The following is a 72,089-nucleotide window of genomic DNA, read 5'->3' as shown; positions in this document are numbered from 1 at the left end:
GATTGTATACATTTTAGATCAATATGCACAAAACGGACTGTGGTGATGCACTTGTTCTCGCCACTTCAGTGTGTACATCTGTGCAAAAAATAATCTCTGTGGCAAATTTTAGTTCTAAGTGCCTGGGTGTCATAATATTCAACATTTTTAACATTTTGATATTAAAATGAAAAGTGTAAAACAATTGATGAACTCACTGAAGTATCATTTTTAGCTTGATGCTTTAGCACATCAAATCCATTACCAACGTAATCATAATGTCCCTTATAGTCTTCTACAAAAGGGACATTTTAAGAATAGCACAGACAGATATTTTATATGACAATAAAATAGAGCTTTTCTCATCATAAGTTCTTTGCACGTAACAAAGAATGCAAATGATCTCAGAAGATAAGCCTCAGTAGTCACAGCTGCTCGCCAGGTAATGTCTAAAAATTAAAACACTGTTTTCTTAATTCATTAATACCTCTCTCTCTTTCTCTGTGGATTTCATTCTTCTGTGCAATAGCTATAGTCATTTATTTCCACCATAAAATTTAGAGAGAAAAGAAAAGAAAAACTGAAAATACAGCAATAAAAATGATTTATGATTTATAGTTAATCAATACATGATAGGTTAAAATTAGTAACACTTTTTTACAACATCGTAACTGTTATATTGTTTCTTATTGCCTTTTGGAGGTTTAAAGTTCCAGTTCATAAATGAAGAAGGATATTTAAAAAGATTAATTTTATGATATAACTCTGCCTAGACAAATGTCTTTAATTTTTCTTTGTAAGGAAATTTCCTAGCAGGCATTTTTAATGTTTTTCTTCCTTTTCTGAAGTTTGCATGATTGTGTTAGGAAAATACCATATCAATGTAAATGTAGTACACGTCAAATAGTGATTCAAATAAAATACTGTGACGTGTGAAGTGGGTCAAAAGGCACAAACAAGACACGGGGCTGCAATGTACAGCGTGGAACTATCATTAGTAATATGCATGAGGATTTGAAAGTGCCGAGAGAGAAAATCTCAAAAGTTTTCCACAAGAAAAAATTTTTTTGGTAATATGTATTGTCGGGGTTCTTGTTCCAGCATCTAGAAGGGTTCAGCAATCTGGAGAAAGGCTGTGTGTAACTTAAGAGCCCAGAGACGAAATATAATTTTGAAAGGCATTATAGGGAGTCGGAGGAGCTTAGCTAAAAGGAACTAAGTTCTCCTGGTCTCAGGACCTCTTGCTTTTTATTAACATAATTTGTCCTAAGGCAAGGTAGAGATATACACTTCAAAGCAGGGGTCCTCAAACTACGGCCCGCGGGCCACATGCAAATACAAATATTGTATTTGTTCCCGTTTTGTTTTTTTACTTCAAAATAAGATACATGCAGTGTGCATAGGAATTTGTTCATGGTTTGTTTTTTTAACTATAGTCCAGCGCTCCAACGGTCTGAGGGACAGTGAACTGGCCCCATTTAAAAAGTTTGAGGACCCCTGATCTATGGGTTTTTACAAATTTGTAGTGACATGTATCCATCATTATAATATCAGATAGAGTAGTTTTACTACATTAAAATCTGTTAGGCCTATTTATCTCTCCCTCCTCCATGGCACCACTGATATTTTTAGTTTTTGTCATTTTGCCTTCTCTCAGATGTCAGATAGTTGGAATTACACATTATATATAGCCTCAGACTGGCGTCTTCCACTTAGTAATATGCATTTCAAGGTCATCCATATCTTTTCATGGACTGATAGCTTTTCCTTTTTTTTTTTTTTTTTTTTTAGCAACAAATAATACCCCATTGTCATAGTTTATTTATCCAGTAGCCTGCTGAATGCCATCTTGGTTATTTCCAAGTTTTGTCAATTATGAATAAAGCCCCTATAAGCATCCGTGTGCAAGTTTTTGTGTGATGCTCTCATATGCCATCTCTAGGTGACTAAATTATGCACACTCTGCTTTTTGTCTTATTGTTGGGTGATAGCCAGGAGCAATGTAACGGAGATTCCATCTCTCAAAAATTCTGCCCATCCTGGAACTTTTCCTTTCCAATAGTCTGTTCTCCTATCCAGAAATGTTCGATTTCAAGATCTGTCCTACTTTTTAAATCTTTACCACATTGGCCATCAGCTAAACCACGCACTGTTGATTTGTAAACAGTCATTTTACAATAACAGGGGCTATTGGCTTGCTACAAAAAGACAAATTTGATGTGGCAACTTTTGTCCCATAATTTAGTGAAATGCTGTTTTCAGAGAAAGAGTATTTAGGGTTTCCTTGACCTGTGTGGGAGTGAGTAGAATTAGGTGACCTCTGACCCACTCTATCTCCCCCCCCCCCCCCCCCCCACTCCTCAGTACTCATCTATGAAATCTTGTGTGTCTTTCACACCTCAGATTGAATTCATTCATCTAATACCTCCTTGAGGGAAGACTGACAGGGCAATGTTGAGAAGAGTATAAATAATGTGAGAGTTACTGTGCAAAATAGGTTAGGCCCTTGAGAGCGTCATGATTGAATTTTTTTGCATTGGGTTTTCTGCAGAATTCAAGGTCATTGTGAAGTATTCCAGCTTTATGAAATAAGAAAACTGTTGTGACGTGCATGAAAACTGTTACAAAGATACACATAAAAGTTGGCTAGTTGACTTTCCATTCCATCTTAAATCTCCACAAGTGATGTGGATTGGTAATTCATTACGACTCTCTGAGCATCAGTATTTTTCTGAATCTTTGGTGTTCCTTTGTCTCTTCAGATTGTGTTTTTGTTTGTTTGTTTTCCTTTTTAACATACCTTGTAATTTTTTAAAGCTGGAGCTGGTGTGTTGGGCAAAAGGAATTGAGGTGAACAAGGCTTTATTGTGTTTGAGGTTTTGTGTTTATCTGGCTAGGCGTTAGACCATTTTTACTGTTTGCTGTAACTGTAGAGGTCAGAGGCTAAAAGGTCCTCTTCATTTAGTCTCCCTTGTCATGGGGCTTCCCTGGAGACTTAAACAGTCTCTATCTGATCCATGCCCTCTGTTACCATGGTGGTACCATGCGGAGGAAGGAGGAATCCACCGGCTCTGGGCTTAGGGCTCAGCCTTCAGGAAGCCTATCCTCCTGGGTGCGAACCTCACCAGGGCTCTTCCTTAGGTGAGATGCGGGCCTGCGGAGGCTGGAGTTGGGTCTTTCCCTTTCCTCATATTGGTGAGTTCTGGCGAAACCAAGATGGTTAGGCTCCGGTGAAATAGTCTTTAAGGGGAAGCATTTGCTACGGAGAACAGAACACTCTGGCAGGTTTTCAAAGTGGCTATTTCCGCCTTCTTCCTGCGGGGCCAGGGGACCTTACTCTACTCTTCACCCTGATAACCGGATGAGGCTCTTGAGGATAAAAAGGCACGAGATGGTGAGGGACTCAGTAAAACTGGGTTCCCACGAGTGTTCCTCTCTCAAATCAGTCTACACTCAGTCTCCGCCAATCAGTGAAGTGTCCTTACAGTGCTCCTACCAGCTGCTGGGTGCAGCAGCAGCTTCTGCTCCCAGTAGGCTAAGATTTTCAGCACTCACCTGTCTCTCTGGGTTGCAGGATCGTGGTTTGTGTGTGAACTCAATTCTTAGGTACTTCTAAGAGTAGTTACTGATTTTCAATTTATTTGACTTTTTCTTGTGGAGAGGATAGGGATGCCGACTTCCAATCTCTTGGGGTATTGAACTGGAAACCATCTTTAGTGTTTTTAATTACAAAATAAAATTCTCTAAGGCTTATTTTAGGTCAAATACTGTATGTTTTGAATTTTTAAATTTGAGTATTAAAATGATTTTTTAACATTTGATATTAAAACAACTGAATGTTAAATGTTCTTTACATTACCCAAATCAGGGCTCAATTATACCACCGTGGTGTCATTTTCCAGAGCTATGTTTTATTTTTATTTTTTTATTTTTTTATTTTTTTTAAAATATATTTTATTGATTTTTTACAGAGAGGAAGGGAGAGAGATAGAGAGTTAGAAACATCGATGAGAGAGAAACATCGATCAGCTGCCTCCTGCACATCTCCTACTGGGGATGTGCCTGCAACCCAGGTACATGCCCTTGACCGGAATCGAACCCGGGACCTTTCAGTCCGCAGGCTGATGCTCTATCCACTGAACCAAACCGGTTTCGGCCAGAGCTATGTTTTAAAACTATAAACACTTGCCCCTAAATTGCGATGTCTCATTAAAAGGTTGTTCCAAGGATAGCACAAATTAATGCTGTTTTTATTCACATTTATTTAATTGTGTATGCTAAGTGTTTTATTTGAATTGGCTCTATTAATCTGTATAAAAGTTCTATGAAGTTATCTATTAGTTAGTTTTTAAAAATTGTATGTAGCCCCCATAAAGGCCCTTGCAGGAGAGAGAACAAAGAAAATAAAACATTCCTCTCATTAATTCTTTAACCATGCTTCTCTTACTCTCACAGCATGCACATTTGTCCTTTTTAGAGCTATCTTCCCACTTTATTTAGAGAGCTCTTACTGTGGATACAATCAAATCCCGCATGTGGTAGCAGAAGCAATATGCAGCTGCACATATTTTTCCCATAAATTTTTGAGAGGCATTATATAAGCTGAAGGAAAAGAAATGCACCCAAATATAACAAAAGAATGACTTTCACATTATGATACATAAAAACGTGTTGCTGGAACTAAGCTAAATGAGAGCTTGTTTGGAGGTTCTAGCAGGGGAGCGCAGCTACTCGTATACCCTTGACCGAAGACTGGTCCTCTCCTGGGGGGGGGTCGGGGGGGGGGGGGGAAGGTCGTCCTCTTCAACCGAGTGCGCAGCTTCGGGAGGGATGCACATGGATGGGTGAGGGAGGAGGGGGACACCCACCTAGCCAGCCAGATCAGCTGAATCAACCCTGGCGATCAATGGGGTGACAGATGTCGCAGCCAGATCGCCCTCACATCCTGGAACTAAGCTAAATGAAATAAATACCGTAATTATCTGTCTTGTGCCAATATGTTTAGAAATGAAATTTTATCTTTGTTCTCATCTTGCAAAATTTCCAAAAACCCATCACAGTTTTGTATAACATTGATATATATTTTGTATCAGCACATGGTAGTGTTGGGTTGAAAAGATTTTCACAAATTTCTGATCCATTTCAAAAATAGTGTAACTAAAATATAGATGAGTGACAAAATCAGAATTGGAGATTGTGATCATTTTGCCCATCATAGATCCTGTTTTCAATCAAGATTTAGGATATTGTTTCATATAATTCCTAATCAAGAAAGGAGGCTTTAAAAGCAGAATGACTGAAACAGATAAAGAGCCAAGGAAAGACAAAGGCAGAAATAGCCATGTTTATGAGAAGTGACTGGATTGGGGGAGAGTCCGTCCATCCCACTATCTTGGGCACCACTCCAGTCTGGTACTTTCCCCACACGGGGGAGCTGGGAGAAACTCCAGGTTTCCAGCTGGTCCAACTAGGTTGCACACAAGGATCTCTGTCCAGCCCAGAGCAGAGTAATATTCTGGGCCACGTGCAGAGGAGTAGCCCTGGGACAGGGAAACACACCAAACACATTTCCTGAAACCTGAACAGCACCTCCCCCACCTAAAGCCCTTTCAGAAACAGACTTTGAGTGATTAAGATTGACAGCTGGCTGGGAGACAAAGGCAGGCAGAGGTGGAACCCGAAGAACCAGGGCAAGTTTGCTGACCCAGCCCTGGCCCCATGCTGCTAACAGACCTGCTTTAGAGGGCAGCTTGTCCCCTCCGCTCACAGTGAAGTCCTGTGGAGACACACAAACGGTGGGTCAGTGGGTCGCTTGGAGCTTCAAGCAGGTTGCTGAAAGCCCAAGGACAGTGCCTGACAGTGGTTGGCACCTAATACCTCACAGGAAGCCCAGAATTGGCAGGCAGAACAGAAGAGTGGGATCCAAAGCAAGCTCCCATGGGACACTAAACTCGGCTGAAAAGAATACCACTTCACTTTTTTTTCTTGTTCTTTTTTCTTTTCTTTTCCTTTTTAAATTTTTTTCTCTTTCCTTTCTTTTTTTAAATTATCATCTTTATCTGTCTGCTTCATTGATTTATTATTATTCTAGTCTCTATTGTTTCATTCATATATCTAATTTTCCTTTTCCCTTTTCATACACAATCTTTTTTTCTTCTCTTTATCGCTTTTCCTTTTCCTTTATCTCATTTTATGTCCTTTTCTTATTTTGGGTCTATCTGCTTTCACCTCTATTTTCCTTTTCAATTTTTTTTTTTTTACTTTTCTTCCTCTTTTATTTTAAACTGTTTTCTTTCCCTTAATTATTTATTCTTATTATCTTTATTTCAGCTCTGTACCTATATATTCCTTTTTCTCCTCACCCTTCTTTTTGGAGTCTTTTTTGTTTGTGTGGAGTTTTTTGTTTGGTTGGTTGTTTTGTTATTTTTCTCCACATATTTTTTCTTTCTTTCTTTTCTTCTATCATTCTTGCTCTCTTTTCTCTTTCTTAATTCTCTCATTTCTGGTGGTTGCTTTTATTGTTGCTGTAGGGGTCTTGTATATGTTTTAGTTTTGTTCTTTTTGTTTTGCATTTTGTTATGTTGTATTCTGTCCTGTTCTGTCAGCATCCCTACAACAGCTTGCTTGGTGTGGTCAGGGGTGAACCACAAAGCCACCCAGCCTGAGAGGAGATTCTATCCATGAACAGGAAAATAACATTCAAGACACAATTATAACAGGAGAACCAAAATAACTCAAGCAAGAGACTTTTTTAGAGCACCCAGCTCAGGAGACCTAAGAAACTGCACCACTGAGTCCCACAAAACACCTACTACATAAGGCCACCTCACAAAGTCTGGGAGGCATAGCAGTTTGATCTAATACATAGGAACACATATAAATGGGTTGCCTAAGAGATCAAGAAAGAAATAAAAAACTTCCTGGAAACAAATGAAAATGAACACACAACAACCCCAAATCTATGGGAAACAGTAAAAGCAGTCCTGAGAGGAAAGTTCATAGCACTAGAGGCCTACCCCAAAAAAACAAGAAAAGCTTCTAATAAACAATCTAATCCTACAACTTAAAGAATTAGAAAGAGAATTAGAAAAGCCCAGAGTAAGTTGAAGGAAGAAAATAAAGATCAGAATGGAAATAAATGACATAGAGACTTACAAAAACAATACAAAAGTTCAACAAAACCAAGAACTGGTTTTTTGAAAAGATAAACAAAATTAATGAACCGTTAGGCAAACTCATCAAGAAACAAAGAGGGAGGACCCAAATAAACAAAATCAGAAAAGAAAGAGGCAAAGTAACAACTAATCCCACCGAAATACAAAGGATTATAAAAAAAGTATTCCAACAAGCTGGACAATCTGGACAAAATAGACATATTCCTAAAAAAAATACAGTCTCCTAAAACTCAATTGGGAAGAATCAGAAAACTTGAATAATTACTGAAGAAGTAATAATAATAATAATAATAAAACTCCCAGCAAACAAAAGCCCTGGTCCAGATGGCTTCACAGGGGAGTTTAACCAAACATTCAAAGAAGAACTAATACCTATCCTCCTCAAATTATTCCAAAAAATCCAAGCTTCTTTTTCAAGACTAGCATTAGCCTAATTCAAAATCCAGATAAAGACACTACAAAGAAAACAATTACAGGCCAATATCCCTGATGAACATAGATGCTAAAATCCTCAACAAAATATTAGCAAATTCAATCCATCAATACATTAAAAAGATTACACAGCATGACCAAGTGGGAGTTATTGTGAGATGCAAGGTTGGTAAAATATTTGCATATCAATAAATGTGACACAGCACAAAAACAAATTGGAAGACAAAAATCACAAGATCATATCAATTGATGCAGAAAAACCATTTTAGAAATGCAACACTCTTTTTTGAAAAAACTCTCAGAAAAATGGGAATAGAGAAATCATACCTCAACATTATAAAGACTATATGTGACAAAACTACAGTCAACATCATACTCAATGGGCAAAAACTAAAACCATTTCCCCTAAGAACAGGAACAAGACAGGATGTCCACTTTCCCCAGTCTTATTCAACATAGTACTGGAAGTCCTTGCCACAGCGATCAGAGAAGAAGAAGAAATAAAAGGCATCCAAATTGGAAAGGAAGAAGTAAAACACTCATTATTCACAGATGACATGATAGTGTACATAAAAAACACTAAAGACTCCACCAAAAAAACTACTAGATTTAATAAATGAATTTGGCAACATAGCAGGATACAAAATTAACACCCAGAAATCCATGGCATTTTTATACCCAATAATGAACTCTCAGTCAGAGAAACTAAACAAACAATTCCATTTGCCACTGAATCAAAAAAATTAAGATACTTAGGAATAAACTTAACTGAAGAGGTAAAAGACCTGTACTTGAAAAACGACAGGATGTTGAAAAAAGAGATAGATGAAGATATAAACAAGAGGAAGAAAGTACTGTGTTCATAGATTGGTTAATTCAATATCATTAAAATGTCCTTACTACCCAAAGCAATCTATAGATTCAATGCAATCCCTATTAAAATACCAACAGCATACACAGATCTAGAACAAACACTCCAAAAATTTATATGGAGCCAAAAAAGACCCTGAATAGCTGCAGCAATCTTAGGAAAGAAGAACAAAGTTGGAGGAATCACAATACCAGATATCAAGTTATACTACAAAGCCGCTATATTCAAAACAGCCTGGTACTGACACAAGAACAGGCATACAGATCAATGGAACAGAACAGAGACCCCAGAAATTGACCCAAGCCATTATGCTCAATTAATATTTGGCAAAGGAGACAAGAACATACAATGGAGCTAAGATAGTCTCTTCAATAAATAGTGTTGGGAAAATTAAACAGATACATGCACAAAAATAAAACTAGACCACCAACTTACACCATATACAAGAATAAACTAAAAATGGATAAAAGAACTAAATGTAAGTTGTAAAACCATAAAAATCCTAGAAGAAACCATAGGCAGCAAAATCTCAGACATCTCTCATAGCAATATGTTTATGGATACATCTCCTAGGGCAAAGGAAACTAAGGAGAAAATAAACAAATGGGACTATGTCAAAATGAAAAGCTTCTGAACAGCAAAAGAAACCATCAACAAAGTGAAAAGAGAACCCACTGCATGAGAGAACATATTTACCAATGATACATCTAATAAGTGGTTAATTTCCAATACATATAAAGAACTCATACAACTTAACAAAAGAAAGACAAATAATCCAATTAAAAAATGGGCAAAGGACCTAAATAGACACTTCTCCAAAGTGGACATAACAGAAGGCCAAGAGACATATGAAAAAATGCTGAAACTCACTGATCATCAGAGAGATGCAAATTAAAACGACAATGAGGTATCACCATATACCTGTCAGAATGTCTATCATCAACAAATCAACAAACGACAAGTGCTGGTGAGGATGTAGTGAAAAGGGAACCCTAGTGCACTGCTGGTGGGAATGCAGACTGCTGGAGTCAATGTGCAAAACAGTATGAAGTTTCCTCAAAAAAATTAAAAAAGGAACTTCCATTTGACCCAGTGGTCCCATTTCTAGGAATATGTCCTAAGAAATTAGAAACACCAATCAGAAAGAATATATGCATCCTTATGTTCATAGCAGCATAATTTACAATAGCTAAGATTTGGAAACAGTCCAAGTTCCCATCAGTAGATGAGTGGATTAAAAAGCTGTGGTACATTTACACAATGGAATACTATGCCGAAGTAAACAAAAAAAAAAAAAAAAAAAGGAACTCTTATCATTTGCAACAGCATGGATACACCTAGAGAGAATTATGCTAAGCAAAATAAGCCGGTCAGAGAAAGATAAGTATCATATGATCTCATTCATATGTGGAATCTAAGGAACAAAATAAACTGATGAACAAAATAGATCCAGAGACATAGAACCATGAACAGACTGATGAATTTCAGAGGGAAGATTGAGGTGGGGGGGAGGGGGGAAGAGATTAACCAGGGATCCTATATACATATATGCATAGCCCATGGACACAGGCAACAGTGTGGGGGGAGGCTCAGAGGGTCAATGGGGAAAAACAACAACAACTAGAAAACAAAATGGACATCTGTAATACTTTCAACATTAAGATAAATTTAAATCATTATTTTTTTAAACCTGGATCATATGGTAATATAAACTCAATATGGCAGGCAGGGAGAAATCTAGCAAGGCCTGTTTGTTGGCCTTCCCTCTGTTTCAGGGTGACCCAGAGAGACTTTGTTTAGCACGTTTGCTCTTTCTCATCTACTTGTGAATTACCTGCTTTCCCTTTGAAATCCCAGAATGCTGCCCGCCTTCTCCTTTGTGCAGAATGGCATACAAGCCCTCAACTGCCTAATGTTTTTATGGCACCCCAGAGGTACATTTGTAATAAACTTTGGGCATTTCTCCTCTTAAAAAAACAAAGGAAAGTACTCTAGTATTAATGCAAAAACTTAAATCAAGGGCTGGAAAACGTTCTCTAAAGATAAAATGTCAAAAAGTAAACATTTGGGGCTTTACAGGCCACTGCTATCTCTCTTGCAATGAACTATGTTACAGATAGAAGCAGCCATAGACAATATATGGACAAATGGGTATTGCCGGGGTTCTTGTCCCAGCATCAAGAAGGGTTCAGGAATCTGGAGAAGGCTGTGCATAGATACAATAGGAATCCAGAGACTAATAAAGAGTCCGGAGACGAAATATAATTTTGAAAGGCATTGGGGGTCAGAGGAGCTTAGCTAAAGGAGCTAAATTCTAAGATCTTAAGTCTAAGGTCTTAGGTTCTCTCTGTCCCCAGGACCTCAGGCTTTTTATTAACACAACTTGTCCTGAGGCGAGGCAGAGATATACACTTCAAAGGGTCAGGGTTTGGTACAGAGTCCATTGTCAGAATGGGGGTATTAGCCTACGGCTGTTCAGGTGTTTGGCCAGTAGGAGGCAATAACATGTAGATTAAGATGCCTTTTAACTGTCTGGCAGCAGCAATCAGTTTCCTATTCAGGTTTGGGGAAATGCCTTTAGCCATTCCCAACAGGTGACTACATGTGTGACTCAACCCTGTTGAGTCCCCAAGTCTCATCAACCTTTTGATGAAACTCTTGAAATTATGACATGCTGGAACTGGTTCCCGGCAGGGTATGGCTGTGTTCAATAACACTTTATTTACAAAAACTTTCAATGGTCGAATTTGGCCTGAGAGCCATTTCCTAACTGACCCCTGAACTAAATCTACATGGTTTAGGACACTTCATATATCATGGCTGGATTACAACCCCATCCATTCTTTCCTTCCAGCAGCCAGAAGTAGAAAAAAAGTATCATAGCAATATGGTCATGAATATGAGTTATGGAACTCTTATTGATGAGGGTGAAATTATCTGCAAAGAACAGAAAAGATTTCTATCTGCATTGGATCCGTGACCTCTTTCGTAGGCTGGTATATAAATACTACAGGCCTAGTGCACGAAATTCATGCACGGGGGTCGGGGGGCAGGTCCCTCAGCCCGGCTTGCACCCTCTCCCAATCCGGGACCATTGGCTCCTAACTGCTTGCCTGCCTGCCTGATTGCCCCTAACCACTCACCTGCCTGCCTGATCACCCCTAACCACTCTCCTGCCTACCTGATCACCCCTAACCACTCTGCCTGCCTGCCTGATCACCCCTAACTACCTCTGCCTTGGCCCCGGCCACCACAGCTTCATCCGGAAGGACGTCCAGAATGACGTCTGGAAGGCCATTCGGCTGTCCGGTCTAATTAGCATATTATTCTTTTATTATTATAGATTATAAACAAGATGAAATAAAGAGTTATATAGTGCTATGAGAGGATCATTTCATAGTTTCATTCAGAGGTAAAAACATCAGTTCATGTGTCTTTGCAATAAATTTTAAAAGGAAATTTAATATTAAAGCTTGAACAATTCAGAAATAATTGTCATGAAGTTACACGCTTTGCATTGCAGTTCTCCTTCAGTGATTTCCTACACACTTTTATAGAGAATTGATTCTATGGCAGTATAGTTCCAAGAACCAGTTCCATTTGCCATGAATTTAGTGGTTACAAGTAAATCATGGTGAACCCTATGCAGTCCAAAATTTTGAGGAAGCATAATTGTTAAAAACAAGATTTCAGTAGTTCTACCTTGTCATGGTCCCTTCAGAAACAACTTTGAGGTTAAGGAATGAAAGATTCTAGTTAGATTCAGGTGATTTCAGACCATTCACATGGCGAAAACAGATGCCCCTCATGAGTGATCCAGAACAAAAGCAAGAAAACTGAAGAGTATGGAATGTGCAGGACACTTGTGGTATTTCCTCATCCTTGTAACTGTGAATAGATATGTGCAGCAACACTCAACTGAGGAAAGTATTACTATTAAGGGTTCAGATCCATAAGGATCAAGGCTTGGGTCATATCTCCAGAAAAGTCACCAAATCTGCTGATGGGATAGCTGAAGGTGAAGGTTATTTAGAGTGGACAGTGGAGAAGGGAGGGGATAAGTACCAGTCGAGGTCTGCAATGAATAATAGTGACAGAGGCTGAGCTTTATCCCACTATTTTCCTTTTCTGAGTTTGCCTTTAGGCCAGTGATGGCGAACCTTTTGAGCTCGGCGTGTCAGCATTTTGAAAAACCCTAACTTAACGCATATAGACATTTTTTGATATTTGCAACCATAGTAAAACAAAGATTTATATTTTTGATATTTATTTTATATATTTAAATGCCATTTAACAAAGAAAAATCAACCAAAAAAATGAGTTCGCGTGTCACCTCTGACACGCGTGTCATAGGTTCGCCGTCACTGCTTTAGGAAGAAGAATCCGTGAGAATCAGGGAGGAGGTACCTTCAGACCTAGATGAAGTAAATCGACATGACACAAAGGGCCGATTTAGAGGGCCTGAGGCTATTTTCTGGGAGCACAGGCTCAGGCAAAATCAGCTTTGCTCTGTGTTAGACCCAGTGAGGTGACTCTCTTACGCAATTGTACAGCAACTACCTTTATTATGACCCGTGAGGCATCGGTTGTCAGAGGCATTAAAGACAAGAGGCCCAAAACGGACTCGCTTATGCTTAGCCCACATCAGCAAACCATGATGTAGTTACAGTTTTGAAATGAAATGTTAAACCAGGCAACCAGATATCACCTAATCAGCACAAGTGGGATAAATCTCAGCCTCTGTCACTGTTATTCTGTTTTGCCCCTGCTTTAACCGAAAGGAAAGCAACCTTGCATTAACCAACTCACTTTGCCTTGTATGACTTCCTTGTTCCTGCCCCCTCTGCCTAGAAAGCCTTTCATTTTGTACAGCGTTAAACAAGCACTTAGCTTCCATTGCCAAAAGGCTTTTCTGAAAGAAAGCGTTCATAGAGCCATGTGATGGCCAGGAAAGGACCAGGTTTTGGATCATGACATCTTGTTAGAAATAAGGCGAGCCCCTGCCTCCCCCCCTCCCCCAATTCAGGGGTCCTGGTAGAACACAAAACATACTTGGGAGCCAGGCAGCAAGGCAAATAACTTTTAAAAAAATATATTTTATTGATTTTTTACAGAGAGGAAGGGAGAGGGATAGAGAGTTAGAAACATCGATGAGAGAGAAACATTGATCAGCTGCCTCCTGCACACTCCCTACTGGGTATGTGCCCGCAACCAAGGTACATGCCCTTGACCGGAATTGAACCTGGGACCCTTCAGTCCCCAGGCCAACGCTCTGTCCAGTGAGCCAAATTGGCTAGGGTTTTCCTGGCTTAATTTTGAGACCCAACAAGCACCCTAAAGGGTCCAGGAAAACTTTTTCCTTCCCTATACTCTGGTCTGTGTTACGCAAGGAATGGGAGCAAATCATGCTCTTTAGTTCCAAAGGGTCTGTGATACTAATCTTTAAATGAGTAAGGATTTTGCTCTTTGAAAATTCATGTAGCAATGGAAACAGCAGGAGTTGGGAGTCAGACAGAACCTGCAGCATATCTCTGGTTTGGTTCTAATTGAGCAAATGATTAAACCTTAAAGCTTCGTGAATGGCATGGGTAGAAATGAATAATGAAAATCATGTTGACCTCCAACAAATGCAGAGAAGATTCGATAAATTAAGAGCATCTGCCTCATAGCAGGAACTTAATAAATATTAAGTCCTTCTCACCAATAAAATAAATATATACCTGAGAAATAATCATGTTCTAATATTTAAATGATCCACCTATCATGTTATAGATTACCTTCTTGGTTTACCCAGAATCTTACACTAGACTTTGGGTGCAAACGGTAGAAAAGAATCTTGATTCTGTGAAAGACGTTGCATGTGAATTTGGGAAACAGGGAACACCCAACTTGCTGAATTCCCACATTTGATGGCTGTCAGTTAAGAAAGTAATCAAACGGTGATTGTTTTGACTAAAATACACAGAAAGTTGCTGAACAATTAACATAAAAACAACAACAAAAGCAAAACTGGTTAAGAAAGGCAGTTTCCTACTTGGAAGGCTGGTAGAAGCTGTGGAAACTCATCTTTATAATTATTAATTTCATGTCGAGGGGTTTTTTGAATGATATGTGTTGTGCAGTTATGCATTAAAACATATAATGTTGGAATGGATAGAGCTTATGGAAGTCCAGGAAAAGGCATACACTGTGGGAAGTACAGGTCCAGACCAGGTCTAACTGAATGGTCCCAAATGCCGTCCTGGCTTCTGAAGGAGTTGACGGCCAGGCTGGAGATACCCACCTCTCCTATTCACCCTTACTCCTTTTCCACCTCTCTGTCACCTAGCAGCAGCCTCCTCAGTGCCCCCTTCACCTCTCTGTTTCGGAGGGTGTAGATCAGGGGGTTTAGGAGCGGGGTGACAATGTTGTAGAGGAGGGTGAGGAACTTGCCCTGGTTCTGGGAAGAGTTGTGCCCCGGCTGCATGTACATATAGATGATGTTTCCATAGAACAGCGAGACCACTGTGAGATGGGAGCCGCAGGTGTTAAAGGCCTTTTTCCTCCCGGATGCTGACCGTATTTGTAACACAGCCCTGACGATGTAGCCATAGGAGACCAGGATAAACACCAGGGGTGACAGCACAATGCCCACTGCCAGAACAAAGACAGTGCCCTCAATCACAGCTGTATTGACACAGGCCATCCGGATCAGAGCAGGCATCTCACACAAGAAGTGGTCCACACTGCGGTGCCCACAGCGTGGCAAGTGCAGGGTGACCGGGGACATGGCCAGGGAGTTGGCCACACCACAGCCCCAGGCCAGTGACACTAAGCCCATGCAGAGGCGAGGTTTCATAATTACCATGTAGTGCAGGGGATTGCAGACTGCAACAAACCGGTCATACGCCATGACGGCCAGCAGCAAACACTCTACGCCACCCAGACCCAGGAAGAGAAACAGCTGGATGGCACAGCCTGTGTAGCTGATGGTCTTGTCATGCCCACTGAGATTATAGAGTAGCTGGGGGATGGAGCTGGTGGTGAAACTGAGGTCCAGGAAGGAGAGGTGTGTGAGGAAGAAGTACATGGGGGTGTGGAGGTGGGAGTCCAGCCGGGACACCAGAATAATGGCAGTGTTGCCCACAATGGTCAGGAGGTAGGCAATCAGGATGACCACAAAGAGGATCTTCTCCAAATGGGGGTGGTCAGAAAATCCCAAAAGGATGAAATTTCCCTGGGCACTATCATTGGTCCCATCCATCTCTACTGCACCTGAAGAAGAATAGCAATACTAGTAATGGTCACAGACAATAAAAGGCAGCACTTACTATGAACCAGGGATCCTCTATGCTTTTTACTGCTATTTGGGGGAAGCCACAGCTTGCCAATACTGTCAGTGCACCAAGGAACGCGGAAGGCTGGTGGACCTTGGGCATTAGCAGGGCTGATGCTAAGCACTGATTGTTCCTGTTGAGGTAGTGGTGGCTCAAGGCAATTCCCTAACCTGATAATCCTTTTACTGTTTACCAAACTTTACCTTTGATATGCCTGTATGCATTGCTAAAGGGCAAATGTGTATTCAAGTAAATAAAAAGCAGACCGGCCAGAGGTCAGTGTGCTCTTCATGAAAGAGACACCACCTGGCCCCCACCCCTTAATAATTCATATTTCTTGTCTAGTGTTTTCATTTGTGCGTTGGCCCCTCCTTCAGATCCTGAACCCAACCATTCAGGTCACGTCAGTTATTTACTCATTTAACTCCAACAACAGTGATATGGAGTTGACAGTCTTATTATCCCACATTTACAGAAAAGGAAACTGAGGCAGATGTATTTTAAGCAAATGATCATATTCTAGAAAAGGCAGCGCTTATTTGAACCAAGGAAATTGGGCTCAGAGTCTTCGTCCTGCGCTGCTGGCACCGCTTGTCATTTTAATGACAGAAGCTAGTCCTGTCATGGCCTAGCCACTGATTTTTCTTGAAACACAATTTCCTGAGCTCCCACTAAAACCTCAAAGGCCCAAAATGGAATCCCAGAATAATGAATTAATAGTATGTAGAAAATATCCGTTATATGCAGAATATTTTATTTGTTCTTTAACTCAAGGACACACCTCATTCATTTGACCATTATTCTTGGGGTAATTTTAAAGTACCCAAATAAATAAATAATATATGAGATAACTGAATATTACTAAAGCAACATACACATAAATTAACATCTCTCTCTCAATTTGGTCTGATTTTTAAGAAATCGAGTATATATATTTTTTCTTCCAAAGCACTATATGCTGCTTGAGAAAAATAAGACCACAACAGGTAATGCAACTTTAATGCAATAATGTACATACATGTGCAGAAACCTCTATCATATTGCAATGCTAAGAGTTTATCACATTCAAACAAAGCATGTTTGAAGACCTAGAGCACCAGTCTTACAGACAACATAGAGGAATCGATTTAACACGTCTTGTGCTACATCTCCAACCCACTGCTACAGTCCCTTAGCCAACAAGATCACAGAAAGCTCTTTACCTTTTATAGTTTTCTCATCTAAAATGGTAATCATCAAGCTACCTTATTTATTTTATAGATATTTTGATATTTTTTAATAGTTGGTAAATATGGAAGTATGTTGCATAAAGCTTATGTGTCATATACACAGGAAATGGGAAACTAAGCCCATTTCTCTAGGCAGAGAAATTCTATATTTAACATATATTCAAACACACTTTGGAATATAATAAACCATGGTAAATGGGCATTTGGAGTTGGGGCGTGTGAATCACTCATTCACTGCTTTCACCAAAACAAATAACAAATCAAATATTTAAACATTAAATATAACTATTATAATAAAGCACAAAAGTTGTTTCCTGATCATCTTGAATTTAGATAAGTCTCACTAGGCAAATTGCAATTCTCAAAAGCAATAAAGCAAAATATAACTAATTTGCATATTTTTAATAATGCTAAAAGAAACACCATTAAAAATATAAAAAATAATAAAAATACTAGAGTATTCAACATGACAATTGAAAGGCTACCTTTTTAATAATATTTTCAAAAAATTGGCAAGAAAACAATGAAACATTTTTTTAATATTGAAGACTGAAGAATTTAAACTCCCAAAATATGTGCCTATGATGATAGATGGCAGGAAACGAGCAGGCCCATGTTTTGCATCTTTCTAGCTAAGAGTGACACCTCTCCATCACACCCACAGCTGATAATAACCTTTTCAATGCTCTTCCTTTTTTTAAAAAAAAAATGAAACTCACATCTCAGGTCTCATTTCCTCACATGCACTTGACAAACCTCAGTCTTTCTTAACAAAACAAACTCTAGTCCCAACATAAAAAAAATAATAACTTTTATTTTGTGTTCTTTTATACTTTGTCTCTTCAGCACTTTTATATCTCATCTTTAAAAAAATAATTTTGCACTAGTAAATTTGATTTGTTTTAATTAAGTAACATAAGTTGTGATGTTATGTGTTTGTGTATAGATTTGTGTCTAGGTGTATGTCATCATCCACACATTTTCCAATAGCAAAGGACACGTTCCTCATTTTCTATTCCTTTGAGACATTCTATATGGCTTTTTAAATTGTTGACAGTATTACAGATGTCCCCCAATTTTCTTCCCCATCTGCCCCCCTCCTCCCAGCACCTGTCCCACTCCAGGCTTTCACCACAGTATTGTTTGTGCCCATTGCATAAATTCTTTGGTAAATCTCTTCCCATCCCCCTCACCCACCGAGGTTTGTTCCATGTATCCTCTGGATCTATTTTGTTGGTCAGTTTATTATGTTCATTAGATTCCACAAATAAGTGAGATCATGTGATATTTGTCTTTCTCTGGCTGGCTTATTTCACTCAGCATGATATTCCCCAGGTTCATCCATGCTGTTGTAAAGGGTAAAAAATCCTTCTTTTTTTTACAGTTGATAGTTTATCTATATGGCTTTTTGATTTAACCAACCAATAGAGAAGTGCAATTTATAAATTGAGTTCCTCAATCCAGAAATCTACTCACAGTATTTACTTCTGTGCTACTAGGTTCCATTAAAAATCAGAAGTCGAAAGGTGCAGATCTAGCTGGGGGACCTCCATGCACGGGATGTCTTCTCCTCTCCTGGGTTCAGGCAGTTGCTCTACCAGGTGTAGCTGCACGTGTGGAGAAAAAAAGGCACCTCTCCTGGCTGTAGCCCATGGCTCTGTAAACGCAATGGACCATGATGTTTGTGCAGGTGTAAGGCAATGAGCCCCAGTGATGATGTTTTCCTGAAAAAAGAATGGAGAGAGACCCTGACGGTGATCTGGGGTCATCCACAGCCCCACGCTCCAGGGAAACTTCTGGACCCATAGGGCTCATTAGTACATACACTGAGGTGTGCCATGGGCATGCATCACAACAAATCCCATAGGCTCCGGGCAGAAAATGAGGACCATGAGAATTTGTCCCTTGATATATTAAGGATTTATTACTTCATGAGAGCAAAGTTGGGACTCATGACACTGCTGGGCCATTTGTTCCCTTGCCCTGCTCCCAAGAATTATGATATGTTTAAAAATCAATTGAGGCATAGTTGGTCCCATCCTACTTGGAACAGGATCATAGTTTGTGTTTTTTTCCTCTTTAGATCTACTGAAAATAAAGAAGTGTTTGACATTTTTTTACTAAGAATTTTATGCATAAAAAATGAATAACCCATTGTCCTAGATAGTGGAAAAAATTTCATGGGCACATTGATTAATATTATTTCTAATTTAAGGAACCAACAGGGTGAACTATTTTATTTAATTTACTTATTTAGCTTTATTTGAGGATTTGAAAGGAAGATGTCATCATATGTCAGTTCAAACTTTTTTATTTCTATTTACTTTATTTCTTTTTATAATAAATTTACTGGGTGAAATTGGTTAATAAAATTATATAGGTTTCAGGTGTACAATTCTATATGCATCATCTCTATATTGTATTGTGTGTTCACCACCCAAGTCAAGTCTCCTTCCTTCACCATTTATCCCCCTTTTACCCTTTCTACCTCCCTCCACCCTTACCCCTCTGGTAATCACCATGCTGTCGTTTGTGTCTACGAGGATTTGTTTTGTTTTGCTTAATCCCTTCAGTTTCAAAAACTGATTAGGGAGAAGTGGAGAAAATATCATAAACCCATGATTTATTATATTGTGTACATATGACCGTGTGTTTTTTTTTAGTAAATATTTTTTTATTGATTTCAGAGAGGAAGGGAGAGGGAGAGAGAGATAGAAACATCAATGATGAGAGAGAATCATTGATCGGCTGCCTCCTGCATGCCCCACACTGGGGATTGAGCTCACAACCCGTGCATGTGCCTTTGACCGGACTCAAACCCAGGACCTTTCAGTCTGTAGGCCAATGCTCCATCCACTGAGCCAAACTGACCATGTTTTAATGCTCTTACAGAGGCAACTATGATATCACAAGGCTGAAAATTTAAATAATAAAGTAAATAAATGAATAATAATTGAGTCCTTGCAGTCAGCCAGGCAACATCAGAGCAAAATCATACTTTTTTGAGCCAACTGACTAAGGAATATGTCAAAATGATTATTTGGGTGCTTTTGAACAGATACAGGCACAAACTCAGGATGTGAAGAGAATGCCCCACGCAGGAGAGCGTGTAGAACTGTAGATGGGTAGCCCGTGCAGCCCTCCTCCACCCTGCCCTCTTCCTGGTAATGGAAGAGCTGCTCCCCAGAAACGTGAACCCAGGGCCAGTGCTAGGAGAACAGACGGCTTTAATAAATCCCAGTGTCTCCATTTCTCTGCCCTTGGGGACTGAAGCGTTTAAATTACTACTCTAAATTTGCTCAGTTCCTTCTACTGGCAAATAAAGCTATTTTACTTCCTGCTCCCACCAGCTCCACATATCACCCCCCTCCCAGTTCTCATCATTTAGGGCCTTCCCACATGCTAGAATAATTAGCAAGTTAGTTACATCACTTGACCAAACAGTCACCCCATTGTGGGGTGAAGGTGGGTAAATGATCAAAGTAGTTATTTAAATAAATCATCCAGTTTCTGATAAACTGTAGACATAGAAATTAGAATCTAATGTTAGGGGGTGACTTTTTAATCATTCTTTATTAATTTAGCTATTCTTTATAATAATGTGGGCTAGAAAAAAGGCCAGTGTATAATAACAGAGAGATGCACAATAGTAGGAAGTGAAGACAAGGAGAGCAGACCCAAGGCACCCTGTGGGGGAGAGGAGGTGGCACTATTGTGCAGTTCAGATGAAGAGGGATACATGGAACATAACTCAATTTTTTTAAAAAAAGGTTTTAGTCCATAGAATTTTATAAAATGTTACCCATATTTCTAGCAAGTGTAAGACAGGTGTCATGTGTCATGTGTATGAGGCAAAGCGGGATTTCGAGGTGTCATTGTGTTGTCACAGAAATTAAAGCTATAGGAGGCTCCGTAGGACCATGCCTATCACTAGATTCCATCACCTCTGAAAACTCAGTCTTTTATTCAAATTTCCTCTACACATAAAAATTGATTTTACTCATTTAGCACTTGACATTAAACTTTATTGGCCAGTGATTGGTTATAAATAATAATAATATCACTTTAGAATACTACATTTCCCACAAAACACTGTCAGCTCCATCATTTATTTCTGCAACCCCAGCAAGACAATCACTTATTTGTTCAGTAAGTGTGCAGTGAATGACACCAAGGACAAACTAGTGTTTGAGGTGCTTAGGCAATATTGAACATATTGCTGTCAACAGACAAAGACCCCTCCCACAGAGTGCTTACATTCTACCAAAAACAAAAAAAAGACAAAAGCAACAGAACAAAAATGAACTAATAAATACGACAGCAATGTAACACATTGGAAGTTGATAAATAATATATTGGGAAAATATATTACTTTCTAATATATTATTGGAATATAGTCCAATATATTATTGGTGAAGGGCACTGGGAGGGTGGGCCCAGAGTGGACAAGGGCTGTATAGTCCTCACTGAGAATCTGAGTTTGAGCAGGATTTAAGGTTTAAATGGAATAAGTAAAGGAGACATCAGGGAAAAGGGAATTGCAGGTAGAAGACACAGCTGGGAGAAAGGCCTGATGGTGGAATGTGGCCAGCAAGAGAGGCCAGTGTACTTCTATCTTGGGCACTAAAAGGATGAGCCAAGCTGCAGCATTAAGAATAGATGTGAGAATGGCCAAAATACAGCCAGGATTATAATGTTAGCAAACTGATGCAGCAACCCCAAGGGAGTGGAGGGAGTTCAGGCCATGGATGCAGAAGGCAGAGATAGGGCTGGCAGAGCTCTGGTGATGCTGTGAAGGGAAAGCTGACAGCATTTGCTGACGAACTGAACGTGAGCCAGTGAAATCAAGAGTGGAATCCCCAGATTTTTTGCCTGGGCATTTGAAAGAATGTAGAATGTAGTTGTCACCCACTTAGATGTGGAAGCCTGTGTGTGTGTGTGTGTGTGTGTGTGTGTGTGTGTTCACTAGGCAAGGAGTTGGGGTAAAACTTTAGGGTAAAGTTTTAGGTATGTTGACTTTAATGTGTATTTTGATGACAAGTGGAGAGTTGAGTAGAGAAGTCTGCATTCAGGAGAAAAGATGGAGGAGAAAGTAGAAGGATCATCAGGAAATGGATGTGGATTTAGAGCATTTTACTGGTAATGAATCAGAATTACAGAAAAAACATTAGAGATCTTTCAGGAATTGGGAAGGGAAGAAGGACAGTCATACCAGGAGATGCACAAAGCTTTTGTTGTTGTTGTTTTTAATAGATATTTCTTTTTTATTTTATTTTTATTGAATTTTATTAGGGTGATATTGGTTAATAAAATTATATAGTATACAATTCTATAATTTATTAGCTATACATTGTATTGTGGGTTCAGGGATTTCTGATGTTCGGAAATCATAATATGTAAGATTATATTTAGCAATTAGGGTAACTCAGCTCATGGTAATTGGCATATGTATAGTTAGAATTTGCATTCCAGCTACTTACTAGTAAACTTAGATATCCTTGATCAGGTTGAACATACTGTGAGTAGAAGATCTCTTTTTCCAAGAAATAAGATGGAGAGAGTCTTTAGAGAATGGCCTCATTGAACTGGTTACTCAGTTCCTCCGGATTTGGTGATTTCCCCGGTTCTTCCGTAATTCCTCAGTGCTCTGGCCATTTTCTGGTAAGTCACGGTCTTTTCCTTTGCCCCATAGTTGGGCAAGTTTTGTTTTGTTTTTTTTTTGATACAAACTGAAAGATGCCTTTGGTTTTATCTATCCACTGAATACAAGATGCCATCTCGGGATTACACAGAGATTCATGAAGGTATTCAAATAGTCAGAGCTTCTTCCTGCCTTTTCCTCCCTTTTGCTGGAGAACAGGAGGCTGTACCAGCTGGTTTTCAGGGATGTTCTGCAGAGATGGATGAATATTCCCTTCAAGACAGAGGTCCACAGGAAGGTTTATTGCTGATTTCCAGTTATAGACAGGTTGCTCTGGAAGCAGCGCACCATAGTAGCTGGGATTTCCTCGGACATGAGAACAGTGGTTGATGAAATGCACGCAGTCTTAGCGATCTGGTGGGTACTGAAGATCTCCAGTTGAATGTTGCCTCAGTACGTCAAAAGCATCTTCAAATGCTTGGCCCAGCCTATCTTGTTCGACACAAGCCCTACTTCTTATTAACTTGGCAATTCTGTAAACTGCTTGAAGTTGGTGCATTTGCTGAGGGCATCCATTTTCTTCTTTGGCTTGAAGGCTTCTTTGCGATGGTTTCCAGTGGCTCTGATAGAAACTATGGGTGCTCCATTCACCTACGAATGTTTCATTCTCAGCCCATCCATCTTACCTGGTCTTCAGAATCCAATCTAGGAAATCACCTGCTCCTCTGAAACACAAGCCTGCATCACCCTCTGCACAAAGTTTTGTGGTTCTTGGAATGCAAGGGATGAAGAAAGACTTAAGTTGGTTTAATAATAAAATAAATCATTATAAAATGCATAATGAGATGACAAGATTTAAGGGCGACAGTGGAGACCAGACTCTGGCTTTGAGGCTGAGGTGGAATTTCTGGGACTCCCTTTGAATTGGTAGTAGGTCTATGCTGGTGATCTCCTTCCAGCCCATTAGGCTTCCTTGTCTGATGGGTAGAGCACCCAAGATGTGGGATCTCAGACCAATGATTCTGCACTGCCCCATCCCCATGAAGGTGTTGTGCTGCTGAATGTATGTTCTCTATAATGACTCCTGTCTCCCAGTACTGGCTTTCCCATGACTCAAGCACTCAGGTGATAACCCCTGATGATGGGGAGGTGTGGGCTGAGACTCAGAGCATGTGGCTCTCCCCCATGCAGATTATGTGTGGACAGACCTAGCGTGTGCAGGGTCTTTAAATTGCAACAAGACAGATGTAAGGGTATGTTATTGTCAACTCTGTGTGAATTATGTTTTGTTGTTAATCCTCACCCAAGGATATATTTCCATTTATCTGTTTTTAGAGAGCGTGGAAGAGAGAGGGAAATACAGAAAGAAACGTCAATGTGAGAGAAACACATTTATTGGTTGCCTCTTGCATGTGCCCTGACCAGTGCCTGGGCCGGGGAGGAGCCTGCAACCGAGGTACGTGCCCTTGACTGGAATTGAACCCAGGACTTTGGTCTACAGGCCGATGCTCTATTTACTGAGCCAACTGGCTAGGACTGTTTGCAAATAAGAGATGGAGAGTAAAAATGTTTGCTAAATCTAACAAACGTGAATGTAGAAATCTAAGGTTAATCAAGGATTCATCAATAAGTAAAGTAAATCCATCTGAAAATAGAGTTTGAAAATAAGCTTGCTACATTTCTAAAGTTCCTCCAAATGCAAAAAGTCTAGAAAATAATGTTTCAAACCCTAAAAAGAAAACTGTTAATAATTTTATTGGAAAGTAAGTGAAAGATTTTAGTTTTAAAAAATCTTCCGGAAGACATAAACACCGTAAAATCCCAGGTCCCGGAGTTAAAGAGGAGGGTTGAAGTTTTGGCAAAATTACTAACATAACATAATGTTAAGAAAATTTGAATTAATAATTTTAGCATCTAAACATTTAGCATTTAATAACTGGTTAGCAATTATTTATTAGATACAGATACATAAAAACATAGTGGCAAAGTTAGCCTTCAATGACAAACATTTTTTTTGGAACATACAGAATATACTTCAAAAATAAGCCAATTATTCTTATTTCTTCATCATCATTATCATCTTTACATTGAATTTAAGTATCAAAGTTGAATTTTAACTAATCATATCAATCATGATCTTAAATACTTACCATAACATTGTGAAGTCAATATCATTGTTCCATGTATATACACTGTGTTAAGTAACTGATACTGAGGGGTTATATGTTTGAGCTCTTATAACTAGTAAAGGGCTAGGTCAAAGAACTAGTTGAATCAGAATTCTGAGAAATTCCTACTCTAAAATATATTCCAAAAATGAAGGAAAAAATTGCAATCCCAGAGGATATGGTGTGGGTTTCTGATATTAGATTCAGAGGAAAGAATTTCATAATCTTCAAAAACCAGTCCCAGATTGTAAATCTTGAAAGTAATTAGTCATAGCAATTGTAAATACACACACACACACACACACACACTGAGTCGCCAGATTATTATGACCACCCCATCAGTACTTCGTTGGGCCACCTTTTGCCTTCAATACTGCAGCGATTCTTCTTGGCACTGACTCCACGAGATGTTGAAAGCTGATGCGAGGAATCTGACACCATGCCTGATGAATAGCACTGTCCAGTTCTGTGAGATTTGATGGCTGCTTGATGGCTCTTTTAACTTCGTCCCACAAATGCTCAATTGGATTGAGATCTGGTGATTGTGGCGGCCACCTAAGCAAGGTAAAGTCTCCCTCATGTTCTTGAAACCACTCCTGCACAATACGAGCACCATGGCATGGCACATTGTCTTGTTGGAAGAAGCCATCTCCATTGGGATACGCCATTAACATGATAGGATGAAGTTGATCAGCAACAAAACAGGTATGTTGTGCTATTCAGACGTTTATAATGATCTGGCCCTCTAGCAACTTCAGTGCAAAATTATAGCTAATTTGCCTACAAACGTCAGGTGGTCATAATAATCTGGCCACTCAGTGTGTGTGTGTGTGTGTGTGTGTGTGTGTGTGTGTGTGTATTAGAGGCCCAGTGCATGAAATTCCTGCATGGGGAGGGGGGTGGTCCCCCTTGGTTTGCAGATTGGCTTCTCCTGGGCACCTCTAGGCCCCAAGTAGAAACCCTTTTCAGATCACTCTGTGGCTTGTGCTGGGTGACCCCAGGCAAGGTACCCAGTCCCACACCACACCTTCCAGCCTGGGACCCCTCAGGGGATGTCTGACTGTCTCTCGCAATCCCAGACCACTGGCTCCTAACTGCTCACCTGCCTTCCTGCCTTATTGCCCCTATCCCCTCTGCCTGCCTGCCTGCCTGATCACCCCTAACTGCTCCCCTACCGGCCTGATTGCCCCTAACTGCTCCCCTGCTGGCCTGATAGCCTCTAACCGCCTCTGCCTTGCCCTGCACCCAGGACCCAGGATTCCCTCTTCTGGCCGGCTGCAGGCACCCAGGACCCGGGCCAGCTTCGCCTGGGCCAGCTGCAGCCACAGGGGACCGTGGGTGGGCGACTTCGCCTGGGCCACAGCCACAGGCGCCCAGGACCACGGGGCGGGGGGGGGGGGGGGTGGCTTGTCCCTCTCCCGGGCTGCAGCCCCATACGCTGGTGCCTGGGACTGTGGGGCATGTGGCTTGTCCCTCCCCTGGGCCACAGGCACAGGCACAGCCACTGACGCCCAGGACTACAGGGCAGGTGGCTTGTCCCTCTCCCAGGCTGCAGCCTGGCTGAAACCCATTTCTCTCTCGCAAGCTCATTTGTACCTGGCTGTTTCCCATTCCTCTCTTGCGAGCTCATTTGGTCCTGGCTGGTCCCCATTCCTCTCTCCCAAGAGTTGAGTGTCTGAGCCATTCAGGCGTGACGGCATGAGGGCGTGATGACCATTAGCATATTAGCTCTTTATTATATAGGGTGTATATATATATATATATATATATATATATATATATCTGGAAGAATATGGGAGATGAAATAATAATAGGTATCATGCAAAAAAAGAAGAAAGAGAGGAAGAGAGGGAGAGAAATAGAGTGAAAGATACAGAGACAAAGCAAGAAAAAAGAGAGAGGAAATGAGAGAGGAGAAGAAAAATGAAGAGAAGAAAGACAATTATGAATCTGATGCTATAATGATATTGGACAGTTCTCAATCAATTTAAGAACTGCCATTTCTACTTCTAGTCAAGATGGCAGCATAGGTAAATGAGGTACTTGAATCCTCACACAACCACATCAAAATTACAACTACAGAACAACCATCATTCAGAACTGCCTGAAATCTAGCTAAATGAAAGTCCTACAATCAGGAATTTAAGGAAGAAGCCATACCAAGACTGGTAGAAGGGGTGGAGATGTGGAACAGGCTGGTCCTACATCCATGTGTGATACTTTAAGGTTGGGAGACATATCTTGGCTATGGAAGTCCCTCTGGAAGAGCAAGGGGTCCAGTCCCACACCACACCTTCCAGCCTAGGGATCCAGGGCCAGGAAGAGAAGTTCCCCATAACTTCTGGCTGTAAAAACCAGCAGAGATTGTGGCTGAATGAGATGGAGAGCTCCTGAAGTCCCAGGCAGATCCTCTGAAAGGGCCCATGCACAGACTTACTTGGACTCACTCCCTCTGAGATCCAGTGGAGCAGCAGCTTGAAAGGAACCAGGAACATACAGGGAGGAACTGAATTGTTCAGCATCAGGGTGAGAGCTGGGGAAGGCAACTTTCTGCTAGAAAAAAGGCTGGCAGAGGCCAATGTTCCTTTTCTGAGCCCTCCCCCCACAGACCCAGCAGGTGTGTGCCATATCTAAGTCTCCATCAACCTGGCTCACACTATTTACCCCATCATACTGATTCCCTGAGACACCCTCACCCCAAAATTGTGGGCCCACCCAGGCCCACCCATTTCTATATGAATAGCCTCTTTTGCCTCATGCTTAGGACTTTGCCAAAATCTCTCAAACAAGTAGCATCTGGCCTCTGCGTACCTTGTACCTGTTCCTAAGAGGCTCCAGGCCTGGCACTAATGGCAGTCAGGCTTGGTTTGCAGATTGGCTTCTCCTGGGCACCTCTAGGCCCCAAGTAGAAACCCTTTCCAGATCACTCTGTGGCTTCTGCTGGGTGACCCCAGGCAAGGTACCCAGTCCCACACCACACCTTCCAGCCCAGGGATCCAGGGCAAGGAAGAGAAGTTCCCCAGTACTGACCTAGTACCTCTCAGGAGGCCCCAGAGCCAGTGGACAGCTTCAGACCATGCTAGATTAAAACCTTACCACCTCCATGAGCTATACACTAAAGGGGAAGACTTGGTGAGCACCAAAGCTCCACCGAAGCAAGTTCTATGCCATACAGTTGAATCCTGCACAGCAACTCCTCTGCTGTAGTCACAGTTGGTGCTCACAGCCAATATGCCTGGGCGTCAACCCCTCACAGTGACACCAACAGCAATCAAGGCTCAACTACACCAGGACAGTGCACACAGCCTACACAGGGGCACACCTAGAGCACCCAGCTTGGGTGGCTGAGGAGGCTGCACCACTGGATCCTACAGGACACCTTCTACAAAAGGCCACTCTACTAATTCAGGAGATACAGAAGTCTTACTACATAGAAACAAACATAAGGAAGAAGCCAAACTGCAGAGATAAAGAAACAGGTCCCAAATGAAAAAACAAGATAAATCTCCAGGAAAAAATTAAATGAAATGGAGGCAAGCAAATTACCAGATATAGAGTTCAAAAAAATGGTTATAAGGATGTTCAAGGAACTTACTGAGAACTTCAACAGCATAAAAAATGGACACAGAAACCATAAAAAGGAACCAGCCATAAATGAACAATACACTAAGTGAAATGAAGAATAATATAGGGGCATCAAAAGTAGAGTAGATGAAGCCAAAAGCAAATTGGCAATTTGGAATATAAAGAATCAAAAAGCATCCAGTCAGAACAGCAAAAAGAAAAAAGAACCCCAAAAATGAAGATAGTGTAAGGAGCCTCTGGGATGACAAGCGTATTATGGGGGTACCAGAAGGAGAAGAGAGAGAGTAAGAATTGAAAATCTATTTGAAAAAATAGTGACAGAAAACTTCCCTAACCTGCTGAAGACATACAAGTCCAGGAAGCATAGAGAGTCCCAAACAAGATGAACTCACAGAGGCCTACACAAAGACACATTACAATTAAAAGTCAAAAGGTTAAAGACAACGAGAAAACCTTAAAAGCAGCAAGAGAAAAGCAAGGGAAGTCCCATAAGACTGTTAGCTGGTTTCTAAACAGAAGCTTTGCAGGCCAGAAGGAAGTGGCATGAAATATTCAAAGTAATGAATAGCAAGGACCTACAACCAACATTACTCTACCCAGCAAAGCTATTATTTAGAATTGAAGGTCAGATAAAGAGCTTCCCAGACAAGAAAGAGCTAAAGGAGCTCATCACCACCATGAAATGTTAAAGGGTCTTCTTTAAGAAGAACAAGAAAGAAAGAAAAAGATAAAATATCTACACTAATAAAAGAGAAACATGGTAATTGGCGTACGACCGCTACCCTTCCCATTGGCTAATCAGCATATCCTTATGCAAATTAACTGTCAGCCAAGATGGCGGCCGGCAGCCAGGCAGCTGGAAGCGAACGTGAGGTTTGCTTGCTCCCGTGACTGCAGGCTCCAATGTTCCCCGCCTGACTTGCAGGCTTCTGAGCTGGCAGTTTGAAACTTTGTAACAGATATAGCCGGCTGGGATCTCAGAGCTGAAGTTATACATTGTTTCGATTATAGAACCGAAACAAATCAGCAGCGGAAGCCTCAGAGCTAGAGCCAGAGCTAAAGCTGGCCCAGAAGAAAAAAAAAGAAAAAAAGGAGCGGTTGGGAGCTTCAGTCAGCCTGAAAGCAGCCCTCAGCCCCTCACCCAGACTGGCCAGGCACCCCAGTGGGGACCCCCACCCTGAAGGGTGTGTGACCAGCTGCAAACAGCCATCATCCCCTCATCCAGGCAGGCCAGGCACCCCAGTGGGGACCCTCACCCTGATCCAGGACACCCTTCAGGGCAAACCAGCCGGCCCCCAGGCCTCTATCCTATATAGTAAAAGGGTAATATGCCTCCCAGCACCAGGATCAACGGAGCCGAGAGGTCTCCTGGCACCAGATCAGCATGACAGGGTGCAGCGCCCAAACCCCCTGATCGCCCTGCGGCTCTGTGTGTGACAGGGGGTGGCGCCCCAACCCCCCTCTCCCCCCACGGGCCCTGCTCTGTCTGTGACAGGGTAGAGCAATAACCTCCCCATCGGCCCTGCCCTGAGTGTGACAGTGGTGGCGCCCCAACCCCCTGATCCGCCCTGCTCTGTGTGTGACAGGGGGCGGTGCCCTAACTCCCCTATCGGCCCTACTCTGTGCGGGACAGGGGAGCTCCCCAACCCCCTGATGGGCCCTGCTCTGTGCGTCACAGGGGGTGGTGCCGCAAGCTCCCCATCGACCCTGCCTTGAGTGTGACAGGGGGCGGTGCCCCAACCCCCCAATCAGCCCTACCCTGAGCGTGACTGAGGGTGGCATCGCAACCTCCCGATCCGTCCTGCTCTGTGCATGACAGGGGGCGGCGCCCCAATTCCCCAATCAGCCCTGCTCTGAGCCCGACCAGGGGCTGCACCTAGGGATTGGGCCTGCCCTCTGCCACCCAGGAGCAGGCCTAAGCCAGCAGGTCGTTATCTCCCGAGGGGTCCCAGACTGTGAGAGGGCACAGGCCGGGCTGAGGGACCCTCCCTTCCCCGCCGAGTGCACAAATTTTTGTGCACTGGGCCTCTAGTATGAATAATAAAATGCCAATAAATACATATCTATTAACAATGTAATCTAAAAAACAAAATAAATAAGCAAACAGAACAGAAACAGACTCGTAGATATAGAGAACATTTTGACAGTTGCCAGAGGCAAGGGGGGTAAAAGGATGGTTGAAAAAGGTGAGGGGATGGAAAAGTACAAATTCATTGTTATAGAATAGTCATGGGGATGTAAAGAACAGCATGGGGAATGTAGTCAATAATATTCTAATAAGTATTTATGGTTTCAGATGGGTATGAGATTTATCAGGATGACCGTTCAGTAAGTTATATAATGTCTAATCACCAGGGTATACACCTGAAACTAATATATCATATGCCAATGGTAATTGAAAAAATAAATTGTTGAAAAAGAACTGCCATTTCTAATTGTTAATACATGGAAGATATGAATTGAAAGGAATGAGAAATTATAATAAATATGTAAATATATTTAATACAAAATTCATTTTAAAAAGAGTCCTCAAGAAAGCATGTGGAGCCATCTTGATAAAAAGTGATGGGAATATTCCATTTCTAATATTATTATATTTCAATTTTACAATGCTCTTCCAAATGCAAATAGTTCATACTTTGTCTTTTGTCCCTGTGGGAAATTTTCCATAGCAGCAATTACTAAAGTGCTGTCCTAAATGGGGACATTTGTTCAGGCCTCGCATTTGTATTTCCTCCACTCTGCTCCAGGAAACGGCTACACTTGGAGTGTATCTCCAGACAGAAGTTTAGGAATGGTCATCTCTAATGTCAGAAGCAGGATTAGGATGACTGCTGGATGCGCTACTTCCTGACTCTGCTTCTGTCATAGGTGGCAGGACAAGAGGAGTTGAGTCACAGATGAAAAAGTAAGGTCGGAGAACACCATTGAACAGCTGGCTGAACGTGTAGATGTAAGACCCATTTGTGATGTCATAAAAAGAGATTTCACCTGCTTCATAGTCCAAGAAAATCCCAATGCGACGAGGCCGTTCTAGGTGGAGGAGAGGCACAGATGGGGAGGCAAGGACCATGTACTCATTCTCTTTCAGCAGCCACATGGCCCACACTCCGTTCTCGGGAGATGGTGTAGTTTCCCCCTTTCTTGACACTGTGTCTTGAGAGACTCCTAAACCCCACTCTGCTCTTTCTCCCACCATGACTTCCCAGTAATGCCTTCCTGATGAGAAGTTCTGCAGACCCAGGATGCAGGGCCACGTATCAAATCGCTCGGGGTTGTTGGGGACATCCCTCCACAGTTCTCCGTCCTGCACACTGCGCAGGTCAGCAGTCAAGAGGAGGCTAGGATGCGCTGTGGCCGGGTCCAGCTTTACATCAACTGTGGAAAAAATTTTGTGGGAGATGGAAAAGGCTGGTAAACACATAGGAATCCATTATACTGAAGAGAATAATCACACCATTCCTTTCTCTAACAACTGCTAGAGAAAGCACAGCAAGTATTTCATCTTGCAGGTCACTGAGAATATTCTTCATTACATCTGAGTGTATTCCACTGCTGCTCTGAATCCAGGGCTCACTATTGCCCCATTGAAAACATAACCACTGATGCTATAACAAGACAAGTGCATGACCACTCGGCATCCTTTTCTCTACACCCAAAGCACTTGGGTGCTCTTCGGAATATCGTTGTGAATTTAAAATAAAATTTAAAAACTACTTGGAATATATAAAATTTCTTCTAAGAAACTATAAGAAAGTTTCATTAATATAAAAATCATCACTTTCAAAGGTATGTTAGGTGGAATTCTGAGGTAGAACCCATGACCTTCATACTCGGGTGATACTCAAGAGGGAGATATCTGGGTGAGTCTAATATAGTCACATCAACTTCTTTTAAAAAATCAGAGAGGCTGCTCTGGATATTGGGCTCCTGCCAGAAAAAGGCAGAGATATTTGCATTTGATCTGGCTTTGCTAGCTTTGCAGATGGAGGGGGCACCCCATGAGGAGAAAGGCAGTTGACCTCCAACTGGCAGTCAGCAAGGAAATGGGGATCTCAGCCCTACAGCTGCCCGGAAATGCACTATGCCAAGACCGTAAGGAAGGCTGAAAGATATTCTTCCCAGATCTTTCACAGAAGCCTCGCCTGGCCAACAACTTGATTTTGATCTTGTGAAACCCTAAGCAGAGAAGCCAGCTCACCCCATCTGGAAGTCTTATCTGCAGAACCTTGAGCTAATAAATGCATGTGGCTTTAAGTAACTAAGTCTGGGGCAGCAATAGGACACAAATACTGACACTGGGAAGTCCCAATGAGATTGATGCGAAATTTTACTTGTACACATAATAAGTAAATCTACATATGAAATCTCGGTGAAGAAGTAAGCATGTAAAATATTCAGTGTTTTCTCTTTATAAATAATTAAAAAAGTGAATTTCATTAATATAGTTTTATTTTTAATATCACAATTAACAAATATTACTACTATGATTGCTATTCTTTGTCTCTAAGTCACTAATAGTGATTTTTTTAAATACTCACACCTGAGTGTGTCACACAGGTAGCATACCATCTAGCTGACCCATGAAACCACCTCCAGGTGGCCATTATCATCTCCACATTATGATGACAAGACTCAGTCAAAGACTTCATGTGATTATTTTCTCAAATTCTAGAAATAGTAAATAGCAGGGCTTGAAAGTAGGTCTCCATGGATTGTTAAGCCTATTTAACATGGTACGTCTTACACATCATTCCTGCTCCAGCAGCCTTCTCTGTTCCATTGACAAGGAAAGAAATCTGTGCAGTGGTTTTTAATACAGTCAGGTTTCCTCTTTTTACCCCTTCCATCTTAAACTCAATCACTCACGATGATAGAACTATACCCTAACTCAGTGGTTCTCAACCTTCCTAACGCCGCAACCCTTTAATACAGTTCCTCATGTGTGGTGACCCCCAATTTCATTGTTACAAATTGAACATAATTAAAGCATAGTGATTAATCACAAAAACAATATGTAATTATATATGTGTTTTCTGATGGTCTTAGGCGACCCCTGTGAAAGGGTCATTCGATCTCCAAAGGGGTCGCGACCCACAGGTTGAGAACCGCTGCCTTAACTGCTCATGTCCATCTTCCCAGTGACCTCCAAAACGGTGAATATCTGGAGATCTTAAATGCCCTTTCTATAGCACTCACCAAAAGGCAGTCATCATGCTTTTCCTCCCTCTCCGCTCCCAACCCCTTCACGGTAACCGCCCTTGGAAACGCCAATGACCCAGGACTGGGACTTCTCTCTTCCTCATCTCACTTCCATGTGGTTTTGGCCTGGCTGGCTCAGTCCTTTAATTAAATTGCAATCATATGCTTGCTGATTCCAAATGCATAGCTCCAGCCTAGACCCTTCTCCTGACACTCCATATTTGTAAATTCATCTGATGGCCTGCCATCCATATTTGGATACTTAACATTCTTCACACATTGATATGTCCAAAACCCAACTCCCCCGTTTCATCTGCAATTGTACCATCAATGGAAATGGCAAGTTCACTGTCAGTGAAGAATTAAATCTGGAAACCACTCATAAGTCGTCTTTTTCTCTGACATCTCATGTCTAATTGAGCAGCATATCTTCCCAGCTCTATCTTCAAAATATGCCAAGATCATGTCCATTTCTCAGCACCCCCAGTACCAGCCCATAATCAACTCTGACTGAAGTATCACAAAGATTCTAACTGCTTTTCCCACTTCAAGACTTCCCCCTCTCTGATTCTCAGTAAAGCGTTCAGAGTGATCACCACAAAATATTAACCCAATCATGCTATTCCTCCGCTTACAATTGTTCACTGATTCCCTAGTTCACTTAGAGGTAAAGCATCTGGATCAGTGGTCTAATTACTGCACTTCTGACTCTGCCACTGAAGTACAGGCCTCCTCACAGGTCCTAAAAGACATCATCTATCACACTTCCTTCTCTGGAAGGCTCGCCTCTAGATCAGATGTTAACTGAGTTCCCTACTGCGTCAGGCCATCCGCCATCACAAAATTCAAAAGTAGATGCCCTACCCCAGAACTTCTGGTCACCCTTACTTTTCTCCTTGTTTTCAATATTCTGTATCATCTTCTAACATTTCCTGTATATTGAAAAATTTAAGTAAATATTAGCAACATGAAGCTGGGATTTGTAGCATTTTTGTTGTTGTTCACTGACATATTTCAATGCTTAGGAAAGTAGCTGGTATATTTGTTGAACTAATTAATTGATTACTTCAGTCTGTAAATAGCATTGGGAATATGAGGACATGAATTCTGAGAGTGTAATGATTGTAAGAATTTATGCAATTGATATATATAAATCTCCCTATCAAAACACAGGTTAAATCATTGAATGTCACTGCTATAGAGGGGGTTGGGGTTTTTGGGGGGGTGGGGGGGTTTGGAGCATAACATAGCTTTATTTTTTATAATAAAAATTTCAAATAATATTAAAAATATAAAGAATAAAGTAAAAATCACAATAAATCCCATCTCTCATAGATAAGCGTTATTATACTTCTGTGTATATGTATTTTGCATAAATGGAATTAATTTTATATGATTTTATATTTTTATAGCTTTCTTCCTTCATTCAATAATATGTTCTATTTTCTATGATCCAGGACTATCTATGTCTTTTTTCCCCTCTTTATTGAATACATTGGGTGACACTGGTTAACAAAATTATACAGGCTTCAAGTGCACAATTCTACAACACATCATCTGTACACTATATTGTGTGTTCACCACCCCAAGTCAAATCTCAGCCCATCACTATTTCTCTTCCCTATACCCTCCTCTAGCTCTCCCTCCCCCCCTCCTCCCCAGCAATCACTATGGGACAAGGCTGTTTCCAATTAAGTAGTGAAACCACTATCTAGTCATAATGTATTTTCATTATTGGTATAAGTTGTATTTAAAAAGAATTTTAAAAATTAAATCTGGCCTGGCCAGTTTTCTCAGTGGTTAGGGTGTCAGCCCTCAGGCCAACGTGTCTCGGGTTCAAGGGCACATACCTCAGTTACAGGGTTGCAGGTTCAATCCCCCAACCCCAGTCAGGGTGCAAGCAGGAGGCAACCAATCGATGTGTCTCTTTCACATCGATGTTATTTTTTTCTCTCTCTCTCCCTCCCCCTCTCTTCCACTCTCTAAAAATCTATGAAAAAAATATCCTCACTTGGGTGAGGATTTTTTAAAAAATAAAAATTGAATCTGTATTGTTGTAAAGAATAACATAATCAGGCCAAACCAACTAATTTATGACACTACGGTTATTCCTACCTAAAAGTAATTGACTAAATATTTTTTACTTTATTAATTCTCTAACTTAAGCAACTCATCAAACTGACGGATAATAAAATAAGCCAAACTTATTATTTGATCCTCTGCAATGCTTTTATATTGATTTTTTCTGTCTTTAAATGTGTCATCTAGTCCTTCAAATGTTACTGTTTTAGTATTTTATAAACAAGAAAATGCAGATTTATTGGAACAAATGTTACTGCCATCACAGCTACTGAGCCACTATTTTAACCAAATGCAGTGTATATTGGCATCAAGACTGTTTACATTTCCGTCTTCTTCCCTCTGGGCACGGTGCTGCCTCCCCTCCCCTTACAGTCTGGCATTGCCATGGGACACATTTTCATGAATAACATCGTCGGGGAAGCCACATGCACCACCTCAGCATGTGTACCTTCAGGAGCAGTGCCTGGTTCACCATAACCTCGCCCTCTCCATGGCTACCAGCAATACAAAGGAGGTGGGCTCTGTCTGCAAGGGCCCCAGAATGAGATGATGTGAAACCAAACCCTCCACAATCCTATATAATAAAAGCCTAATATGCAAATAGACTGAATGGTGGAACGACCGGTCGCTATGACGTGCACTGACCACCAGGGAGCAAACATTCAATGCAGGAGCCTCCCACAGCCCACAGGCCTCTGCAATGCTTTTATATTGCCAAAGCAGGTGCCAGTGGGGGTCCCCTGATTGCTCCGCAGAGGGAGGCAACCAGCAGTGGCAGGGGACGGGGCCAGCAAGCAGGCAGCGCCAGGCCAGCCAAGGCGGTGCCAGCAGGGGCCCCCGATCACCCTGCCAGTCACCCACAGGGCAGCCCTGATCACCAGCCAAGCCTAGGGACCCTACCTGTGCACAAATTTCACACAACGGGCCTCTAGTCCAGTAATAAACCAATAGCATGACCTCAAAATAAAACTGTGCTGACTTTAGTCACGAAACTTTGGGTTTTGCTTGTTACTGTACCTGACTGCTCCAGTAGGCAGCCAGATTCCAAACACCCTGTCCTCCAAACTCTAAGGTGCAACCCACCTTGGAACTTCCTCAACATTTCTCTCATCCCAGGGATTCGACACATGGTCTTCAGCTCCAGGGGGATGGTCTCCGGTTCCAGCTGTGTGACACTCTTACTTCTGAGAAGAGCACAGAACCCACAGTTTTTAACATCCACCAACCTCCTTGGCCTCTCCCAACCATGCTCTGCTTCAGAAAGTAAACATACCGGCTCAAGGTTCCTCTTGCCCCCTGGAAATAAAAGAGAAATACAAGCAGGTGTGAGTTTGATATCAGAACTGCTTTTGACAAAATGGGGACAAACCATGAACATCTCTTTAGGAACTATTGGAAATCACTAACTATTATTAAGATAAAGTATAGAAGACATGGATCTCTCTTAATAAAAAACATATATAGGCTATTGTTGAATTTTCTCATGAATTTCAAATAATATAATCAGTTTCCCTCTATAAGAATAGAATATACAAAAGTTTAAGTGAATTCCTATGATATCTACCAATTTAACTATTTTCCAAATTGATAATTCTGACATTTGCATATTTTAATAAAGAGCTACGTTCTGCCACAAATGTATGTGGGGAAAAGAGGGGAAGGGGAACACCTGCAATAAAGTCAACATTAAAATTGTTAATAAAAATATCTTAGATATCTACAGAATGTGTTTGAGAAAGTGAAAGGTGTAGACAAAACGTTACTCTCAATGTCTCTGAAAGAAAACCCCAATTCCCATGTCTCTGGACTCATGTGAACAGGTTCCCTAAGTGGATAAAGACAGAAGTCACCCAGCATCATTTTATTGCCAAGTAGATTATTAAGTAAATCAACTGCATACATTTCTCCTCTCCCTCTAAAAACATTCACCTATCAGATTAATTTTTATAAGTAGGAAATGATAGAGTTTATATTTATGGCAGACCTTGTTCTTGGCCATTGGATATAAAATGTAGTTTACTGATACTGGGGGGAAAGGGAAAGGTGAGGATGAAAATAAAAAGAAATTATTTGAATACATCCTAAGATTTGCATTATAAATCATTTTAACATTTATTTGGTGCTAATGAATGCTCATTTTATTTTTATTTTTTTAAAATATATTTTATTGATTTTTTACAGAGAGGAAGGGAGAGGGATAGAGAGTTAGAAACATCCATGAGAGAGAAACATCCATCAGCTGCCTCCTGCACACTCCCTACTGGGGATGTGCCCGCAACCAAGGTACATGCCCTTGACCAGAATCGAACCTGGGACTCTTCAGTCCACAGGCTGACGCTCTAGCCACTGAGCCAAACTGGTCAGGGCATGAATGCTCATTTTAAATAAGTTGTATTTTGAGATATGATAAGACAATGAATGTTATTAGAAATGCTACAGTTCTGCTCTGGCTGGTGTGGCTCAGTTGGTTGAGTGTTGTCCTGTACACCGAAAGGTGGCAGGTTCAATTCCCAGTCAGGGCACCTGTGCGGGTTTGAATCCTGCTTGGGCTGTAGGGGAAGCAACTCTCTCACATCGATGTTTCTCTCTCTCTCTCTCTCTCTCTCACACACACACACACACACACACACACACACATCAATAAAAAAATATCCTCAGGTGAGGATTTTTAAAAAATGCTGAAGTTCTTGTGTTTACCTACCGTTTAAAATTTAAATTAAAAAATCCTTTCTGACCTTCAGTGTGCTCACAAGGAAATAGGTATAGCAACAATAACAATAAACAATAATAATTTTTATATACAGATATTTTGAATACAAAATGGGTAAAATTAAATATAAATGCCTTGTAAATTCTTCATTTAATGGCCTCCACTGTGCTAAGCCACCATCCTTGTATGAGGATATGACTCACTTAGTTTAGAAATCTCTAAGTCAATGGGACTAAGATAGAATCAGTCTGCCTGGGAACTTCCTATTACAGTGGTTCAGTCAGATGACATGCATGCATCAAGGACGGCATTTCTGATTAACCAGGATTAATGCCTTCATGGAAGATAAAATGAACATTTCCTTCTCCCTGTTATTTGTCTATTCTATAATACCACACAGATATGAGCAAATTGCACCAAGCTCTGTACTTGCACTGCGCCTGGAATAGGCATGCGATGTGGCTGTTTGCCTTAAATTTTAATGTGAAAATCCCAATCTGGACAACTTAAAATTTATCTATATGCTTGGCTATTGCCCGACACAGGTTACCAAAGACTTTCTGAATTGGCCATCACTGAATACAGCAATATTGCCATTGACAGATTGTAAGGTTTTAAGAAGTGTTTTAGCCCAACATAGTGTAGGCTGTCCTTCTTCTGTTTAATGTTACACAAATGATAAAGTTAATTTTAAAAAAATTAGCTTTTTCTCTTCAATGTGAACTACTTTATAAGATTCTGGAGGATCCCCTGATTCTCCTGCGCTTCTGGTGAGCGCGAGGGGGTCCTCTCCGCGGGGTTGTGAGCGCTGCAGCCCCTGAGACCTCACCTCCAGCAGATCCAAGGCCGGGAGCCGGCAGCGGTCCTCCAGCTCCTGCGCCAGCTCCCGCAGGGCCCGGCCGCGCTGCGCCAGCTGCCGCTGGCCTTCGCGCAGTCTCTGCAGCGTGGCGCGCTCCTCCTGCTCCAGCCGCCGCAGCTGCAGCTGCTCCTCCAGGGCCAGGAAGCCGCGGTACTTCTCGAACTCCAGCCTGAAGCGTTGTCTCTGCGTTTCCACTTTCTCCTGCAGGAAGAGGTGACTTCCATCACCAGGGCGGGCCGGCGCCTGCTGCTGCCTTCCTGAGGCAGTGAGGCTAGAAAGGCCTCCCCCACTCTGGGTACGCACTGGCTAATTTTAAAACACGCGTGACACCTGGCTTGACAGAGCTTTCAAGCTGAGAGTTTAAGAAAGGCATGGATTGGGTCTTGGGGACAATGCACTTTAATATTCCAGTTTCAGCAATGCATACAAAATGTGGGGAAAGGAGTAAGGGTATTAGAATTGAATGGCTATTAAATTATTGAGGAGACTCACTAACATACCAGTTGAAATGTACTATTAGAGGGATCACTAGAAGGAGCCATGCGCAGAAACAGCAGGATCATTAAAAGAGATCAGAGACCTGGGTTTATAGATGTGAACGAGGAAAGGCTCTACTAAAAATAGCCTGATACTGGCACAAGAACAAGCATATAGATCAATGGAACAGAACAGAGATCCCAGAAATCGACCCAAGCCATTAAGCTCAATTAATATTTGACAAAGAAGGCAAGAACATACAATGGAGTCAAGACAGTCTTTTCAATAAATGGCGTTGGGAAAATTAGACAGGTACATGCAAAGAAATGAAACTTGACAACCATCTTACATCATACACAAAAATAAACTCAAAATGAATAAAAGATTTAAATGTAAGTCATGAAACCATAAAAACCCAAAAAAGAAACCATAGGCAGCAAAATCTCAAACATCTCTCACAGCAATGTTTACGAATACATCTGCTAGGGCAAAGGAACTGAGGAGAAAACAAACAAATGGGACTACATCAAAATAAAAAGCTTCTGAACAGCAAAAGAAATCATCAACAAAATGAAAAGGGAGTCCACTGTATGGGAGAACATATTTGGCAATGATACATCTGATAAAGGGTTAATCTCCAAAATATATGGGGAAGTCATACAACTTAACAAAAGAAAGACAAACAATCCAATTAAAAAATGGGCAAAGGACCTAAATAGATTGCTGAGGCTAAAGCAAACAGTAGTTAGCATATTAATGCAAAAAGACTGGTTGGAAGGCCAATGAACTTTGATATTCAGCAGGGCTGAAAATCAGCATAATACTGCCCTGCTGTGGGCTCAGTGGCTCAAGGCAATTCCCTAACCTGATACTCCTTATGCTGTTTACCAAACTTTACCTTTGATCTGCCTGTATGCATTGCTAAAGGGTAAATGTGTATTCAAGTAAATAAAAAGCAGACTGGCCAGAAGTCAGAGTGCCTCTTCAAGAGAGAGGTCTCCACCTGGCCCCCCATGCCTTCTAAATTCATATTTCTTGTATAGCATTTTCATTTGCGCATCAGCCCCTCCTTCAGATCCTGTACCCCGCTGTGAAGGTTGTGGCAATAGACATTTCTCCAAAGCAGACATAAAGATGGCCAAGAGACATATGAAAAAATGCTCAAAGTTACTGATCATCAGAGATATGTAAATTAAAATGACAATGAGGTATCACTTCACACCTGTCAGAATGTCTACCAACAGCAAACCAACAAATGACAAGTGCTGGCAAGGATATGGAGAAAAGGGAACCCTAGTACACTGCTGGTGGGAATGCAGACTGGTTCAGGCACTGTGAAAAACAGTATGGAATTTCCTCAAAAAATTAAATATGGAACTGCCATTTACCCAGTGATCCCATTTCTAGGAATATATCCTAAGAAATCTGAAACACCAATCAGAAAGAATGTATGCACCCCTATGTTCATAGCAGCACAATTTACAATAGCTAAGATAGGGAAACAGCCTAAGTACCCATCAGTAGATGAATGGATAAAAAAGCTGTGGTACATTTATACCATGGAATACTATGCAGCAGTAAAATAAAATAAAAAAGGATCTCTTACCTTTGAGACAGCATGGAGGGACTTGGAAAGTATTATGCTAAGTGAAATAAGCCAGTCAAAGAAAGACAAGTATCACATGATTTCATTTATATGTGGAATCTAATTAACAAAATGAACTAATGAGTGGAGTAGATCCAGAGACATGGAAGCATGGAACAGAGTGCAGAATCTCAGAGGGAAGGTAGGGAAGGGTGGGTGGATGGGAAAAGATCAACCCAAGAACTTGTATGCATATAGGCATAACCCATGGACACAAACAATAGGGTGTGAAAGGCCTGAGGCAGGGGGACAGGAGGCTAGAAGGGGTCTATTGGGGGAACAAAGGGGACATATGTAATACTTTTAAAAATAAAGATTTAAATTTTTTTAAAGATCCAAATGCAATAGTGTGGCCCATATAACTAACACAAGGGACATTCCAAGAGCACACAGATCAGAAGATCAAGGAGCCTACTACACTGTGTCCGACAAGAAGGCCATTCAACCAAGACAGGATGGTACAGCAGTCTGATCCAATACAAACACACACACAATAAGTAGGGAAACAAAGTCACTGGCCACAAATGAAAGAAGAGGAGGAATCTCCAGAAAAAGGGCTAAATGAAATGGAGGCAAGCAATTTATCAGATATAGAGTTCAAAGTAATGGTTATAAGGATGTTCAAACAACTTACTGAGAACTACAAGGAACTTAATGAGAACTACAGGAACTTAGTGGGAACAACATCAGCATGAAAAACGACATAGAAACTATGAATAGGAAAGAGTCAGAAATGAAGAATGACATAGCTAAAATAATGAATAGCCTGGAAGGAATTAACAGTAGGTTAGAAGAACCTGAGGATCAGATTAGTGAATTAGAAGTCAAGGTAGAAAAAAAAAATCACTCAATTAGAGCAGCAAAAAGAAAAAATACTTAAAAAGCAAGAGGACAGTTTAAGGGAACTGAGGTACAACACAAAATGCAGCAAAATCCACATCATAGGGGTACCAGGGAAAGAAGAAAGTGAGCAAGGGCTAGAGAACCTGTTTGATAAAATACTGACAGAAAATTTCCCTAACCTGGAAGAGGAAAAAGTCCCATAAGGTCAGGAAGCACAATGAGACCAATAAAAATGAACACAAAGAGACCCACAGCAAGACACATCATAATTAAAATAGCAAACTTTAAAGACAATGAATTTTATGGGCAACAAAAGAGAGGCAGTTACCTACTAGATAGCTCCCATAAGGCTATATCTGATTTCTCAACTGAAACACTACAAGCTAGAAGGGAATGGCATGAAGTATTTAAAGTAATGAAGAGCAAGAATCTAAAACCAAGAGTACTCTATCCAGCAAGGCTATCATTCACCATTGAAGGTGAAACAAAGAGCTTCCCAGACCAAAAAAAAAAAAAGTCTGAAGGAGTACATTACCACCAAACCAGCATTGCAATAAATGCTAAAGGGACTATTGTAAAAAGAAGAAATAGAGAGAGTGAGAAGAACATGGGCATACAGGATAAAAATGTCAATAAATAAGTACCTATTAATAATAACCTTAAATGTAAATGGATTAAATGTTCCAACCAAAAGACACAGGATAGCTGAATGGATAAGACAGCATGACCCAACTACATGCTATCTACAAGAAACTCACCTCAGAACAAAAGACACACACCAATAATGAACTATCAGGAAGAGGAACTAAGAAAACAAGCCCATCTACTATTGTAACAACCACAAAAAAATAGGGTACTCAGGAGATAAAAGACCTATACTCAGAAATTTCACCAAGGAGATAAAAGACCTGTACTCAGAAAACTATAGAACATTGAAGAAAGAAATTAAGCAAGATACAAATAAGTGGATGCACATACCATGTTCATGGATTGGAAGAATTAACATAATTAAAATGTCCATACCACCCAAAGCAATATATAAGTCCAACTCAATTCCTATTAAAATATCGATGGCATATTTCAAGATAAAAAAATATTCCAAAATTTATATGGAACCGAAAGACACTGAATAGCTGAAGTCATCTTGAGAAAGAAGAAGAAAGTTGGAGGTATCACAATACCAAATTGCAAACTATGCTACAAGGCCATTGTAATCAAAACAGCCTGATACTGGCATAGGAACAGGCATATAGATCAATGGAACAGGACAGACCCCAGAAATACACCCATGCTTTAATGGTCACATTTAGTATTTGACAAAGGAGGCAAGGACATACAATGGACTAATGACAGTCTCTTCAATAAATGGTGTTGGGAAAATTGGACAGGTCCACACAAAAGAAAAGGGAAAGGGGAAGGAAAGGGAAGGAAAGGAAAGAAGAAAAAAGAAAAGAAAAGAAAAGAGAAGAGAAGAAAAGAAAAGAAAAGAAGATGAAAGGAAAGAAAAGAAAAGGAAGAGGAAAAGAAAGAAAAAAAGAAACAAACAAATAAACAAACTAGACCACTAATTTACACCATACACCAGAATAAACTCCAAATGGATAAAAGATTTCAATGTAAGTCATGAACCATAAGATCCTAGTAGAAAACATAGGCAGTAAAATCTCAGACATCTCTCGCAGCAATATATTTGCTGATATGTCTCTGAGAACAAGGAAAACTCAGGAAAAAATAAACAAATGGGACTACAAAAAAAACTAAAAAGCTTCCCTACAGTAAAAGAAACCATCAACAAAATGAAAAGAGAACCCACTGTATGGGAGAACATATTTGCCAATGATATATCTGATAAGGCGTTAATCTCCAAAATATATAAAGAACTTATACAAATCAACACTGGAAGACAAACAATCCAATTTTAAAAATGAGCAAAGGATCTGAATAGAAACTTCTCTAAAGAGGACATACAGATGGCAAATAGACATATGAAAAAAAAAATGCTCAACATCACTAATCATCAGAGAGATGCAAATAAAAACTTCAATGTATCACCTCATACCTTTTAGAATGTCAACTATCAATACATCAACAAACAACAAGTGCTGGTGAGGATGTGGAGAAAAGGGAACCATAGGACACTGTAGGTGGGAGTATGGACTGGTGAAGCCACTATGGAAAACAGTATGGAGTCGCCTCAAAAAATTTAAAATGGAACTGCCATTTGACCCAGTGGTCCCATCTCTGGGAATATCCTAAGAATCCTGAAACACCCATCAGAAAGAATGTATGCACCTATGTTCATGGCAGCATTATTTACAATAGCCAAGATCTGGAAATAGCCCAAGTTCCCATCAGCAGATGAGGGGATAAAAAAGCTGTAAAAAAGAAGCATGGCTCAACCTGGAGAGTATTATGCTAAGTGAAATAATCCAATCACAGAAAGTCAAATACCATATGATCTCACTTATATGTGAAATCTACTGAACAAAATAAAACTGATGAACAAAATAGAACCGGAAGCATGGATACATTCAACTGACAAATGTCAGAGGGGAGGGTTGGGGTGAACTGGATAAAGAAGGTGAAGGGATGAGCTAAAGAACATACCATATATGTATAGCCATGGACACAGACACTAGTGTGGTGAAGGCCAAGGGAAGGGGACACGGCAGGCTGGGTGGAGGCAGGCAACGGGGGGAGGAAGGAGTGGGGGACATCTACAATAGTGTCAACAATAAAAAATTCAAATTTAAAAAAGGAGGCTGAATGTCCAAATGATCCTGTTCTATGTATGATGGATCTCTTCTAGCTGTGTTTCATCTGTATCAATGCTATGAAATGTTTATTATTCATTCATCCAGCAAATGCAATCTTCAAACTCATAGTGGTAGAATCGGACTCTGCTTGAGGTTCCAGGGATGCAGCAGTGAGATACAGTGAGAGCCAGATGGGAAAAGCTGTTTATGATTCAGGTGGGGGTTACAGATAAGAAGGGCACAGCTGTAACAAGAGTGCTGGAGCAGGGAAGAATAATTTAATGACCCAAATTTGTATCCTTCAAACATGCAAGGCTTCTGAAGTCACAATATTCTCATACCTTCCAAATGACAGTTTTCTTCCCCACGTTGGCCTCCTGAGTCAAGGCCTCCTCCATCTCTTTCCTCACAAGTTCCAGGGCCATCTGGAGCTTTACCTGTTGGGGAAGATATGCTGAGACCATTAAGATGCCCTCATTCAGCATCTATCCCGACTAGGTGTGTCAGGCACTACAAAGATTGCCTAAAACAGGCCTTGTGAGCATAGCAATATGTCCAACCTCATTATAACTACATGAAATACAAATACACTTTGTTAATGTGAGACATAATCAAAGGTTTATCTAAAAGTATGTTCATGGCATTATTTAAAATAGCAAAACCACAACTAATCAAAATATTAAAAGTAGGAGGTAAGAAAAATGTATTTTACATTAACAGGATACAATTAAAATAAGGTGCTTAATACTAAGAATAAGGGGCTTAATAACAAAAAATGCTCAAAATTACAAAGTTAATTAAAATAAGTATATTTTATTTAATGTGATACCAATTTTGTAAAATGTGCTTTAAATAATATATAAAAACTAGGCAGAGATCAGTAAAAATATTCAATGGATTAAAAACCTTACCTATTAGTGCCTGGTGAGAAATAGTGTTATTCCTAAATCTGTACATGTCAACTTCCAAAAATTATTTACTACTTTGTAATCAGAAAAGTGTTTATTATTATTAGACAACAAGAAACCATGTAAGTTGGTATTTACTCAATGAAAAAGAAATAGAGAATGTTGTAAATCTCACAAGGAGTGGAGAAAATTTAATGAAAACTAAATCTCCTTTCAACCCTAGCCCCTGCTAGAGGTAAACACATATTTTATTTGCAAAGAACACACACAAAGATACACCTGCACACAAATTTTAAAACTCTACCCAAAGTCATCCAATAAGCCTCATAAAATAAAAACTCTTTTCAAAGTCATTAATAACAAGTTATTTCTAAAAAATAATGATAATAAAGTAATGCTCACAAAACGCAGTAGATTGATGAAGGATTTAACACGACCGAAATGGCATTCGAATTAGCATTTGAAAGGAATAGAAACATGTAGATGGAGAAAAGCCCCCCACCCCCACCCCCGTGGAAGAAATTGTGAGCAAAAGCAAGGAGGTGCCTAAGGCCTGGTGTGCTTGGGGACAACCGTGATCCGCTAGTGTTGCTGCATCTTGGCTGGTGAAGACGACAGCTGTAGAAAGAGAACATGGAGCCCTAACAAGTTGAGACTGATAGGTTAAGATGCTCAGAAGATATTTATTTGGTATTTAATTGAAAGACTATTAAAATAGAGAAAACTTCTCTAGAAATATTACACTAGCCATGCTCTGTATGGTGCTTTCTGGATGTAAAGAAGGCAGAAACATTCTGTAGAAGTCTAGTTGGAAAATAGCTGGCATCTGAGTTTTGTAGGTGGCAACCAAAACCAAAAAGAAAACTCAGCCCTAGCCGGTTTGGCTCAGTGGATAGAGCGTCGGCCTGCGGACTGAAGGGTCCCAGGTTCGATTCTGCTCAAGGGCATGTACCTTGATTGCGGGCACATCCCCGGCGGGGGGTGTGCGGGAGGCAGCTGGTCAATGTTTCTCTCTCATCAATGTTTCTAGTTCTCTATCCCTCTCCCTTCCTCTCTGTAAAAGGTCAATAAAATATATTTTTTTTTAAAAAAAGAAAGAAAACTCAGAGATATTTCTAGGTAAGTCCAGAGGGAAGTTGAGGGAATAAACACCCCAAATCTTGATTTAAACAACAGAACCAAGTTTTAAAAATAAAATGAAATTTGTACTTTAATTCATTTCGTGATGGTATTTCAGATAACATGTCAATATCTTCTTTTGCTAGTAGCTGTTCCAGATGTCAGGAATTTAATTGTGTTCAGAATATGTCCGGGAACTTTTGAAGAGCACCAGGAGGGAGAATTCTATGTATAGAGTTTCACAGATGACCCTTTTGGGGGCAAGGATTCATGTAGGAGGCACCTCTTCATTAAGGCGCTCACATCCTTATTCCCTGAATAGGAGTTAATAAAGACCTGCTTGTGCCCTTAGCTCCTGGATTCCTATTTCAGAGCCCTGTGCCCACTCAGGCGCTACTGAACTAATACTCGAACCCTGGGATTGTGTTGGTAACTGTTAATAAGGCGGAGGTACACATTATGTAAAAGAAGGCGTTGTGCCAATGGTAGCTTTTAGGAAGGTTTTCCATAAAGTACACACCTGTAACCAAGCAGCAAGTGGACACCAGAGCTCTTACTGTGGGGCCCAGACTGTCAGCATGGGGGACGGAGCAGAGAAGGGAAGTACAGGGCCGGGGAGGGCCCTGTGGGGGAGGGACCCTGCCCAGCGCGTGCTCTGGGCTCCTTAGCAAGGGCCGCCGGGGGTACCACGGAGCAAAGGCAGGGACCCTTCCCAACCTGAGTGCGCGCTGTGGGAAGGGGACTCGTCTCCCGGGGGGGAAAGCCAGGGGCGTGCGGAGGTTGGGGAGAGGGGGCAGTGCGGGCAGGGGCGATGGGGGCGCGGGGCCGAGTGCCAGGGGCTCGCAGGGGAGGCGCGCGGGGGCGGACACCAAGTCCTTGGGAGCAGGCGCTGGCGCCAGGCTGGTCCCTGGGCAGGTCCCCGGACGCCTCCGCGGGGCCGGCCGGGGTCCGAGGGCCCTTCCCGCCCGGCCGGCCCGCAGGTGCGCCGCGAGCACAGCTCACCTGGTGGCGCTGGGCGGCCTCCTGCAGCGGCGCCGTGCGGTGGCCCCTGTGCTCCGGGCCCGCGTCGCACGCCCAGCACAGCGCCGCCTGGTCCTCCTCGCAGAAGAGGCTGAGCTCCTGGCCGTGCCGCGCGCACTGCGGGCCCGCGGGGCTCGCGCCCGGGCCCAGCTGCCGCAGGCCGTCCACCAGGCTGGCCAGCTGCCGGTTGGGGCGGAAGCCCTCCCGCCGGAAGGGGCCCCGGCACTGCGGGCAGGCGAAGAGGCCGCCCTGCTCGCCGGCCGCCCGGTCGCAGAACTCGGAGATGCAGCGCAGGCAGAAGCTGTGGCCGCAGTCCACGCTGACCGGGTCCTGCAGCAAGTCCAGGCACACGGGGCACCGCGCCTCCTCCCGCAGGCGCTGCCCCGCCGACCCCGCGGCCATGCCGTCCGCCCCGCGCGGGCCGTGCCGCCTCCCTCCTGTGCGCGCTCGGCGGGCCCTGCGCCCGCTGCCTCCACTATCTCTCTCCGTCCTGTCTGCACGCTCGGGAGGGGCCCTGCCTGAGGAGCGGGCGCAGCACGCGCTTTATCTGCAGGATTGCGTTCGGGAGGCCAGGGCAGCCCCTCCCTGTGAAAAGCGACAGCGCACAGGCCCCGGGCTACGCGGTGAATGAACACTCCAGGCCTGAACGCGTCTGACGGGGGCCCCTGACTGAGTGCTCCTGTTTCCACCTCCCGTGAATCGGGGAAGGGCTGAGAGCCCTCCTTCTGCCATGGTCTGCACCACCCAATAGCCTCCTCAGCCTTACATGCATAATGATTTCTTAACATCTTTTTTCCAAACCCCAACCTGTCTACCTCCTGTTAATTAGCTCATGATTTTTTGAAAAATGAGGACATGAATTGAAGGGGAGATAGATGCCTGAGTAGACGTGTGTGATGGTGATAGGTCTGTAAACCAGCAACATTCAGAGCATTGGAATGACTATCCGGTTGGGCTCAGAGCGTCCTGCAGGCCTGCCAGGGAGTTAGGGTTGCTGCCCAGCGGATCTCAGAGGTGACAACGCTGGAGGCCAAGAGGTTCCTTGGAGGGACAATCAAGCAGAGGCTGTCAGAGCTGCTGCTCCTGTGACATGGGGGGACTGAGAAAAACAGGGAAGGAGGAAGGTGATTCGACAGACAGTATGTGGGCCATCCTGACCCAGGATGAGTATGGTGAGGTCATTAGGTCATTGGAAGGTAGACATCTGCCAGTGAACAAAATGTAATTTGCATTTTGTTGAGTTTGAAGTGATAGGCATGTCTGCAGCAAACTACCCACTCTGGTAGCCGGGCTCCCAGATGCAAGGTGAGCAAAAGACATGTGGCCCAGCTCTCAAGAGCCCTAATAACTGGAACAAGGAAACTCGCCAGCGCTGCAAGACTGTAACAGAGGACTGGAAACCAGCCTCTGGGGCCAGGTGGAACCCTGCGCTAGCACCTGAAGAGCAAGCGCAAACCACAGGTGGGAAGTGGGTGGGGGGACGGGTGGCAAGCAGAACTGTGAGAGGGCAGAGTCCAGATGAGCTGCAGAGGCGGGCGCAGGATTTACCCGTTACTCCAGCCCCAGGCAGGCTGGTGTGCGGCCAGATGAGGGTGAGTGACAGCAGATAAGGTCCCAGTGAGAATCCAGGCCAGATGACTCAGGTCCTTGTGGCACTGCTCCCGTGACACTTGGCTGGAGCTTTGGCAGAAGGCAGAGTCTAAAAGGCCTGAGAGCATCTGCTGAAAGAGTATGTGCATAATGAAATGGATAGATTCTTTGAGAACAGACACACACAGTATGAGCTAAACCTGATGTTAGAAAAGAAAGCAAACGTACAGAGGGCTCCATGACAGAAAATGTACTCTGACCCTGGGCTGGAGACTTGCTAGCTGAGGGGCTTTAGGGGAGCTGTGTCAACTTTCCATGCCCACTTCCTCTAACATGTGAGGACAGTGCTAGTGCCACTCAGGATCCAACGAGCTAATAGATGTCACACATTTGACACAAGTCCTTGCATGTAATATGTATATTTAGCTAAGAGAGAGAAAGAGAGAGAGAGAGAACACGTAGCAAAAGGAGTGAAAGAATAGTGAGACAGAATGTAAGCTATATGAGGACAGAAGGATGTTTTTTCTATTTGGTCCAATGCTGTATCCCCAGTACCTTGAGGAGTGACTGGCACATATGTACACCCAATAAATAGTAGGTGAATAAATAAGTGAATAAATGAACAGAATCAGTACAGTTTATCCTAGAAGCTAATGAAAGAGAGAATTTCAAAGGTGACCATATGATATCAAATGTGAGATCCATAGTTTTCTGCATTTTACATATATGGTCAAGCTTTTTATTACTGTGATTCTGGGAGATACTAGAACCTGTTTCTTTTTTATTTGGAGACAAAACAAAGCAACTTATTTGCTCAAATGTATGGACAACTTGATAGCACGGATCACATGAATGCAGAGGGCCTCGCAGCGGTTCTCAACCTGTGGGTCGCGAACAATGAAAATACATCCTGCATATCAGATATTTACATTATGATTCATAACAGTAGCAACATTACAGTTATGAAGTAGAAATGAAAATAATTTTATGGTTGGGGGTCACCACAACATGAGGAACTGTATGAAAGGGTCGCGGCATTAGGAAGGTTGAGAACCACTGGTAGTGTCTAGGAAGTAAGAGGAAGTAACTGGCTCTGTTGAGGGGGGTCACGGTGACTTTCAGGAGGGGAGAGTGGAGGGGTGAGCCGACACCAGATGGCATGTCTCCCGGGTCGGTTCCAGGATCTCTAGGCTCTGTTCTGTCTCCAGCGTTGGCAGATAAGGACGGAGGTCTGAGCCACTGTTCTTAGGAAACAAATATCCCTTACTGCCCATCTCTGCAGGCAAGCTGTGGACTCAATGTCATGTATTTACAAATGCTATGTGAAGGGCCCTGGGGCAGTTTCTTGTTTAGTAGGGCTGGTCTAATTTAAACTTCTAATTTCTTATGCTCATTCTTTGGAATGAATAAAACATCTCTGCACTGGTGCTGGTGCAACCACATTTAGTGCACCCCCTCCCTGATCCTCACCCTGACTTCATCCCCGGACTCACTTGCAGCTTGCATAGCTACCCCACCCCCAGCTGTGTCATCCCTTCTCCACTGGTGTTTCACCTTCTGTGCCGATATGGGCTCCTCCATCCTCTAACCTGACTTCCTGCTCTCCCTTGTTAATGTCTTTGTCACCATGACTTGGGGCTTCTGAAACCACTTCCACTGGGCATCCCTGCCTTCTTCCCTAGCTTGAGCCCTTTTTACCATGGCCTTAGGTTTAGGGATTCACAGTCTTCTAGCTCAAGCTCAGCTCACTCCACAATGGAGAAAAAAACACAGAGCAGCCAGCACAAACCTCAAAATATCCTCAAAAGCAGCAGCCAACGACGCAGGCTTTCTTTCCTGCGTGTGGTCTTTAAAAGGATCTGTGTTGCTTTTCATTAAAGCAGTTGCACCCTGGATTTTTACTGTTTCTTTTTCCCAGAGACTATGTTGATTCCTTGAGCTAAGGCAGACTAGCATCTGCTCTCACAGCTTCAGCTTTCCCTGGCTGGGCGAGGGGCCCCTGCATCCAGGCACCTCTGCATGTCCATGGGAGGAATTCAGAGGACAGAGAGGCCGAGAAGCCTCCTCTGAGACACTGATGGGTGCCGTGAGAGAAATGCCGGGCCTGCTTCCCATGCACGGGAGCTTTAATCAGCATTGCGCATGTCAACACAGATGGGTTTATGTGGTAATGCTGCAGGTGAAGAGTGATTTACATTAATATTTTCTTTTAAGTAATTTAATAAATTCAAAGACAAGAATATATCCTGTTCATACTTGTATTCCAAACTTGCTTCACTCTGAGCCTGCACAGAGTGAGGGGCCAATGTAGGTTCTGGAATACATTAGCAAATGCAGTGTCCCTTGTGATGGATGATATTGTATTTTTTTAGAATTCCTTTATGTTCAAGGGCAAACTTGGGCAAGATGGTTTTCTATCATCTAAAACCATCCTACAATCAAGTAACTGAATAAAGCTAGTGAAGTAATCAAGACAACTAGCCACAGATGATAAATCGCCAATCTAGAAATCAACGATTATTCTTTTCAAAACAGCTGCATTCTTTAAATTAGCAGATAATTTGTTGTTATTTTCATAAACCTCGTGGCACATAATTAGGAAGAAATCCATGGAACACACAGAGGAGGTATGGAAACTTCAGAATGATTAGCCTTTCACACAATAGAAGAGAACATGTCCCCAAAGGTTTTCACCTTCTTTCTCTTGGGTGCATTATGTGATTGGAGAATAAGGGATTGGGGCAAGAATTTGTTGTATATACCGGAAAAAACTCAAAATGGATAAAAGATTTCAATGTAAGTCACAAAACCATAAAAATCCTTGTCGAAAACATAAGCAGTAAAATCTCAGACACTCTCGCAGCAATATTTTTGCCTATATGTCTCCACAGGCAAGGGAAACTCAGGAAAAGATAAACAAAAGGGACTACATCAAACTAAAAAGCTTCTGCACAACAAAAGAAACCATCAACAAAATGAAGAGAACCCACTGTATGGGAGAACATATTTGCCAATGATACATCTGATAAGGGGTTAATTTCCAAAATATATAAAGAACTTACACAACTCAACATCAGGAAGACAAATAATCCAATTTAAAAATGTGCAGCCTGGCTGGTGTGGCTTAGTGGCTGAGCACCCACCCATACACCAAAAAGTCACAGGTTTAATTCCCAGTCAGGGCACATGCCCTGGTTGTGGCCTTGATCCCCAGTAGGGGGCGTGGAGGAGGCAGCTGATCGATGTTGATGTTTCTCTCTCATTGACATTTCTATCTCTCTCCCTCTCCCTTTCCCTCTCTCTAAATAAATAAAAACAGATTTTTAAAAATGTGCAGAGGACCTGAATAGACACTCCTCCAAAGAGGACATATAGCTGGCCAATAGACATATGAAAAAAATGTTCAATATCACTAATCATCAGAGAGATATGCAAATTAAAACAACAATGAGGTATCACCTCACACCTGTAAGATGGCCACAATCAATAAATCAACAAACAAGTGCTGGCAAGGATATGGAGAAAAGGGAACCCTTGTGCACTGCTGGTGGGAATGCAGTTTATTTTTGTGCATCCGTTTATTCTGCAGCCACTGTGGAAAACAGTATGGAATTTCCTCAAAACATTAAAAATGGAACTGTCTTTTGACTCAGCAATACCACTTCTGGTTATATATCATAAGAATCCCGATATGCCAATCAGAAAAAAATATATGCATCACTATGTTTATAGCAACATTGTTTACAAGAGCCAAGATCTGGAAACAGCCCACGTGCCCATCAGCAGATGAGTGGTTAAGAAAGCAATGATACATTTACACAATGGAATAGTACATGGCTATGGGAGAAGGAGGAGGAGGAGGAGGAGGAGGAGGAGGAGGAGGGAGAAGAAGGGAAAAAAGAGGAAGGAGAAGGAGGAAGGAGAAGAAGAGAGAGAGAGAGAGAGAGAGAGAGAGAGAGAGAGAGAGAGAGAGAGAGAAGAAAGAAAGAAAGAAAGAAAGAAAGAAAGAAAGAAAGAAAGAAAGAAAGAAAGAAAGAAGGAAAGAAAGAAAGAAGAGGAAGAAGGAGAAGGAGGAGGAGGAGGAGGAGGAGAAGGAAGAGGAGGAAGAGGAGGAGGAACTTTTACCCTTTGCAACAGCATGGATGGAATGGACCTGGAGAATATCATGCTAAGTAAAATTAGCCAGTCAGAGAAAGACAAGTACCATATGATCTCACTAATATGTGGAATCTAGTTAACAAAATAAACTGAAGAACAAAATGGAACCAGAAGCATGGATACAAGGTATGGACTGGCCCATGCCTAAGGGGAGGCATGTGGGGGTGACTGGCTAAAGAAGGTGAAGGGATTAGCTAAAGAACATACCATATATGCATAGCCCATGGACACAGACAATAGTTTGGTGAAGGCTAAGGGAAGGGGGTGTAGGGATGGGTGGAAGTGGGCAAAGGGTATGGAATAGGGTAACACTTGCAATTATATCAACATTAAAAATTTTAATAAAAAAGTACTGTAAAACTACAGAGCAAGATAATGTTGTTTACCTGGGACTTTATTGCTGAGTTAACAAAATACTTGATTGCGCTGATGTGACAACCCTAACACTTAATAAACAACCATCTGTGAATATTCATTCATAGAGAGGAGAAATCTCTATGTTCATTGGTTGATCTCTTCCCACCCACCCACCCTCCCCTTCCTTCCTTCTGAGGTTCAACAGTCTGTTCATGCTTCTATATTTCTGGGTTTATTTTTGTGCATCAGTTTATTTTGTTCATTAGATTCCACATATGAATGAGATCATGTAATATTTATCTTTCTCTGACTGACTTATATTGGTTAGCATGATACCAGGTTCATCCATACTGTTGCAAGTGGTAAGAGTTCTTTTTTTTTTTATTGCCATGTAGTATTCTATTTTGCAAATGGACCATGGCTTTTTTGTCCACTCTTCTACTGATGGGCACTTAGGCTGTTTCCAAATCTTAACTTTTGTAAATTGTGCTGCTATGAACATAGGGGTGCATATATTCTTTCTGATGAGTGTTTCAGGTTTCTTAGGATATATTCCTAGAAGTTGGATCACTGGGTAAATGAGAGTTCCATTTTTAATTTTTTGAGGAAACTCGATACTGTTTTCTATAATGGCTGCATGAGTCTGCATTCCCACCAGCAGTGCACTAGGGTTTACTTTCTCCACATCCTCACCAGCACTTGTCATTTGTTGATTTGTTGATGGTAGCCATTCTGACAGGTCTGAGGTGATACCTCATTGTCATTTTAATTTGCATCTCTCTGATGATCAGTGACTTTGAGCATTTTTTCATATGTCTCTTGGCTTTCTGTATGTCCACTTTGGAGAAGTGTCAATTTAGGGCCTTTGTCCATTTTTTAATGGGATTGTTTGTCTTTCTTTTATTAAGTGGTATGAGTTCAATATATATTTTGGATATTAGCCCTTTATCAGATGTATCATTGGTAAATATGTTCTCCCATACAGTGGGCTCCCTTTTCATTTTGTTGGAAATTAACCACCTATCAGATGTATCATTGTAAAATATGTTCTCCCATGCAGTGGGTTCTCTTTTCATTTTGTTGACGGTTTCTTTTACTGTGCAGAAGCTTTTTATTTTGATGTAATCCCATTTGTTTATTTTCTCCTTAGTTTCCTTTGCCCTAGGAGATGTATTGGTAAAGATATTGCTGTAAGAGATGTCTGAGGTTTTGGTGTTTATGGTTTCTTCCAAGGTTTTTATGGTTTCATGACTTACATATAAGTCTTTTATCCATTTTGAGTTTATTTATGTGTATGGTGTAAGTTGGTGGTCTAGTTTCATTTTTTTGCATGTACCTGTCTAATTTTCCCAAAACCATTTATTGAAGAGACTGTCTAGACTCCATTGTATGCTCTTGCCTCTTTTGTCAAATATTAATTGAGCATAGTGGCTTGGGTCGATTTCTAGGATCTCTGTTATGTTCCATTGACCTATATGCCTGTTCTTGTGCCAGTACCAGGCTGTTTTGAGTACAGTGGCTTTGTAGTATAACTTGATATCTGGTTCCTCAAACTTTGTTCCTCTTTCTCAAGATTGCTGCAGCTATTTGGGGTCTTTCTTGATTCTAAATAAATTTTTGGAGTATTTGTTCTAGGTCTGTGAAATATGCTGTTGGTTCCTTAATGGGGATTGCATTGAGTTGATAGATTGCTTTGGGTAGTATGAAACTTTTTTTAAATATATTTTCTATTGATTTCAGAGAGGCAGGGAGAGATAGAAACATTGATGATGAGAGAAAATCATTCATCAACTGCCCTACACTGGAGACTGAACCAGCAACCCAGGAATGTACCCTGACCAGAATCCAACCACGACCTCCTGGGTCACAGATCAATGCTCAACCACTGAGCCACGCTGGCAGGGCTAGTAATATGGAACTTTTAATGACGTTGATTCTACCAATTCATGAACATGTATATTCTTGCACTTGTTTATATCTTCTTCTATCTCTTTTTTCAATGTTCTGTAGGTTTTTGAGTACAGGTCTTTTACCTCCTTGGTTAAGTTTATTCCTAAGTATCTTAATTTTTTGTTGCTATGGCAAATGGGTTTTTTTAGTTCCTTTTTCTGAGAGTTCATTATTGATGTATAAAAATGCCATATATTTCTGGGTGTTAATTTTGTATCCTGCTACATTTCCAAATTCATTTATTAAGTCTAGTCATTTTTAGATAGAGTCTTTAGATTTTTCTATGTACAATATCATGTCATCTGTGAATAATGAGAGTTTTACTTCCCCTTTTTAAATTTGGATGCCTTTTATTTTTCTCTTCTTGTTTGATTGCTATGGCTAGGACTTCAGTACTATGTTAAACAAGAGTAGTGAAAGTGGGCATCCCTGTTTTGCTCTCATTCTTAGGGGAAATGGTTTTAGTTTTTGCCCATTGAGTATGATGTTGGCTATAAGTTTGTTATATATGGCTTTTATTATGTTGAGGTATGATCCCTCTATTCCCATTTTGCTGAGAGGTTTTTTTGTTTGTTTGTTTTGTTTTTTTCAAAAAAGGGTGTTCGATTTTGTCAAATGCTTTTTCTGCATCAACTGATATGATCATGTGATTTTGTCTTGCAATCTGTTTATGTGATGTATCACATTTATTGATTTGCGAATATTGTACCAGCCTGCATTCCTGGAATAAATCCCACTTGGTCAGGGTGTATGATCTTTTTAATATATTGCTGGATCCGATTTGCTAATACTTTGTTGAGTATTTTGGCATCTATGTTCTTGTAGGATATTGGCCTGTAATTTTCTTTCTTTGTAATGTTTTTATCTGATTTTGAAATTAGGATAATGCTAGCCTCATAGAACGAGCTTGGAAGTGTTCCTTCCTCTTGAATTTTTTGGAATAGTTTGAGAAGGATAGGTTTTATTTCTTCTTTGAATGTTTGGTAAAATTCCCCTGTGAAGCCTTTCAGACCAGGGCTTTTGTTTGCTAGGAGTTTTTAATGACTGCTTCAATTTCATCAGTTGTTATTGCCCTATTCAGGTTTTTTGATTCTTCCTGATGGAGTATTGGAAGATTATATTTTTCTAGAAATATGTCCATTTCATTCATGTTGTCCAATTTGTTGGAATATAGTTGTTCCTGGCATTATTTTTCTTTTTTTTAATTTTATTTTGTTGTTTAAAGTATTACAAATAGTACATATGTCTCCTTTTTTTCCCCATTGACGTTCCCCTGGCCTCCCCTACCCCCCCCAGCACATGCCCTCACCACCCCCCACCCAGTGTCCCATTTTTTTTTATGACCCTTTGACCCTTTGTATTTCTGTGGGGCTAGTTGTTACTTTGCCTCTTTCATTTCTGATTTTGTTTATTTGGGTCCTCACTCTTTGTATCTTGATGAGTCTGGCTAGAGGTTCCTCAATCTTGTTTACTTTTCAAAGAACCAGCTCTTGGTTTTGTTGATCTTTTGTTTTGGGTTTTTTTTTTAGTCTCTATGTCATTTATTTCTGCTGTGATCTTTATTATTTCCTTCCTTCCACTTACTCTGGGCTTTCCTTGTTGTTCTCCTTCTAATTCGTTAAGTTGTAGAGTTAGATAACATTAAAAGTTTTTCTTGTTTTCTTGGAGGTTGAGCTGTAGTGCTATGAACATCCCTCTCAGAGCTGCTTTCACTGTGTTCCATAGATTTTGGATTGTTGTGTGTTCATTTTCATTTGTTCCCAGGATGTTTTTTATTTCTTCTTTGATCTCTTTGGTAACCCATTCATTGTTAAATATGCTATTTATCCTCCATGTGTTTGAGTGTTTTTATTGTAGCTGATTTCTAATTTCATGCCATCATGATCTGAGAAGATCCTTGATATGATTTCAATCTTCATGTACTTGGGGAGACAAAGAGAAGACAAAACAAAACAATGAAACAAACAAACAAACAAAAACCCCACAAACAAAAAAGAAAAGAAAACAAGAAAAGGAAGGGGGGTGGAATATATAGATGCAGAGCTGAAATAAATGAAATAAGAATAAAGAATTAGAGGGATACAGGAAGAAAAACAGTACAAAATAAAGGAGGGAGAAAAGAAATGAAAAGACAAGAAAATAAATTGAAAAGGAAAATAGAGGAGAAAGTGGATAGACCTAAAATAAGAAAAACAAAAATGATGAGAAAGCAGGAGAAAAAGAAAAGAGAGAAAAAATTGAGTAGTGAAAAAGAAAATAATTGAGTAGAAAAAGGGAAGAGAAAAATTAGATATATGAATGAAACAACAGAGTAGAATAATAACAAATCATTGAAGCAGATAGGTAAAGAAAATGAATTTAAAAATGGAAATACAGAAAGGTAAGAGAAAAATAAAAAAGAAAAGGGAGGGGAAAAAAGAGAAAAGAAAAAAGAGAGAAAAAACCAGTTTTTAAAAAAGTGAAGTGGTGTTGTTTCTGCCATTTAGTGTCCCATGGGAGCTTGCTTTGGATCCCACTCTTCTGTTCTGCCTGCCAATTCTGGGCTTCCTGTGAGGTATTAGGTGCCAACCACTGTCAGGCACTGCCCTTTGGCTTTCAGCAACCTGCTTGAAGCTCCAAGCGACCCACGGACCCACCGTTTGTGTGTCTCCACAGGACTTCACTGTGAGCGGAGGGGACAAGCTGCCCTCTAAAGCAGGTCTGTTAGCAGCATGGGGCCAGGGCTGGGTCAGCAAACTTGCCCTGGTTCTTCGGGTTCCACCTCTGCCTGCCTTTGTCTGCCAGCCAGCTGTCAATCTTAATCACTCAAAAGTCTGTTTCTGAAAGAGCTTTAGGTAGAGAAGGTGCTATTGGGTTTCAGGGAATGTGGTTGGTGTGTTTCCCTGTCCCAGGGCTACTCTGCAAGTGGCCCAAAATATTACTCTGCTCTGGGCTGGACAGAGATCCTTGTATGGAGACAAATGGGGTTGGCTGGGAGCCTATCACCTCTCCTGTGCAGGGAAAATATCAGATGGTTACCAGGATAGTGGGGCAGATGGCCCTTCCCCAAACCAGTCACTGAGGCTCCTTGAGACTGTTCAAACCTATAAGTTTGGCCTCCGCCTGTGAGAATAAACAAGTCATCTTTTCTGTCAAAGAACAGTTTAAACAGCCCCCATGTTGGCCGCATGGCTTGCAGCTCCCCTGGGAGCCACCATCTTGAAACAGCAAAGGCCAACTCCTCCCTTTGAATTAGCCAATCGCAAAAGACTGTGAGCCTGAGCTCCAATCAAGAGCAAAGGACAGGTCACGAGCGTCAGGGATTATAAAGCTGAGCAGACCACCTGCTCGGTGTGCACGCACTTCCGGACCATGTGTGCTCACCCTTCTGCGTAGAAGTAAAGATGTTTGCCTTGCTGCCTGGCTCCCGAGTGTGTTTTGTGTTCTACCAGAACCCTTGCCTTAGGGGGGCTCACCTTACTTCTAACATGCCGTTGTTTCCTCTGAAAAGCTCAAAATGCAGGGTGTGGCGTGCAGGGCTCCTGCGGGTGGGCTGGGCTGTATCACCTAGGGCAGGTTTTCTTCTTTACCTGCCCTGTGGCTGCCAGGAGCAGCTAGCTCCTCTCAGGAAAAATGGCCGTTTTGGTTTGGGGGCCTACTAGCAAATGCTCCTGGCTTCTGTTTTTCCAAGTCTCCCCACAATGCTTCCCACCCCAGCCTCTCCTTAGGCACCTCAAGTCCACGTTTCCCACCCTGCACCAAAGCTTCGGGGTCGTAGTTTCAAATGAAAACTCCTGTGCTTGGGCAAAACAAACAAACACACAAAAAAACACCCACTGTGGCTTTCTCTCCATCGGTCTGCCAGCTCCAGACTCTGCCAGCCAGCCCTGCCACCTTTCGCCGCTGGATGTTACATGGGCCATGGGTCTCAGCTCTGGTGCTCCGTGCTGTGAAGCTCAGCCTGGGTTTGGGCCTCTATGTTCTGAGAGAACAGACCCTCCTGTAGCCCAGCGCTACCTCCTCTCTTGGCCTGCTGGCCTGCCGCCCTTGGAACCTGGGTCAGCTCCTTTCATGACCTTGCCCTTCCTACCAGTTTCCAAGTGTTTTCTGTCCTTCCTTGATATAAGTCTCCTCCTCAGCTGGACCTCAGTTGGTAATTCCAGGTGAATGTTCTCCAATTTAGTTGTATTTCCACTCTGGCCCTGGGACGAGGTGCACAACGGATCTGCCTATTTGGCTGCCATTTATTTCTCCATTTGCATTTTCAAGGGAGCTCATCCCCCATCTCAGTTTCAACACTGCCCCAGCAGACATTGGGGCAAGTGTCTCTGGTAGCTCCCACTGCCCAGGAAAAAGGCTCTGGGCCACACATGAGCTCATGCCCAGTAAGGACCACTCATCCAGGTGAATGCCTTTTGTGGGGAGCCCCACACCTCCTTCAGGATTCATTGGCCTTTGTTTCTCCTAGGCAAGCATCATGTTCTCTGCTATCACGATTGAAACTGCTTCACCAGTTGTTAAAGTCTCAGTCCTCCTTCCTGGCTCAGAAGTGCACCCAAACTGAGTTTTAGGTGGTGTCATTATCTGGTTAAAGCTACACACAGGAAGAGGGAAATGAAGAGCAGGGATAATCCTGCTTATAATTCATGTTTATACCTAAGGGCGGGGGGATGGCTGGCTTACCAAAACTTCACTCCCCCAAGGAGAAATGCAGAAGAGAATTTGGGGTTGATTTTGGCAACATTAGCCCCCATGTGAGCACTGGATCTGGGATGAGGACACAAACCTTGAGTCTATAGCACTCTGCTGAATTAAACACCCAACTCCAAGAAGGCAATGCAGCTCTTCCCTGTAGCCTTTCCCCATCAAAACTCTTCTGAAAAAAATCCAGACTTTTGTGTCAACAAGAAAAAAAAAAATACACAGGAACAAGGTTCAACCAAGCATTTTACTCAGGAAAACTGAGATTTTCTGAGATTAGCCCAAGTCAGGCTCTCAGTCCGGACAGATTGCCAAGGCCCTGGGGATAGAGAAAGCGGTTACCTGAATTTCAACACAGGAGTCTGCAGGGAAATGCCAGAATTTGGTCAATTTCTACCTGAACATGAAACACTTTCCTGAAGGATCTAGGCCCAGTTTGGGCAGGACTGGAGGTCTTCTGATAATGGAAAAACTTTATCTGAAGCCCCCAGCTTGTGCCCTTGGCCTGGATCCTGGGTCTTGAGGTCCATGGCTCCTCCTTGGGGCTTGTGGCACCATCCTTAGCCTCCATCCTTCCATGGGCTACCTCATTTGGTCTCTGTCTCTCCCCTTATCTTGTGCTACCAGGGTCATGCTCTTCAATGTGCTCAGTTCTGTTGATCACACCCTTTAGAAAACCCTCTTTTTTTCTGTTGCAACTGCAAAAAAAGGCACAATTGCTTATTTTTGCCAAGAAAATAGTAATAAGAGGGTTTCACAGAAACTGGGGAACCCAGCTGTTTATATTGGATTTCTAAGCCGCTTCACATGTCATCATCTATAGACAGTTGGCTTGTTTTTCACCTCACCTGAAACTTGCAGAGAACTTAGTTGACCCCCTCAATGCCACCAGAATTTCCCTTGGAAACCTGCAGCTGGACTCTGGTGGGTATTTTTTATTGTCGGGCATCTCTACATCTTTTCTTTCTCCACTTTCTCCCCATCCTTGAGTGCCAGGTGGGAACGCCCAGGGAAGCAGAAGTGTTTCAGAGCACTTGCTCTTAAACTGAGTTCACAATAAGTAATAAAGTTTACAGTGCCCTAGCTGGTTTGGTTCAGTGGATAGAGCGTCGGCCTACGGATTCAAGGGTCCCAGGTGCGATTCCGGTCAAGGGCATGTACCTTGGTTGCGGGCACATCCCCAGTAGGGAGTGTGCAAGAGGCAGCTGATTGATGTTTCTCTCTCATCGATGTTTCTAACTCTCTATCCCTCTCCCTTCCTCTCTGTAAAAAATCAATAAAATATATATATATTTTAAAAAAGCTGACAGAGTGTCTTGGCCCCAGGGTTTGTGTTACCCCCTCCTCCAGCTGTAAAAGTCCTCTTGTAGAGAAAAGGAAAAGAGATGGACTTAGGAGGCTCATAAAATTCTGACCTTGGATTCTCATGATCAAACTTTGAGTTTTTTCTCCCAGTATGCTTGTGCTTCAGGACAGAACATGGTAGGTAAGGAAATGAAACCCCTTCACACTGGAGGAAGTTTCCATGGAATTCTACAGATGGATGATGATAAAAAGGATGTGATCCATGAGTAGGTAACACAAGAGTAGATCGCAGTTTTTGTTTTTCTGTCTTTGGAATTACTAACTTGTTAGGGAGTGAGAGGGACTGAGATGGTTAAAAATGACCTTTCTCTTCCAAGGTCATGTTTTCTTCACTCCTGTTAGTCTCCTAGTGGTTCCTTGTCTCAGCAAGACAGAAAGGAAAAGATAGAGACAGAAAGAGAGAGAGAAAGCTAGAGATACAGACAGAGAGACAGAAAGAGATAGAGACAGAAATAGAGACAGAGTGACAGAGATAAGACAAGGAGATATGGACAGAGAAACGGCAAGACAAAGACAGAGAGACAGAGACAGGTAAAGAAATTAATTCTGTCCCTGCCTTGTCTCCAATATCAGAGGTGCAGTTCTCTCTGTCTCCAGCAGGGATGAAAAAGACTCATAGTCAAGAGGCCCCTCTGCCCACGTTTTCCATCACCATTGTCCTCTTGCAGCTCCTGTCCAACCTCATCTCTAGAAATGGTAAGAGCCCCCCACTCCCCACCTTAGGAGGATGGCCCAGTACAAGGAGAGGGAGCTGAGCTGACACCTTCCCATGTGGACTAAAGATCCAAGGAGTCTTTCCAAGAGGACCATGGGCATGGGCATGGGCATGGGCATGGGTGGGAAAGCCTCTGGCCCCTCCCACCTGGCCTTGCTAGTTCTTTCGGATCTACTCCATAAGTGAAGCCGATTTCACCACCTCTGGGCCTGCAGAGCCTTTTCGGGTCATGGTGAGGGAAGACATGGAGCTACCCATGCCCCCAGCCCTCAACATCAGTGCCAAGGACGTGGAGTTGTGGTGGTACAGGGACCAGCCCTCCCCAGAGGGGCATGTTCCAGAAGGGGGAGGATGTGCAGGAGGACCAGATAGAGCACCAGCAGGAAAGGATGCCTTTCATGAGGGTGGGGCTGGCTCAGGGCCAAGCCATGGTGAGGATACATGATGCCAATGCTTTTGATAATGGATGTTCCACTGCCACTTCAAAGGTGGTGCCGTGTCAGAGGAGGCCACACCATGACTAAGGGTGGCAGGCAAGGCAAGGCCCTGTGTCTTCTGGAGAGCTTCTTCCCCAAAGTTTAGTCCCCACTCCAGATTGTCCCATTGTGGCCTGAAATTCCTAAACCTGAAAACTTCCCACATGTGCTTCCAGGCAAGTTCATTCCCAGGTGCTTTCACATGGGCAGATTTCTCAGGAAAGGTGGTTCTGAAAGTGCAGTTTTGATTTCTAATTCTGATTCTCTCCCTTACTCCACTGACATGGAAAGACAGGAAGGGAGATAGAGAGGTAGGGAGAGACAGAGAGAAAGAGACAGAGACACCGACAGACAGAGGTAAACAGAAAAATAGAAACAGAAAAACAGAAAGAGACAAAGAGAGTGACAGAGAGATAAAGGGGAGGCAGAGAGATGGAAAGAGAGACAGAGAAATAAATAGAGACACAAACAGACCAATAAGGGAGACAGACACAGGAAGACAGAGAAAGACAGAAACAGAAAGACAAAGAGAGGGAGAGAGAGACCGAGACAAAAAGACATACCCATAGAGAGATAAAGGAAGAGGCAGAGATAGAGAGAAAGAGAGGAGAGTGTGAGCGTTGTGGGAAAAGGCTCCCTGGTGATCCAGAGCTCATATTTGAAGTCAGCAAACCTGTATTCAATGCCCATACATACTAATTTTGCAACATAGCAAAGAAATTTAATCTTCCTGGGCCTTTGCTGTTTTTGTCCTATTTTTCTAGGAATGGGGTAATATATTTGGGGGGTAAATATTACACAAGGTAGGTAGTTTGCAAAAAATCCCTGACACCTATTGAAAATTCTCAAGATCTTAATTTTTCTGATGGAAGCAGGGCCGCTGCAGAGGTTGGAGACTGGGTGTGTTTCCTTGCAGGGGTGACACGAAGCTCACAGTCTGAGTGTGAGGTGATCAGGATGAAGGTGTCTGGGTGGAATGCACCTTGACAGGCTAGTACCCAAAGCCCGAGTGGAGTGGAGAGAGCTCAGGGGCCAGAACCTGCCTTCAGACTCTGGGCTGTGGCGTCCGTGTTGCCCTCCGGCAGGACAGTCTGAGGGCGGCCTCTCCTGTCCTATCTCTAGCCCCTTGTCTTGGAGAGGAAGGTGCCGAAGCCTGGTGCTTGGTGAGTGTTCTGTTCGGTTCTTGCCTCAGAAGTGCTGAATGCAGGCTCTCATTCCCCAAGGTCCTGGGACATGAGAAGGGAGCCAACGCTTGTCCGGGGAGGGGACTGCGACTGGTCCCTTCCATGGCCTGGCCAGGAGGTGAGTAGACACACGGTTTTGGGTGCTGATTACTGAGTTGGAGCAGAGATGGGGTGTACAGGGAGCCCCCCGAGGACTTTGCCTTCCAGTAGAAAGAACATTTAATCTCAATATTAACTTTTTAATGTTTTTTAATAGGCTTTAATTTTTAGAGCAGTTTTAGGTTTGCAGCAAAATTAACATGAAGGTACAGAGATTTCCCACCCACACACAGTATGGGAAATCTCCACTGTCAGCATCGCCACCGGAGTGGTGCATTTGTTACATGTGATGAACCCACATGGACCAGCGTCCATTGTTTACATTAGTAGGTTCAGTCTTGGTGTTGTGCATTTTGTGGGTTTGGGCAAATGGATAATGACATGTATCCAGCACTGCAGTATCATAGAGTAGCTGCACTGCCTGAAAATCACCTGTGCTCCAACAATTCATCCCTCCCCTCCACCAACCCCAGGCAACCACTGATCTTTTTACTGCCTCCTAGTTTTTGCCTTTCCCAGAATGTCAGGTAGTTGGATTGTATAGTATGTGGCCGCCTCTGATGGGCTCCTTTCACTGAGCAATACACATTTGATTTTCCTCCATGCCTTTTCATGGCTTGATAGCTGATTTCTTTGTAGTGCTGAATAACATTCCATCACGTGGTGGTACGTGGACCCATTCCCCTACTGAAGGAATTCTTGGTTGCTCCCAACTTTAACTTTGTATAAAATTTTCATTTCTAAATTATTTCAAATATACATAAAATTTGCAAGAACAACACCCAGGATTCTGTGCACCCTACATCCAGATGCGCCCATGTGCAGCGTCTGCCTCCTGTTTACCGGCTTCCTCACAGCGCACTCTCTCTCTCCTGTGCATTTTTCCAGACCTGTCTATACAAACGCACACATATGCTTTTCTGGACCATCTCAAAGCAGTTTGTGAACCCGACCCATGAATCCTGTAGCATCTCCGTGTTAAATACACTGAAACTCTCCTCCCGTATCCCTGGCAATCACTGTTAGCTCCCGTTTCCAGAAAATTCCATCCCCTGTGTGGAACAGCCCTGCCCTGACTCTTGCTTCACCCACCTGTTCTGCATGTGGTAACGGAAAAAGGGTCAGAAGCGGCAGGCAGAAGGGAGAGTGCCTGGAACGGGGGCTTAGGATCCCAAAGCCAGCAGGAAGGGCGATTGGCTACTCCACAGCCTAACCCCGCAGTCTCCCCTGCAGACTCCCCTCCCCGTGTAGGGACCCTCTCCCCCCACCCTCCCCTGCAGTGGGAAGGGCTTAAAATGGAGACGTCAAATAAATCTTCGGATAAGCAAGTATAGAGATCCAAGTAGCATTTGGGACTGGAGATAGACATTTGTGGCCAACTGCATGTATCTCTCATTTAAAATCATGAAAGTGGCTAATATTTGGGATGTTTCTATACTACCTGCTCAAATTATCTGTAAATCTAAAATCGTTCTTTAAAGAATACCCACTAACTTCTTTTGCAAAGGAATAGGTTTAGGGGTGGGACAGAGAAAGGCACAGCATAAAGAAAATCCAAGATCTGAGTTGGAGAACCCCCATTCTGAAAGGTCTGGAGAGGCAGGATGACTCCTAGAGTCAGGGGGGAAACAACAACAAACAAAACAAAAAACAGGCAGAGCCGTGGGAGGCACCAGGAGGTACTGCACCAGGGAGTCAGGAGATAAAGTGTTGAGGGAGCTGCTGAGAGCAGAGGGGGATGCGGGCACAAAAAGTGACCTTGAAAAAACTGACAAGCGTGGTCAATGAAGGAAAGTGCCCTGTGGAGGGAAGTAGGTAGAAAGTTTCAAAATTATTGTCTATTAGGCAGAGCTGAAAATTGGAGAGTGCACAATCAAGGTTTAGAATAGAAGAAGCCAGGCCAGGTGTCCAACCGAATGGAGAAGGAACGTGGGTGAGCTCCATCCCCAGGCCCAGACTCTACAGAAAAGGGGTTTGGGTGGGGAAAGAGATAATGTGGGCAGCAACATGGAGAATTTGGGGAGAACGCAGTCTTTGCTAGAAGGCCAGAAGGAGCAAGATTTCACTCTAGTCTAGAAAGTAAGGAGATGTTTGGGAGAAAGCTGGTTTTGTGTGTGTGCATGTGTGTGTTTTATTTTTTTATATATGTTTTTATTTTTCAATCACTGTTTACATTCGTCAGATGACAGCACACTGGTTAGAAAATCATGTGCTTTACAGAGTGGTTCCCCTGATGTTTCAAGTACCCACCAGGTCCTATACGTAATTACTACAATATTATTGACTGTATTCTGTATGCGATAATTTACATCTCTGTGACTATTCTGTAACTAGCAATTTGTACTTCTTAATCCCTTCACTTTTTTTACCCAGCCCTCCGAAACCTCTCCCCTCTGACAACTGTCAGTATGTTCTCTGTATCTATGAGTCTGTTTCTGTTTTTTTATTTTATCTTTTAGATTCCACATATAAGTGAAATCATACGGTATTTGTCTATCTCTGACTGGCTTATTTCACTTAGTACAATACTCTGCAGGTCCACCCATGCTGTCACAAAGGGTAAGATTTCCTTTATTTATCTTTATTATTGAAAGTATTACAAGATTTTCTTCTTTACACATTTACCATTGTGTAAATGTACTGCAACTTTTTTATCCACTCATTTACTGATGGGCACTTGGATGGCTTCCAAGTTTGACTATCTATAATAATAAAAGCAGAATATGCTAATTAGACCGGATAGCCAAGGACCTTCCTGACGTCCTTCCCAACGACCTTCCAGACTCTGGCCTCCGTGAGCCCACGGCCTGACCCCTGCGCCAGCCGCCAACCCTGCACACTGTTGCAGGTCTGCAGCGCAGCCCCCGCCTCTGCCAACCCTGCCTGCCCAGCGCCACCCTATACCCTGGCCGACTCAGAGTCGTTCCTGCGCACCCACGGGACCCTCCCCGCACCCCAGCGGGGCCAGGCACCCACCGGGTGGGAGTCGGTGGCCGTGGCAGAGGGCAGCGCTGGCGATAATAATAGCTCTTGTTTATCCACAGCTCACACTGTGCCAGGCTCTGTGTTGAACCCTTGGCGTGTGTTCATCCTCCCGTCAGTCCTGTGAGGTCACCAGGATTGTTATCCTTGCTTTTCAGAGGCAGCATTTGAGATTCCGAAAGGTCAAGCAATTGCAGTCAGAAGGTGGTGAAGTCAAACGGAACCAGAATTTTCTTGACCCTACCTGCTGCTGAACATAAAGCTGTGACACCCACGGAGGCCTCGCCGATGTCAATAAATCGCTCCCCAGTAGAAATAAAACAGCGGTAAAGAGGAAGGGGAGAGTGTGGATGAGAGTGTGAAGGGAGCACTGGTGGGGCACAGTGTTCACTGCAGACGCCCTAGACAGCGGGACAGCGCCCGGTGGTCAGTCAGATCAGTGCCCCAGAGGTCATCCAGGACCATGAGGGGGAAGGTTACCACCCAGAAACCCTCTCATTGTTTAAGGCAGAGGTTTTCATTTATTGTAGCTGCTAACTATTGTACAGCTGACTGGAGATGCCCTCAAGTAATTAAAACTAAAGTTGTTGAAATCAAAATGTATTCTTTCATCCCCGTTATTGACCTTCAGAGAACTTTCACTGGGGTGAAAAGAACCCTCTCCAAGCTAGCCCATGCACATGCGCATTCGAGTCTAGATGCAGCTCCACTCCATCCACCCCAGTGACCGCACCACCATCGACGGGTTTGCTTCAGCCAGATCCTCAAGATCATCTTTGACTGCACTTTAGCTTGACTTTAGGTGAATATAAATATTTTCACTTTTTATTATGGAAATTGTAAAAATATAGATGAAAGGAGAAAGAACAGTGTAATGAACCTACTCATATACCCATCACTCAGTTTCAACAATTGTCAATTCCTGGCCATAGTTTATTATTATTTGACAAATATCTATGATATATGAATCATGTACCAAGTTCCAAACTAGGCCCTAGGAATCCAAAGATATATCAGATTTGACTGTAACCCAACCTGGAGGATATAACATCTGGCCTTGGTCTTTGATAGATGAATAAAACTTACCCAGAAAAAGAAAGTTGTCCTCATTCATTCATTCCCTTTCAACAAATAATTATTATGTGTGAGGCACTGTCCTTGGTGCTAGGAACATAGAAAGAAACAAGATTGCGTTTCTACCTTCTTGAAGTTTTACTTAATGGGAGACATTAAACATGTGATTAGAAATGTGATGAGTATCTTTTTTTAAAATATATTTTTATTGTTGATAGTATTACAGATATCTCCCATTTCCCCCCTTACTTCCCTTTCCCTAACCCCTATCCATCCCCTCTCCCCAGGTCTTCACTACTCTATTGCCCATGTTCATGGGCTATGCACACCTATATTAATAACCTATATTAATAAAAGGGTAATATGCTAATTAGGGCGGATGTCTTCCAGACGTCCTTCTGGACAAAGCTGCAGCAGCTGCCCGAGGCTCAGGAAGACCGCAGATGACGGCTGCCACTGCGAGGGCCCGAGGCTCAGGCAGCCACAGTGGCCGGCAGTGGCAGCAGCAGAGGCATGATGGGGACATCGCCTTTCCCTGATCGGCCAGTTGCCTCCTGTAGAGGGAGGCCAGACTGTGGCTTAGGCCCACTCCCTGTGGGTTCCCTGAGGGCTACTGGACTGTGAGAGGGCATAGGCTGGGCTGAGGGACGCCCCCCAGTCCTATCTACACTAATAAAAGACAAAGATGCTACTTGTACCTTTGCCTTCGCCCTAAGCCACACCCACCAGCCAATCAGAGTGACTATATGCAAATTAACCCAACCAAGATGGTGGCCGGCATCCACAGAGCTGGAGCAAGCAGGAGGCTTGGTTGCCCGGGCAATGGAGGAAGTCAAGCTTCCCGCCTGCCCTGAGCTGGCTGTGGCCTCCGTTCATGGCAACAAAGTTTCAATTGTAGAAGACAAATAAATCCCAGATACCCGCTTCCAGCCAGCCTCCACTGGGAGCTTGGGTGGCTGGGGGTTGTGGCCAGCCTGCAGCCATCAGCCCCTCACTAAGGCTGGCCACACCCTCATGGGGTAAGGGTCCCTGCTGGGGGGCTTAGCCAGCCTGAAAAGAGCCCTCAGCCCCTCACCCAGACTGGCCAGGCACCCCAGCAGGACCCCCCACCCTGAAGGGTGTGTGGCCAGCCTGAAAACAGCCATCAGCCACTCACCCAGGCTGGCCAGGCACCCCAGCAGGGACCCCCACCCTAGGGGCTGTGGCAAGCCTGCAAACAGCCATCAGCCCCTCACCCAGGCTGGCCAGGCACCCCAGCGGGACCCCCCGACACACACCTTGAAGGGGCTGTGGCCAGCCTGCAAACAGCCATCAGCCCCTCACTCAGGCTGGCAACACCCTCATGGGGTGAGGGTGCCCGCTGGGGGGCTTAGCCAGCCTGAAAATAGCCCTCAGCCCCTCACCTAGACTGGCCAGGCACCCCAGCAGGACCCCCCACCCTGAAGGGTGTGTGGCAAGCCTGCAAACAGCCATCACCCCCTCACCCAGGCTGGCCAGGCACTCCTATATAATAAAAGGGTAATAGGCAAATTGACCCTAACAGCAGAACGACTGGGAATGACTGGTCACTACGACACACACTGACCACCAGGGGGCAGATGCTCAATGCAGGAGCTGCCCCTGGTGATCAGTGCACTCCCACAGGGGGAGTTCTGCTCAGCCACAAGCCAGGCTGACAGCTGCCAGTACAGCAGTGGTGGTGGGAGCCTCTCCCACTTCCTCAGCAGTGCTAAGGATGTCCGACTGCAGCTTAGGCCTGCTCCCCGCTGGCAAGTGGACATCCCCCGAGGGCTCCCGGGCTGCCAGAGGGATGTCTGACTGCCAGCTTAGGCCCAATCCCCTGGGGAGCGGGCTTAAGCCAGCAGGTGGTCATCCCTCAAGGGGTCCCAGACTGCGAGAGGGCACAGGCCAGGCTGAGGGACCCCCCGCCCTGAGTGCACAGATTTTTGTGCACCAGGCCTCTAGTATATAATAAAAGGGTAATATGCAAATAGACTCGTTGTTATGATGTGCACTGACCACTAGGGAGCAGACACTTAATGCAGGAGCTGCCCCCAGTCTGCAGGCCCTGTTCGCCTTATTAGGCCCTGCTGGCCAACCTCTCAGTCCCTTCCCCCCGGCCATAGGCTCTAATTGCCCAATGGCAAGCAGGGAACCAAGGGTGGGCAGCAGTGGGGGGCAGGGCCGGCTGCTGGCTGCCAGGGAAGATGGTGCTGATCTCAGGCCCAGCTTAGGGACCATACCTGTGCATAAATTTCATGCGCCGGACCTCTAGTTGTAGATAATGCTGCAATGAACATAGGGGTGCATATATTATTTCGAATTAATGTTTTGGGTTTCTTTGAATATATTCCCAGAAGTGGACTCACTGAGTCATAAGGCAGTTCCATTTTTAATTTTGGGGGGTATATAACTCTGTACTGTTTTCCACAGTGGCTGCACTAATCTGCATTCCCACCAATAGTGTACTATGGTTCCCTTACTCCACATCCTCACCAGAACTTATTGTTTGTTGATTTATTGATAGTAGCCATTCCAACAGGTGTGAGGAGATAAATTTGCATCTCCCTGCAGATTAGTGACATTGAGCATGCTTTCATTTGTCTATTGGCCATCTGTATGTCCTCTTTGCAGAAGTGTCTATTCAGGTCCTTTGCCAATTTTTTTATTGAATTGTATGTCTTCCTGGTGTTGAGTTGTATAAGTTCTTTATATATTTTGGAGATTAACTCCTTAACTGATGAATCATTGGTGAATATATTCTCCCATAGTATGAGATCCCTTTTTGTTTTGTTGGTGGTTTCTTTTGCTATGCAAAAACTTTTTGGTGTGATATGGTCCCATTTGTTTATTTTTTCCTTGCTCTCTGAAACATATGGGCAAAAATATGGCTGTGAGAGATGTCTGAGATTTTACTGCCTCTGTTTTCTTCTAGGATTTTTATGGTTTGATGACTTACTAATACATTTAAGTTCTAAATCCATTTTGAGTTTATTCTTCTGTATGGTGTAAGTTGGTAGTCTAGTTGCATTTTTTTTTTGCATGTATCTGTCCAATTTTCCCAACACCATTTATTGAAGAGACTGTCTTTACTCCAATGTATGCTCTTACTTCCTTTGTCAAATATTAATTGACCAGAAAGATTTGGGTTGATTTCTTGGTTTTCTGTTCTGTTCCATTGATCTACTAGTATATACCTGTTATTATGTCAGTACCAGACTGTTTTGATTACAGTGGATTTGTAGTATAGTTTTATATCCAGCAGTGTGATTCTGCCCAACTTTGTTCTGCATCTCAAGATTGCTGGAACTATTCAGGGTCTTTTTTGGTTCCCTATAAATTTTTGGAATGTTTGTTCTAGATCTGTGGAATATGACATTGTTATTTTAATAGGGGATGCATTGAATCTATAGAAGCTTTGGGTTTATAGGCATTTTAATGA

At 42.6% G+C, this 72,089-nt stretch overlaps 2 protein-coding genes and 1 pseudogene across 2 annotated transcripts; all 3 read right to left on the bottom strand.

Moving 5' to 3' along the window:
• Positions 1-14,755: 14,755 nt before the first annotated feature.
• On the bottom strand, positions 14,756-15,700 carry LOC139010001 (olfactory receptor 2W3). Its single transcript, XM_070414138.1, has one exon. It carries the CDS (start codon positions 15,698-15,700, stop codon positions 14,756-14,758), a length of 945 nt encoding a protein of 314 aa, XP_070270239.1.
• A 6,690-nt stretch (positions 15,701-22,390) lies between these two features.
• LOC139010000 (transcription factor Spi-C pseudogene) lies at positions 22,391-23,332 on the bottom strand (annotated as a pseudogene).
• Positions 23,333-30,452: 7,120 nt separating this feature from the next.
• Positions 30,453-48,493, bottom strand: TRIM58 (tripartite motif containing 58). Its single transcript, XM_070414137.1, has 6 exons — positions 48,000-48,493; positions 45,312-45,407; positions 39,220-39,450; positions 36,954-36,976; positions 36,764-36,864; positions 30,453-31,774 (listed from the first exon to the last, which is right to left on the bottom strand). The coding sequence occupies exons 1-6, from the start codon at positions 48,417-48,419 to the stop codon at positions 31,185-31,187; spliced, it is 1,461 nt and encodes a 486-aa protein (XP_070270238.1). The 5' UTR covers positions 48,420-48,493; the 3' UTR covers positions 30,453-31,184.
• Between the last annotated feature and the right edge of the window lie 23,596 nt (positions 48,494-72,089).

The sequence above is a fragment of the Myotis yumanensis genome, unplaced genomic scaffold (assembly GCF_028538775.1).
Source record: "Myotis yumanensis isolate MYYU_CA2020_CCGP unplaced genomic scaffold, mMyoYum1.0.hap1 SCAF_5, whole genome shotgun sequence".
In the NCBI taxonomy this organism is placed as follows: Eukaryota; Metazoa; Chordata; class Mammalia; order Chiroptera; family Vespertilionidae; genus Myotis; species Myotis yumanensis.
Note: the sequence above shows the minus strand (reverse complement) of the source record. Positions and strands in the feature narration are given on the sequence as shown.

Bases quoted from the DNA above. Each gene is read 5' to 3' on its own strand.
- TRIM58 (XM_070414137.1), bottom strand. From the start codon at position 48,419: ATGGCCGCGGGGTCGGCGGGGCAGCGCCTGCGGGAGGAGGCGCGGTGC. The intron at 45,408-47,999 runs GTGAGCTGTGCT...CTTCCCCAACAG, and splicing joins AGGCCGCCCAGCGCCACCAG to GTAAAGCTCCAGATGGCCCT. The intron at 31,775-36,763 runs GTGGGTTGCACC...TTTTTTCCACAG, and splicing joins AATGTTGAGGAAGTTCCAAG to TTGATGTAAAGCTGGACCCG.
- LOC139010001 (XM_070414138.1), bottom strand. From the start codon at position 15,700: ATGGATGGGACCAATGATAGTGCCCAGGGAAATTTCATCCTTTTGGGA.